The 72089-nt window shown below is 30.0% G+C and overlaps 6 protein-coding genes across 6 annotated transcripts; 5 read left to right on the top strand and 1 right to left on the bottom strand.

The window, feature by feature from the left end:
• The first annotated feature begins 877 nt into the window (after positions 1 to 877).
• Positions 878 to 5852, top strand: LOC114763310 (patatin-1-Kuras 2-like). The gene is made up of 7 exons (XM_028952934.1): positions 878 to 1055; positions 1377 to 1567; positions 2933 to 3092; positions 3194 to 3340; positions 4155 to 4400; positions 5264 to 5433; positions 5605 to 5852. The coding sequence occupies exons 1-7, from the start codon at positions 891 to 893 to the stop codon at positions 5702 to 5704; spliced, it is 1179 nt and encodes a 392-aa protein (XP_028808767.1). The 5' UTR covers positions 878 to 890; the 3' UTR covers positions 5705 to 5852.
• A 15133-nt stretch (positions 5853 to 20985) lies between these two features.
• Positions 20986 to 21732, top strand: LOC114763318 (patatin-like protein 2). Its single transcript, XM_028952942.1, has 2 exons — positions 20986 to 21207; positions 21532 to 21732. The coding sequence occupies exons 1-2, from the start codon at positions 21043 to 21045 to the stop codon at positions 21730 to 21732; spliced, it is 366 nt and encodes a 121-aa protein (XP_028808775.1). The 5' UTR covers positions 20986 to 21042.
• Positions 21733 to 23189: 1457 nt separating this feature from the next.
• LOC114763301 (patatin-like protein 1) lies at positions 23190 to 25565 on the top strand. Its single transcript, XM_028952925.1, has 5 exons — positions 23190 to 23328; positions 23456 to 23602; positions 24038 to 24283; positions 25128 to 25297; positions 25466 to 25565. Exons 1-5 carry the CDS (start codon positions 23230 to 23232, stop codon positions 25563 to 25565), a joined length of 762 nt encoding a protein of 253 aa, XP_028808758.1. The 5' UTR covers positions 23190 to 23229.
• Positions 25566 to 28864: 3299 nt separating this feature from the next.
• LOC114763300 (patatin group A-2-like) lies at positions 28865 to 31830 on the top strand. Its single transcript, XM_028952924.1, has 5 exons — positions 28865 to 28978; positions 29085 to 29269; positions 30519 to 30679; positions 30767 to 30912; positions 31738 to 31830. Exons 1-5 carry the CDS (start codon positions 28865 to 28867, stop codon positions 31828 to 31830), a joined length of 699 nt encoding a protein of 232 aa, XP_028808757.1.
• A 9064-nt stretch (positions 31831 to 40894) lies between these two features.
• On the top strand, positions 40895 to 42989 carry LOC114763306 (flavanone 3-dioxygenase 3-like). The gene is made up of 3 exons (XM_028952929.1): positions 40895 to 41160; positions 41505 to 41752; positions 42419 to 42989. Exons 1-3 carry the CDS (start codon positions 40909 to 40911, stop codon positions 42987 to 42989), a joined length of 1071 nt encoding a protein of 356 aa, XP_028808762.1. The 5' UTR covers positions 40895 to 40908.
• Positions 42990 to 53682: 10693 nt separating this feature from the next.
• Positions 53683 to 57439, bottom strand: LOC114763299 (patatin-like protein 2). The gene is made up of 7 exons (XM_028952923.1): positions 57257 to 57439; positions 56257 to 56441; positions 56004 to 56172; positions 55739 to 55870; positions 54942 to 55226; positions 54517 to 54689; positions 53683 to 53764 (listed from the first exon to the last, which is right to left on the bottom strand). Exons 1-7 carry the CDS (start codon positions 57437 to 57439, stop codon positions 53683 to 53685), a joined length of 1209 nt encoding a protein of 402 aa, XP_028808756.1.
• Between the last annotated feature and the right edge of the window lie 14650 nt (positions 57440 to 72089).

Raw genomic sequence — 72089 nt, 5'->3', positions numbered from 1 at the left:
ATATTTCTTTTTTTCCTTCCAATTTTATTATTTGGATTACATATTGGTGGCAAGTTTATTGCGTCGCACATGCATCAATCCGCAATTTAGCATGAATCCCTGAATTGTATGGGTGAAATGAAAGTACTTCAAACTTTTTTCAACTTTATATTTATCCGCAATTACAGTAAAAGGACAGATGCTTTAATTTCTAATTACACGTAAATTATAAGATTCAATTACATCCATAAAAAAAAATGTTCATTATAATTTTTAAACTGCAAAAGATATGTAAAATTGCTGATCAGAAGAATGGTGAAATAGGGAAAATAAACATTAAGTTTTGTACAAACATATTATGCACTCATGGGCCACTAAAATGGACCATTACTAATTGATACGTTTGTATTTGTTCTTTAACCCAATCACATGTAGCGTGTGTTCAATTTTCGTTTGGCCTATGCGTTGTTAATATTTTCTAAATTATATAAATCTTTCTGAACTTTTAAATTTAGGCAAATAATCCCAAGCTATCTATTTTATACCCCTTAAACATTATTTTTGTACCTATAACCGCCTCAAACTGAGTTTTATACCATTTAAATTTCAAGGCATTTACAGATCATAAATAATGAATATAACTAATAACATGAAAGCTTTGTGCATAAATGTAAATGTTCAGGGAGGTATGTTATATAATTTTAAAGGTTGGGGAGGTTAATTACACATGACATAAAAATTAGGGCTTTTTTTCAAAAATGTTTTAGCCTTAATATTTTGTCTCGTCGTGACCAAATTTCTATATAAACCCTAGCTCATTAACGAAGACCGCTCAAGTTACGAACTCATCTCTTACCTCTTACGATATCAGAAGTCTCTTCTGAGCTGTTTGTTTCTCTCAAACCCTAAAAATGTCAAAAATAGTTGTGTTCCTTTTTTTACTTGTTGCATTCTCCAATCAACTCATGGCTGTGGAAGAGAATGCAGCAAAAGTCAGAGTCCTTGCCATTGATGGAGGAGGCATTAAAGGGATTCTCCCTGGGGTTATCCTTGAACAACTTGAAGCTGACCTCCAGGTATTTATTATGTCTGGGTATATATTTGAAATTATAGAGAATATATATGTCCGGGAAATTTCAACAAAAGTCAGAAGCATTAATTATTTCATATTTACTCAAGGAGAGATCCTTATATATGTCGGAAAAAAAAGGGGAAATTTGCAAGATTTCAACAATATTCAGGAGAAATTTATTTATCTTTGATTATGGGGGCAAACAAAGAAGTGCTTATTTGCATAAACAATAAGTTTTTTTAATTGTATATATGGTTCTCTGTATATTTAACATACTAAAAAATGAACAACAGTAACAACATCTATGTTTGAGTGAGAAATTCAGAAAAGGGACCCAAATGCAAGAATAGGAGAGTATTTTGATGTGGTTGCTGGGACAAGCACTGGAGGGCTTATAACTGCACTTCTCACTGCCCCTGACCCTCAAAACAAGGACCGCCCTATCTATGCTGCTGATGAAATTGTCAAGTTTTACAAAGAGCATGGTCCTTCCATCTTCACTCCAAACATCTATTGGTATGTGTACGTAGGCTTATCTTTTAGTTAGAGACCATCAAAACAGATTATAATAGTAATTGGTCATAATTCAAATAGTTAGATAGTAGAAATCGTGATGGTAATGAATTTATATATTTTTGCAAACAAAAATGGGTTCCAGACATGCTTAATTGTTCTAAAAAGTAATTTTTTTGTACCACTATTTGAAATCTAATATTAGTACGTTAGACTTGATTATTGTTGGTTTTAACTGGAAGTGGCTCCTCTCAGATTATCTTTGTTTGGGTAAAGTAGCATCCAGTACTAAGATATTACTCCTCCGGTCCTTAATATAAGACCCATTTAACTAATTTGATTAAATTAAGGAAGTTAGGTAAGTTAGTTAATTATAAGAAAAGTGACACATTTTTCCTAAAATACCATAATCATCTTTTTTAATACCCTCTCTCCCTCTTCTATTTGATTATGGTTGAGGGAGTATCTATAGGGGTAATTTAGAGAAAATTGATAAATATGAGAAATAAGTCTTATATTTAGGACCAAAACCAACTCAAGAATTGGGTTCTATATTAAGGATCCGAGGAGTATTATTTTTTAGTTGAATCTGGCACCCTAATCTTTGTTATGGTGCATCCAGCATCTTGATGTTATTTTTGTAGTGCTTCCGGCACCCTAATTTTATTTATTTATAGTGCATCCAACACATTAAACAATAAATAAGATTACATTGTTGGATATAACTGAAAATAACATCACGGGATTTGGAAGCACCAAAAAAATAATATAGGGTGTTGATGTACCATAAATAAGATTAGGGTGTTGGATACTGATAGGTAATAACATTAAAGTGTTGTAATAACATCAAGGCGTTGAAAGCTATTCACCTTTTTTTTTTTTTTAAAGATTTTCTGATAATTGGTCAAACTTGTTGATTATACCACATTCGGTCTTTAATATAAGGCTAGTTTGACTTTCAATTTGGTTCTAAATATAAGATCTCAATCTATTTTGTCTCTCATATTTATTTATTTATTTTGAAGTAATCCTTATAATAGTTGCACACATTAAAGGTTTTATCACATGGTAGCTCTACCTAAAACACATGATCAGCAAGGATATTTTAGGGAAGACAACATCTATTGTTACAAATAATTAATTTAACTAATTTTCTTAATCTACTTAAATCAGTCGACTAACTCATATATTAAAGACGAATGTAATATATTAATAGGTTGCACATAAAGATTCGAATCTTTAGGGGAATCAAGCCTCTTCCATCTGCCTTAAACACATGTATTATTGAAAGTAATTTATATGTAATATGTTTAGTTGAAAGCATCAGTTTTAAAATGATATAACTATATATTTGTTTCTTGACAACAGCTACTGTACTGGGTTATGTCCAGTGTTTGACGGGAAGTATTTACGACAAGTAGCGGCCGAGATGTTGGGTGAAACACTGATAAACCAGACAGCCACAAATGTTGTCATTTCCGCCTTCGACATCAAGCTTCTTCAGCCAACTATATTCTCAAGCTTCAAGGTTTTGAGATATATATTTATATATATTTCTATTCCTATTGAATGAATTAATCCTATTGAGACTGGCCATTAAATTAACTCTATATATATATAATGATGCAGATAAAGGATGTTCCTCACTTAAACGTCAAACTGTCCGACGCATGTATTGGAACCTCTGCAGCACCGCGATCGTTTCCGCCCTATTATTTCAAGTACCAAAATACTGAATTTAATCTCGTTGATGGCCTTTTCATTGCACCTATGCCGGTAATTTAAGCTCTCTCTCTCTCTCTCTCTCTCTCTCTCTCTCTCTCTCTCTCTCTCTCTCTCTCTCTCTCTCTGTGTGTGCGCGTGTGTGCACACCATATATATAATTACGGGGTTAAGGTTAATCCAATACCTTGGAGTAAACGTATCTAACACTCTAAAATATTTTGAAATTCATCCGGTACTCTAAATTACCCAGGCAAAATTACACCACAAAATACTTTAGGATGCTAAATATACCTAAAAGAATACTTCAAGTTACTAGATGAACCACTGAATATTTTAGAGTTGGATGCAAATTAACCTTATATATATAGATATACACACATACATATTAAATACATACATCATACATGTATGCAAATCACTATTAAAAGATTAATAATCAATATCCGATATATTCACATATACAATAAAATATTAATATTTGATTGAGCCGATCTATAAATAGAATAAGAAAAGTTCAGTGATTTCCTATTGAGATTTTTTCATTACCTATTGATATCAGAATTTTATGTGTGTATCAAATAAAATGACACATATTTATATATGGAATATAGTAGTAAATATCAAAGTTTAATTTCAACAGGACATATTTCCCATTAATCTAATATTGTTTGAATATGGTGACTTGAACTACTTACGACTTCCAGCTTAGAGAGTGAGCTTCACTACTTATGACTTCTGGCTATTACTCATTATATATGTTGATTTTGAATTATACATTTTTAGAGTGTGACGTTTCTTTTTAGAAACCAAAAAATTAGATTATGTCCATAATTAATTAAGTATTGTTTTAACTATAATATTTCAGGCAAATCTTGCGATCAATGAGGTGTTACGACAAGAAGAATACAAGAATAGAGAAATCATTTTGCTATCCATTGGAACTGGAAATACAAACACTACTTCCCCGGGCTTTGATGCTAATCGTACTTGGACTGTTACCGATTGGGAGAAGAGCAATTTAACTATGATTGAAGCTGCATCTTCAACCATGAATGAATATCGCATTAACTCAACCTTCAAACTTCAACCACAGAACTACCTTCGAATTCAGGTATTTTTAACTATAAATTTTTTAGTATAAATAGGTCATGATAAGATAGTATTTCCTTTCGTTCTTAATATACGAGCTACTTACCTAATCTAAATATGTTGAAAAGTTTTAGATAAATTAGTTAATTGTAATAAATTTGACCTGATCTCCCTAAAATACCCCTGAATAATGTAAGATTATATATCAATTTATAAGATAAGTAAATGAATTTTAAAAAAATGATAAATATGGAAAATAAAGTGGACCAAATCTAATCGTAATTAACTCACTCCTAAGTTAGGGACCGGGGTTCATTGCAGCCTCTGATCGTTTTTTTAATTACAAGACCTTGATAATTGAGAAAATTAGTTCACTTTAGTTAAGTGTCAAAGATTTTTTACAACTTTCCAAAGTTGTTCCTAATCAATCGAAGCCATTATTTAAGCCAAGAGTGAAAGAAACAAAGAACCTTGTATTAAAAACCGCGATGGGTAAGGTCTCAAATTAAATAAGACGAGAGGAAGTAGTTATAGGTCATGTTTGGTACGTGGGTCTCAATTTTGATGGAGCCGGAATGGAAATAGGATTGGGTGTGAAGGTGGGATTAGGAGTGGGAATGGAGGTAATGGACACTTTGATATGAAAATCTTAATCCTAGGATTAAACCACCTTCCCATGCCAATCCCCACCTATATAGGTTTGCCCAATCCTAAATAACAAGCAATTTCTCGTATCAAATACTCTTTTAGTTGAACATTTTCAATTTCATTTCCAATATCAATCTCTACATCTCAATGTTTCATACCAAACGGGACCATAGTAGTTAATCATCTACAAATTGCTATATCATACATACGTATGTATAACATTAATATTTGGTGCAGGAATACAATTTAGATCCAAGTATTGGTTCGGCTGATGCTTCAAAGGAAAACATGGATAAACTTGTACAGGCAGGACAGGATTTGCTGAATGAACCAGTTAAAAGGATGAATGTGGATACTTTTGTTCCTGAGGAAACTGGTGAAGGTACCAATGCTGAAGCTCTGGACAGGTATGTATCACACGTCAAAAAACTTTTGTTTTGATTCCTTTTTTTTTTTAATGGCAGACTAGTTTTAATTTATTGACAAATATTGCTACATCCAGGTGGATAAAAAATTAGAGTTTTGAGTATGGAAATTGAACTTCTGATAATAACGATTTTATGTGTTTTTCTTTGTAGGCTGGCTCAAATTCTTTATGAAGAGAAAGTTCGTCGTCTTGGAAAGAGAGCATCGAAATTGAAGAGAGGATTCTTCGGTGCTCTTTCGGCCATTTATTGAATCTGATGCAGAAATGCTATTCTGATAGCATTTTAAATAGTTATGGGGTTTTATGTTGCCATTATTGGCACTTTAATAAATAAATAAATAACGTACTAAATAAATAAAAATAAATGGATATGTATTATAATATCCCCTGCTTTGATGTCCTTGACATTGTATTGTACTGTATCATATGCTGGCTATGCATAAAGCACCAGCAAATAAAGCCTGAGGCATTGTGTTAGTGTTTTTAATTTCTCGTTTCAACTGTTTAAAGCCTACAGTTACTTTAGCTGAATGGGTTTAGGAATATTTTCCCCTTATACACCTTTCGAAAGTTCGAATGACAATTGAGAGATTGATATTAGGAATATATTTCAACCATTTATAATATATAAATTTAATGAAAATATGTTGGATTTTTTGATTTAATACTATTTAAACGAACGCACGCACGCACACGAATATGTGGATGCCGGGCCGGAACCTGAGGCCTCATTCAAGCTTCACACGCACGTACATTACATAAACACATTTAATGAAAATATGTCGGATTGTTTTATTTAATATAATTTTCTGGTCCTTTTCAAATACACCCTTCATTAAATGTAATATTTACTTTCTAACTTTCTTAACGGAGAAGGAACCAAATTAATTAATGGAGGTGAAGTGAATTTTGTTACTCATCCAGTCTTATTTATAACTTACTTTCAACAAGTTTTACACAAACTAAAAAATAAAAAAATCTTAAATTTCAATAACTCTAATTTAAAATTCAATAACTTTTCAATTTTATCCTTATTAATATACATTATACATCTTGTAAACAAACCAACATAAAAATAAATAAAGGGAAAGTCATACATTCATACAAAAAAATTATTTTAATGCTCTATAAATAAGATCAAAACATGTTTTTCTCTCTGTCTTATAAATAAGACCAGAGTATAAATTACTTGTAGAAGACAAGTTTAAATCTAGATATAAGTCACTTGTAGGGTAATTAATAATATTTTTCAATTTTATCCCTATTGGGTAAGATGAAGAAAGTAGATCAGGGAAAATGTATAGCATATTTTTCTTCAATACCACTCCTTTTTGCCAACTTTTCAATACCACTCTGTTCCTATATATATATATATATATATATATTTATATATAAAAGAAATTTTCTAGCATTTAAATCAAATTTTCAAAGAAAATTTGTAACATTTAAAGGGTTAATATAATTTTCAATCCTTCAAATATAGATTCATTTTGATATTGGTTCATGAAATTTTAAATTTGTGATTTTGATCCTTAGAATTTAGTCTGTTAAGTTTTGCTGAGATGCACAAATGGTGTTTGTTTAGATGAGGTGGGTTTTGATTTAGCAACATAATCTCATTACGTGGCATGATGAGCTGACTGGACATATAGTTAAAGGGGAAAAAAAAGAAGAAAAAAAAAAGAAAAATCCTTTTTCACAAAGCACGCACATGACAGGTTTGAAAGAGAGACGACAAAAACGACGCTGAAGAAAGACAAGAGGAGAGGGGCTAGTTTGGAGGAAGAGGACCGGCATCACTGGAAAGATTGATGTGGCCGTCGCTAGAGCAATGGGCTTGCCAGGGGGCCATGGAGTGAAGAACTCGTACCCAGAAATTTATACAAGTCATTAGTATTTACAGAGAATAGGTTAGATGGAAAGAATGCGTTCCCTACTTATGAAAGAATACGCAAGACAACATAATAGAGCATGCAAGATCACATTCAAAAACAAGAGGAAACATATTGAGTGTTAAGGGATATTAACTTTAACTAATGTCCGAGAACAAGAATACTCTGTTTACCTCTGTTCTTTTAACAAAAAACAGAGGTAAACACTGTGCGTTTACTGAGGAAACTAGAAAGAAATATATAGGTTGAGAATCTAATACCAAGCTTTATGACTTCTCCACCATGTGCATAGGTTAAATATGTTAACTGCAAATTATATGGAATGATTTTTCTAAAATTAACTTCCTTTTAATAATCTCACAACTGTATTAACTCAATTCTTTTTGTCCATGAATTCCAGCGACCACCGATGACAAGTTTGTCCTGATATGACTATCAGTGAATAGCTTTGATGTCTGTATTTTGTTGTCACTGCAAAAAAAAAAAAAAAAATCTTCAACTTCAATAACAACTTGACCCATAAAATTTGCGGACTCAAATCAAAAAGTCACTTTGTTGTCAGAGAAAATCTCATCTCTTCAATAAACTAGATAATTCCACTTGATGCAAATCTGAAAAATACACTAGTGTATTTCTTTTAACTCAACCTTTCTTGCTCGGCTTGGATTTCAATGTCCAAAGCTCTGGCCATATCTACAACTGCTTGCTTTGCGTTTCTCTCCATGTGAGCAGTTTAACGACCTGTCTTCAGCATCTTCATCATTCACAGATAGAATACCAGCACAGTAGGGATGGCTCCATCCATGAGAACTACCCATTCGTTAAGAAGCCCATACCGGCGATCACGATGGCCATAACGTGAAGAAGCTCCCCCTTTTTTTTTTTTTTTGTTCGTTTAACTATATGTCCAGGTCAGCTCACCATGCCCCATAATTAGGTCATGTTAACAAGTCACAAGCCATGTCATTCAAGCTAACACGGTCTGTGCCATGTCAGCAAAACTTAACAGCCTTTTTTTAATCAGGGATAACGTTTGTTGACGAATTAAATTCTAAAAACCAAAACCACAAGTCTGAAATTTCAGAAACCAATATCAAAATGGGTCAAAATTCAAAGGATAAAAAATTATATTAACCCACCTTTAAATCAAATTTTAGTCAAGCAAATAACTCTAGGGATGCGGTACACATACTGATAGTTAACCATGGAAAGGACTGCCGTAATTTTGCCATAAAATTAATTTTTTTAATCAGAGAAGCATGGTCTTGGTTTAATTTTGATAAATACTATGAGTTGGCTTTATTTACAAATGCTGGAAATCAAACACCCATTATTTGATCAAGTGGTGTATAAAATAGAACTTATATAAGGCTTTTTATGATGTAAGATGTCAATCTATGAGTATGATTTTACACATTAAAATGATCGAGTTGAGTTAAAATAATATTAGTAACAATGTATACGCCAAATAAAATTAGACTTATGATATGTGGGTGTTAATCATTAGAATTTCATGTTATTTTAGCACTTTTTCCTTTAATTTTATGCACTCTTAGATGTATTTGTTCATCTTTTGGCTTTTATCCTTGTTATTTTTGAGTTTATAAAGTTTGTCACTTTTACAAGGCATATTTTGACATTAAGAGTAATTATGTCAAGCCACTTGGGAAGCTTTTGGAAGTATTTGAGGATTAAAGTTGCTTTAGAGTCACACCACACTGATCAAGGAAGAACAAATAGACTCCAAATTATGGGTAAGACTCCTCATTCAAGCTAGAAAAACAAAATTTTTTAAAGGCAAAATGAGTTGCAGCACATTCTGTTTTGGCTGCGGCCCAACTCAATCAGAGACAAACTTGGTTGCAGCACAAATTTTTTGGGCAACAGTGCAGTTACTGACAACAAAATGTACAACAATACTAAGTTAGAAAATTCTAGGTTTTAAAGCTCCAAACTCAACCTCGGCTGCCATTCCCCAATTCTGGGTGGTTCTTGGAAGTATTGTGTTGTGCTAAGGCTTGCTTCCTGGAGGAGATTTAGCTAGGAGTTGGAGCTTTGAAGAGATTTGGGCTTCTTTCCTTGGTTTTTCCTCTCTATCTTGCTTTTTCTATTCTTATTCCATTTTATGCTGATGTATATATATTCTTATGAATTTTTTTGAGTATGTGTGGTTAAATATTTTAATTTTAGGATTATTTTGAACTTTTGTATGGATTAAGTACTCATTTCCTCTTTATATTTGTGATTGATGATATGATTGTGTTGATTTTACTCTATGCTTAATGCTTCTTGTTGATTGGCCACCAATGAGATTGTTGTGTTCATTTGATTGATACTTGAAAGAGCTAAATTGAGTGTAGAACTTAGATAAAATTATGTGAGAACTTGAAGCTTACGAGTTGGATGGATGGTTTTGTTAATGAGATAGAGATATACTCATTAACCTCACATAGTCATGTTAGGTTTGCAATAAAAATTTGGGGCTTAATTAATTAATTAAGAGATTAAAAAACTAATTGAGCTAAACATCTATTTGGAGACTTGAGAGAGTACTTATAGGTAATTTAATATCATTGGCTAGCGCGCGCGCACACACACACATATATATATATTAAGAAGCAAATATAATGGGGATTTAATTGAATACTTTTGAAATATAAAGGGAAAAATAATCCTAGGTCCATTTGAATTTTTGGAATTGAAGAATCACTTTTTCTTTTTATTAATTTGTAATTTTATAAATATTTGCTTTTACTTTTGATATTTGTATTACTCAAATTAAATGAAAGTATGATAATGAATACTTGACCGGATTTTGAAACCAAATCCTTGTAGAAATGATACTTTACTCATCACTTGATTACTTGTCAGGACCTGTGCACTTGTCATGAAAATAGTGCTGACAAACTCAATTATTTTTATATATTTTGATATCTTTTATATGGGTTTTGTCAACTTAATTAGTCTTTTTGGTCTTAGTTGATTGTTAATTGATTTAATGTTTTATTTTGAATTATTATTTTATAGGAGCAAAACTATCATATTTTGGTTTAATTGTGACTAATTGATTTTTGAGGACAATTAATGCGATCCTATCCTTAAATTTTGTTTGTAGGTTTTTAGAAGATTTAAAAATAAAAATAAAAATAAAAAAAGAGAAAAAAATAAATTTAAAAAAAATATATAATAATAATATACCAATATTCTTCATCATCTCCAGGGGAGTGGCGGGCACGAACTGGACGGCGCTGAAAGAAAAAAAGAGAGAGACGCGAAGGCGAGAGGAGCACAAGAGGCCGACGGCGCCGGGGGGAGAATCAAACCTCCATAGTCTCGACTTCGCCTCTCCTCTCTGTCTCTCATCAACCGAAACCCATCCTTCAGCATTCATCCACCTTTCGCTGCGTTTTTTTGCTATGGCTGTGATTATTAAAGCATACGGTGGAGCTTTACTGATATAGGAGCTGGGCTAAATCCTTCAATTCTCTAGCACAGTGTCTATGACTTGAACTTGGAACTTTTAAAGGGGAGTTTCAACTCTTTCAATTTTTATTTCTTTCATTGTAATTGTGATTTCTAGGTTAGAATGAATTTTATAATGTCAGAATATGCTATGATGATTTATATTTATATTGAGATTTGTTGGAATTATTGGAATCTTTAATTAGCATTTGACATTATGCTGATTAGCTTTAATTTCTTTACATTATACTGGATTAGACTATATTTTTAAATTATTGTGAATATTTAGTGATAATTCAAGGTGGCTTGGTTATCGGACAAAAAAATGTTAATTGTTTTTCCTTGATTCTCTTTAGCTAATTGTGCTGAAACAGTTTACTTGTGAGTAATTAATATGCAATGTGGCTTGGTCTAAGAGGTGGCCCTTGGAGTTTTTTTTTTTTTCAATTTAGCTAACTCCCAAATTAACTGAAATAATGATAGCCTAAATCGTTGTGTTAGAGGATTGCTTTTCCATTTGTTGTTACTTGTTAATTCTCTTTGCTTATTTCATTCATATCCATTTTATAAACTAAAAATTCAAAAATTATTTACTCATTTTGCATCTTTTTAAATTTTGCCAATTAGTTAGTTAAAAAGAAAATTAATCCCTTTCCAAGTCAATTCTTTATTTCTGATATTTAGTTTGCTTAGGATTTCAAATAAAGGCTCTTTGAAATGAAACGACATAAGTTTTGCACTATATTGCATTACTTGGATTTATTTTTGATCAGGAACTCCAAGACGAATGACAAAGGCTCTCATCAAGTGCGTGTGATGATCCAGTTAAAGAACACATATAGGAATATAGAATTTTGGTTTAAAGGTCCATTACGTAATGACGGTGCCGAATTTATTGAATATGAAATTAGATATTCACACACATATATAAAAAAAAAAAAATTAGCCCACAAGTAAATATTTTACATGGATACACCGGCCATCAAAAATATATTGTATGCATACAACATGAGTTTCACGCTTTTTTTTCAACTTAATTTTTACCAAAGTTTTATTCTTATAAAGTACTTGTGGACCACTACTAATTTAAATGTTAGGTTTGTATGTGTTATTTATCTAAATGATGCATGGCATTAAATTAAATTAATTTCATTTGGCGTATGCGTAACTAATATTTTGTCTCATTTTGATCAATGTTATAGGTAAACTACACTCAGCATCAGTGATAGGGTTCATTTCCAGCATTTATAAATGGAGCAAGCTCTTATTTATATCTAATTAAATAATAATAATTTTCTTGCAAATAAGGCGGACGTCCTTTCTTTATTTAATTATTAGTATATGTTCTCACGCCATCTCCCTAGTTCTAATTAACTAACTCCTAAATTAGCGACCGGAGTTCATCACATCTTCTGATCCTTTTTTTAATTACAAGACCTTGATGATTGAGAAAATTAGTTCACTTTAGTTAAGTGTCAAAGATTTTTTACAACTTTCCAAAGTTGTTCCTAATCAATCGAAGCCATTATTTAAGCCAAGAGTGAAAGAAACAAAGAACCTTGTATTAAAAACCGCGATGGGTAAGGTCTCAAATTAAATAAGACGAGAGGAAGTAGTTATAGGTCATGTTTGGTACGTGGTCTCAATTTTGATGGAGCCGGAATGGAATTAGGATTGGGTGTGAAGGTGGGATTAGGAGTGGGAATGGAGGTAATGGACACTTTGATATGAAAATCTTAATCCTAGGATTAAAGTTCCAAAACCATCTTCCCATGTCAATCCCCACCTATATAGGTTTGTCCAATCCTAAATAATAAGCAATCTCTCATATCAAATACTCTTTTAGTTAAACTTTTTCAATTTCATTTCTAATATCAATTTTTACCTCTCAGTGTTTCTTACCAAATGGGACCATAGTAGTTAATCATCTACAAATTGCTATATCACACATATGTATGTGTAACATTAATATTTGGTGCAGGAATACAATTTAGATCCAAGTATTGGTTCGGCTAATGCTTCAGAAGAAAACATGGATAAACTTGTACAGGCAGGACAGGATTTGCTGAATGAACCAGTTAAAAGGATGAATGTAGATACTTTTGTTCCAGAGTAAACTGGTGAAGGTACCAATGCTGAAGCTCTGGACAAGTACGTATCACACGTAAAAAAACTTGTGTTTTGATTCTTTTTTTTTTTTTAATGGCAAACTTGTTTTAATTTATTGACAAATATTGGTACATCCACATGGATAAAAATTAGAGTTTTGCGCAAGGAAATTGAGCTTCTGATAATTACGATTTTATGTGTTTTTCTTTGTGGGCTGGCTCAAATTCTTCATGAAGAGAAAGTTCGTCGTCTTGGAAAGAGAGCATCGAAATTGAAGAGAGGATTCTTCGGTGCTCTTTCGGCCACTTATTGAATCTGATGCAGAAATGCTATTCTGATAGCATTTTAAATAGTTATGGGGTTTTACGTTGCCATTATTAGCACTTTAATGAATAAATAAATAATGTACTAAATAAAATAAATGGACATGTTCCGTAATATCCTCTGCTTTGATGTCCTTGACGTTGTATTGTACTGCATCACATGCTGGCTGTGCATAAAGCACCAGCAAATAAATAAAGCTTGAGGCATTGTGTTAGTGCTTCTAGTTTCTCGTTTCAACTGTTTAAAGCTTTTAGTTACTATAGCTGAATGGGTTTAGGATATGTTCCCCTTATTCAGCCTTCGAAAGTTCGAATAACAATTGAGTGGTTGATCATTTTTTTTATTATTTCCCAAGCAGTCTTAATTCTAAATAGGCGCAATTTCAACATTTCACCACTAATAATTCAATAGGATTATTTAATATTAAGTTGGAAAACATTAAATATTGATGCGGCCGTCATTGAGAAACAGGTGCTTGTTTTAATTTTATTTTATGGTAAGGAAGAAGATAAGTAAAAAAGGTGAGCATGAATGAAGGACCTGTAGAGAAAAATATTTAGTAAGAAGGACCATAAAAATTAAAATTATTTGAAAGGACCAAGTGTTCAAGTATAGATTTTAAGGTACCATATTACCTTTACCACTTTATTCGTTGTCTTTGTGATTTTTCTAATTTTGTTTAAATTCAGGGATTAAAAAAAAGAGCAAAACACATCAATATTCTTTCTAATTAAATTACGGCCGGAGATCTCCTTTTATTTTGAAAATGTATATAAATATCCTTAAAATCAAAATATACATTGCACACGTTTTTTTTTTCTAGTTCTGAAATTTAACTTTTATCTATAACTATGAAATCATAGTGTTAACTTATTATTTGGACCAAAATAGCCTTCCTTAACACAAATACTATTTGATAATTATCATTTAATCACATATAACATATCTTTATTCAAAATTAAAAATACATATTCTAATATTTTTGTTATGCAATTAAATCAATTAACATATTATAAGTTTAATTAATTTTATAAAAATAAAATTTTATTTTGTAATAATTTAAATGTTTAATTTCATTTATTTATTAAAACTTGTTTGTAAAAATATTTTAAATATATGTGTTGGCTGAAAATATTTTGCAATTGTGTATATATATATATATGTGTGTGTATTTTTAATTAAATTATAAAGCTATATATATATTTTTAAGACTAAAGTATACATTTAGTTCTTTAACTTTACGTAAGGTTTTAGTTTGGTCCCTTAATTTTAAAAAATATACTTTTAGTCCTTTAATTCTAAAATTTTTATTCTTAAATAATGATTTGTGATAAAATCATGGTTGTTTTGAATATTAAATTTAATATGTTAGCATCTAGTAATGTTTTATCAATATTCAAAAGCTTAATATTATTATTTTTTTGTTAACAGTTTTAGGGTTAAATGACTAAAAGTTTACTTTTTAAAGTTAAAAAATCAAAATGAAACCTTGTATAAAGTTAAAAAACTAAAAATATATTTTAACCTATTTTTAATTACATTAAATCAACTGCTAATAGCAAATGGAGAAACTCACTAACAGTCAATTTTTGAAATATCTTATGAGAGAATATAAGAGGATTAATTGTGGGTAATTTTGTCTTTCTAAAATTATATTTTAATATATGGTCTTTTAAAATAATTCTAATTTTTATGATTCTTTACACTAAATTTTTCTCTCTGCAAGTTCTTTGTTCTAATTTTCTCTTAAAAGTAACTAGCAGGGGATTGGACCGCCAAAAGGGAGGTTAAGTGAGAAAGTAGGACAGGTAAGCGCGGAGGGAGCCGGGTGGACCCCACCACGCGATGCATGCCCTTTGTGGCGGCAGCAAGCATGAATGAACTATATTAATATTTTAACAGTTAGATAAATATTTTTAATATTTCAGATTTAAATTTTTTAAAACTATTATTAAAACATTAAATTATAAAAATAAATAAATAATAAATCAAAAAATATTAAAATTTAATTCAAAATTCAGAAGTGCATTAAATGTTTTTAAAATTTTTTTATAAATATTTTTAAAAAAATTAAAATCTAAACTGTTAAAATATGTTAATATTACAGTTAAAAAAAGAGAGGAAGTAACAGGATGGGAACAAAAGAAAAGAGGTTCCAACCGGAATCTAGCCTCACCAAGACACGCAAGAAGGTACCCCATCACGTGGTACGTCCCCTTTGTCTCATTTCGATCAATTTTATATGTAAATGTTAATCACTAGAATTCTATGCTATTTTAGCACTTTTTTTTTTTTTAGTTTTATGTATTTTTAAATGTATTTATTCATCTTTTGACTTTTATTCTTATTATTTTTGAGCTAATAAAATTTGTCATTTTTACAAAATATATTTTGGCATTAAGAGTAATTATGTCAAGCCACTTGAGAAACTTTTAGAAGTATTTGAAGATCAAGTTGGCTTTAGAATCACGCTATGGTGATAAAGAAAAACAAATAGATTTCAAATTAGGAGTAAGACTCCTCACTTGAATTAGAAGAGCAATATTTTTCAGAGACAAAATGAGTTATGACGCACCCGGTTATGGCTGCGGCCCAACTCAAACGAAGGCAAACTTGGCCACGACACGCAAGAATGTACCCCACCACGCGGTACATCCCCCTTGTCTCATTTCGACCAATTTTATATGTAAACTACACTCATAATCAATGATACGGTCCATTTCCAGCATTTATAAACGTGGTCGGTGCAACTAGTCATTGACAAGATGCGGAATTTGATACGCATGATCTTTTATTAAGTCAAATTACTTTAACCGATATTAAAGTAATTACTTTATTAATTTAATATCACTCTAATTCTTAATACTCCCTCCGTTCGTTATTATAAGAGACATTTGATGCTTATAGCATGTTCCTATATATAAGAGACACTTACAAGTTGTCTCTCCTTTTTTGTATTGATTTACTATTTTACCCATATTTATTATTTTCAACTCACACTCTTTCTCCCTCTCACTTCTCTTTCTTTTAATAATTTAATTATTCTCTCTCATGCTCTCTCTCTCCTTATTAATGAGGGCATTTTTGAAAAAAAATTATACTTTTTACACATTAATTGTTCTTAACTAATTTTAACTGTTTTTTTTATCAACGTACTTCGGTTATTTGTCTCTTATAATAAGGAACGGAGGGAGTATATAAGTTACTTGGAAACATTTTCGTACCCCAAGAAATGTATTAAATTGATAAAATTTTCTAATTTTATCCTTATTAAAGTTACCTCTCTCTCTCTACATTTATAAATCATTCTTATATCTCCATTCTTTAATTATTTTCTCTCTCTTTTTAATAAATATTAAATAAGAATAAAATTAAAAAATAAACATTAAATATACTATAAGTGACTACTATTATGACCAAAACTTTTTCCCTACAAGTGACGTTACATTGGCCAACAACTTCTTTAAATATTTTGGACATCAAGAATGGATCCAAAATCCATGGGACCAAGCTCTTATTTATAGCACTCAGTGTTTATATATAAATTAATTGTAGAAGAAAAATTTGTTTCTAAATATAAGTGACTTGCAAGATAATTAATAAAGTTTTTTTCAATTTTACACCCATTGAGTAGAATAAAGAAAGTAGATGAGAGACATTTTTTTTTCAATACCACTCTTTTTTTTCTCCAATTTTGAATACCACTTTGTTCCCATATATATCAAAGAAATTTTATAACATTTGAATCAACTTTTCAAAGAAATTTTATAATATTTAAATCAAATTTAGTTAAGCAAATAACTCTAGGGGATACGGTAAACATATACTAGTAGTTAAATCTAGAAAGGACTACCGTAATTTTGCCATAAAATTAATTTTTTTAATTAGAGAAATATGGCCTTGGTTTCATTTTGATAAATGTGAGTTTGCTTTCTTTACAAATGCTGGAAATGAAATACCCATTTTTTGATCAATTGGCGTATAAAATAGAAGTTACATAAGGCTTTTAATGATGTAAGATGCCGATCTAGGGGTATGATTTTACATATGAAGATGATCGAGTTGAGATAAAATAATATTAGTAAAGTATAAGCCAAATAAAATTAGACTTATGATATTTTCACCCAAAAAAAAAAAATAGACTTATGATATGTTCGTATGATCGAGTTAAAGAGCACATATATAGGAATATAGAATTTTGGTTTAATCGTCCATTACGTAATGACGGTGCCAAATTTATTGCATATGAAATTAGATATTCACACACACATATTTAAAGAATATTAGCCCACAAGTAAATATATTGCATGGATACACCGGCCCAAAAAAAAAAATATTGTAAGGATACATGAGTTTCTCGCTTCTTTTTCAACTTAATTTTTTTACCAAAGTCTTATTCTTACAAAGTATTCCTTTGGTCCTATTTATAGGGTAGAGATGGAAGATATTTTTTGGTCCCCTTTAGAGGGCACTAAGAAATTTTTTGTATGAATGTATAATTTTACCCTTTATTTGTTATTATTTTAACTTTATTTATATGAGGTATAATATGAATTAAATAGGAATAAAATTAGAAAGCTGTTGAATTTTAAATGAAGGTTAATAAAGTTTAAGGTTTTCTTGGTCTGTGTAAAGCATGTTATAAATAGGACTAGAGGAGTACTTCGCGACCACTCAAATGGACTATTAATTTAAATGTTAAGTTTGTATGTGTTATTTATCTAAATCACGCATAGCATTAAGTTCATTTTTTTCCATTTGGCGCATGCATAACCAAAGTTTTGTCTTATGTTGATCAATTTTACGTGTAAACTATACTCGTCATCAATGATAGGGTCCATTTCCAGCATTTATAAATGGAGCAAGCTCTTATTTATGTCTAGTTAAAAAAATAATCTTCTTGCAAATAAGGTGGATGTCCTTACTTTATTTAATTATTAGTGTATAATGTTCTCACACCATCTCCCTAGTTTTTTTTTCCGCTTGATTAAAATGTGAATTCAATGTCATAAAATTGTTTATATGTATATCGAAGTAATTGGTTAAACGTTTATTTATTTTTCAAATTTATTTTAATTAAAAAATTCCACTTGCCCTATGCTTAAGTAATAGCTGGTCTCATCTTGATCAACTTTTGTTCTATATAGAAAAGTGGATGCCCTTACTTTTTCTTTTTCTTTTCTTTTTTCCCTTCTAACTCCATGTGTTTTTTGTGAGTTAGTCTATGTTTTCATCGGACACAATGTCCCAAGAGTTATTTGCGTGATTGACATTTGAATTAAATGTTTTAAAATCACTTATAATAGTGAAGTATTGATTATTAGCAGTTTATATTATTAACTTTAAAATTTTAAATCAAATTTAAATATAATTTGAAATATGAATTTCATTAATAGTTTATTAATATTATTAACTAATTTGTCTCATTTGTAAATTAATATATAATCTAATAATACACAGAAATATTTTACAGAGATCATATAATGTATGCTATAATTTAATTTAATAACTTCTAGTCTCTCCAAATTAGTCAATGAGCTAGGTCTTATATTAAGGATCAAAGATATATAGTATCTCTTTTCATACTCCTCTATATTGTAATCGACATTTATATGTTGAAATAATGAGCCTAATGTATCTATTTCCGTGTAAGAGAATTAGTATTACCAAATGTAATTCTCTTTATATTACAAAGTTCAACGACCATCGGAATCAAACATGTCATTAAATATAATTCAAAGCTAGCACTGTAATCATAACCGGAAAAAATTGATTAAATTAAAACTAATGATATAGTTTCTTAGTGATCAGCTTCAAACTTTTTTTTTTCAACTCTATATTTATACTTAATTATAGTAATATATATTGTGCACTGCACAGGTACTTTTCTAATTACAAAATTTCAAATAAGCAATATTGCTGACAAAAAGAATGATTAAATGGGAAAAATAAATCTTGAGTTTTGTACAAACATATTATAAACTCACGGACCATTAGATTAAATGGTATGTTTGTATCACTACAAAAAAAATTGACTTTCAACAGCAACAAAAAGTTGTAGCTGAAAAGTCGTTGCTATAGCGACCGAGGTTGAAAACTTTTAGCGGCCACAACAAAAGTTGCCACTGAAAGACACTTTCGTCTTTCAATGGCCACTTTTAGAAGTTTTAGCGGTGACATTAATCGCCACTGAAAGCTAATTTAGGCGGCCTGAAAGAACTTTTATTGCCGATAAAAGTGACTTTCAGCGGCGATTTTTTTGTCCTTGCTGAAAATGATGCTTAAAAAAATTGGCTTTAATGATGCCATGTCATCACTGTCGACATCACGTCATCACTAGCCACACTAGAACCATGTCATCGTCAACCACCTCCACGTCGTTGCCACATCACCACTCTCATGCCACATCACCCCCTTGTCACGTCACTGTCCAAATATTTTCACCTTAAATGTGTCTTTTTCAAGGCTCGAACTCATAACCACCTCCTTCCATGTCCAATCTTCTTGTTGTTGAATTGGGTTGAATTTGTTTATTATCATTGTAAGATAAAATATATATTATTAGATTATACTTTCAATGGCGACATTAGAAAGTCGCCGTTGAAAGTCGGACCTTCAGCGGCGACACTAATAGTCGTTGCTGAAAGTATACCTTTCAGTGATGACTCTTGGACTTTCGTCATCATGAAAGTCTTACTTTTGGTGGCGACCTTTTAGTGTCGCCGCTGAAAGACTTTCAGCAGCGACTTTTTATTGTCGCCACTGAAAGTTGTCGCCAAAAGTCTTTTTTTTTTTTTGCAGTGATATATGCGTTCTTAAACTCAATCACGTGTATGATATGTTCTATTTCCAATTGGCTGATGTGTAACTAATATTTTGTCTAATCTTCATCAAATTTCTATATATTACTTAATTGTAGGGGTTCTTAAACTCAATCACGTGTATCATATGAGTTTTATTGCGTCACACACGCATCAATCCGCAATTAAGTATGAATCCCTGATTTGTATGGGTGAAATGAAAGAACTTCGAACTTTTTTTCAACTTTATATTTATCCATAATTACGGTAAATGCACGGATGCTTTAATTTCTTGTTACACGTAAATTATAAGATTCAATTCATCCATATAAAAAAGGTTCGTTATAATTTTTAAACTGCAAAAGATATGTAAAATTGCTGATCAGAAGAATGATGAAATAGGGAAAATAAATATTGAGTTTTGTACAAACATATTATGCACTCATGGAGCACTAAAATGGACCATTAAAGGACCATTACTAAATGATACGTTTGTATTTGATCTTTAACCCAATCACACGTAGCATGTGTTCAATTTTCGTCTGGCCTCTGCGTTATTAATATTTTCTAAATTATATAAATCTTTCTGAACTTTTAAATTTATGCAAATAATCCCAAGCTATCTATTTTATACCCCTTAAACATTATTTTTGTACCTATAACCGCCTCAAACTGAGTTTTATTTAGATAAACCATTTAAATTTTAAGTCATTTACAGATAAATAATGAATAAAACTAATAACATGAAGACTTTGTGCATAAATGTAAAAGTTCAGGGAGGTGTGTTATATAATTTTAAAGGTTGGAGAGGTTAATTACATATGATATAAAATTTAGGGTTTTTTAAAAATATTTTAGCCTTAATATTTTGTCTCGTCTTGATCAAATTTCTATATAAACCCTAGCTCATTAACGAAGACCGCTCAAGTTACGAACTCATCTCTTATCTCTTACGATATTAGAAGCCTCTTCTAAGCTGTTTGTTTCTCTCAAACCCTAAACATGTCAAAAATAGTTGTGTTCCTTCTGTTACTTGTTGCATTCTTCAATCAACTCATGGCTGTGGAAGATAATGCAGCAAAAGTCAGAGTCCTTGCCATTGATGGAGGAGGTATTAAAGGGATTCTCCCAGGGGTTATCCTTCAACAACTTGAAGCTGACCTCCAGGTATTTATTATGTCCGGGTATATATTTCAAATTATAGAGAATATATATGTCCAAGAAATTTCAACAAAAGTCAGAAGCATTAATCATTTCACATCTACTCAAGGAGAGATCCATGTATATGTCGAAAATAAAGGGAAATTTGCAAGATTTCAACAATATTCAAGAGAAGTTTATTTATTTTTGATTATGGGGGGAAACAAAGAAGTGCATATTTGCATAAACAATAAGTTTTTTTTAAAATGTATATATGATTCTCTATATATTTAACATACTAAAAAATGAAGAACAATAGTAACAACATCTATGTTTGAGTGAGAAATTCAGAAAAGGGACCCAAATGCAAGAATAGGAGAGTATTTTGATGTGGTTGCTGGGACCAGCACTGGAGGGCTTATAACTGCACTTCTCACTGCCCCTGACCCTCAAAACAAGGACCGCCCTCTCTATGCTGCTGATGAAATTGTCAAGTTTTACAAAGAGCATGGTCCTTCCATCTTCACTCTAAACTTCTCTTGGTATGTGTAGGCTTATCTTTTAGTTAGAGACCATCAAAACAGATTATAAGAGTAATTGGTCCTTATTCAAATAATTTGATTGTAGAAACTGTGATGGTTTCCAGACATGCTTAATTGTTCTTAAAAAGTAATTTTTTATACCACTATTTGAAATCCATTATTATTAGGTTAGATGTGAGTATTGTTAGTTTAATTTTAATTGGAAGTGGCTCCTCTCAGATTATTTTTGTTTAGGTAAAGTATCATCTAATACTCTGATATTTTTTTTAAATTGAATCTAGTACCCTAATATTTGTTATGGTACATCCAGCATCCAGATTTTATTTTTCTAGTGCTTCCAGCATCCTAATTTTATTCTTTATAGCGCATCCAATACATTAAACAACAAATAAGATTATAAATAAGGTTAGGGTGTTAGATGTAACTAAAATAACATCACCGGATTTTGATGCACCAAAAAAATGATATAGGGTGGTGGAGGTACCATAAATAAGGTGAGGGTGGTGGATACTAACAGGTAATAACAACAAGAGAAAATTGGGGATAAATCCCTCATTGAAAAATTAATTAACAAATAGAACCTAGAAACTTTGTGTAACTTCACTTTTATTGTATGCAACTAACCTTTTTTTGTATGCAATTTATCTTCCTTTATATGCAATAATATTCTTTTGTACGATATGTAACTCAATTTTTTTGTACAAATAAAATTATCTTATATACAAGTCGTCTTCCCTATGTGCAAACTCCCTTATATCCAAATAATGTTTTGTGCAAACCATCTTCTCCTTGTGTAACTTACCTTCCTTTATGTGTAACTAAACTTTTCAGGTGAAATCAATCATCCTAGGGACCATTTGTCCATTAAATTTGTAATGAGGGATTTATGTCAATTTTCCTCAACGTTAAAGTGTTGTAATAACATCAAGGTGTTGAAAGCTATTTACCTTTTTTTTTTTTTTAAGGTTTTCAGATAATTAGTCAAACATGTTGATTATATTACATCTAATCCTTAATATAAGAGCTAGTTTTATTTTTAATTTGGTCTTAAATATGAGATCTCAATCCATTTTGTTTCTCATATTTATTTATTTATTTCAAAATAGTCTTTATAATAGTTGCAGATGTTAAAGGTTTCATCCCATGATAGTTCTAGCTAATATACATAATTAGCAAAGGTATTTTAGAAAAGATAACATCTATTTATTCCAAATAACTAACTTAACTAATTTTTTTAATCTACACAAATTAGTCGACTAACTCATATATTAAGAACTAAAGGTAGTATATTAATAGGTTGCATATAAAGATTCGAATCTTTAGGGGAATCAAGCCTCTTCCATCTGCCTTAAACACGTGCTATTGAAAGTAATTTATATGTAATATGTTTAGTTGAAAGCATCAGTATTAAAATGATATAACTATATATTTGTTTCTTGACGACAGCGTCCTTAATGGGTCGTGTCCAGTGTTTGACGGGAAGTATTTACGACAAATAGCAGCCGAGATGTTGGGTGAAACACTGATAAACCAGACAGCCACAAATGTTGTCATTTCTGCCTTCGACATCAAGCTTCTTCAGCCAACTATATTCTCAAGCTTCAAGGTTGAGAGAGAGAGATATATATACACACACACATTTTTCTGTTCCTATTGAATGAATTAATCCTATTGAGACTGGCCATTAAATTAACTCTATATATATATATATATATATATATATAATGATGCAGATAAAGGATGTTCCTCACTTAAACGTCAAACTGTCCGACGCATGTATTGGAACCTCAGCGGCACCGCGACTGTTTCCGCCCTATTATTTCAAGTACCAAAATACTGAATTTAATCTCGTTGATGGCGTTTTCATCGCACCTATGCCGGTAATTTAAGCTCTCTCTCTCCCCCTCCCTCTCTGTCTGTACACCATATATAAAATTACAGGGTTAAGGTTAATCCAGCACCTTGAAGTAAACGTGTCTAACACCCTAAAACATTTTGAAATTCATCCAGTGCTCTAAATTACCCAGGCAAAATTGCACCACAAAATACTTTAAGGTGCTAGATGTACCTAAAAGAATACTTCAAGTTAGTAGATGAACCATAAGATATTTTAGAATTGGATGCATATTAACCCTATATATATGTATGCATACACACGTGTATCAAATACATACATCATACATGTATGTAAATCACTATTAAAAGATTAATAATCAATATCCGATATATGTGTATACAATAAAAGATTAATATTTGATAGAGCCGATCTATAAATAGGTTATGAAAAGTTCAGTTATTTAACTATAATATTGCAGGCAAATCTTGCTATCAATGAGGTGTTACGACAAGAAGAATACAAGAATAGAGAAATCATTTTGCTATCCGTTGGAACTGGAAATACAAACACTACTTCCCCGGGTTTTGATGCTAATCGCACTTGGACTGCTGCCGATTGGGAGAAGAGCAATTTAACTATGATTGAAGCTGCATCTTCAACCATGAATGAATATCGCATTAACTCAACCTTCAAACTTCAACCACAGAACTACCTTCGAATCCAGGTATTTTTAACTATAAATTGTTTGGTATAAATAGGTCCTAATAAGACAGTGTTTCTTTTGGTTCTTAATATAAGATATATTGAAAAGTTTTAGATAAATTAGTTAATTATAATAAATTTGACCTGATCTCCCTAAAATACCCCTGAATAATGTTAGATTTTATATCAATTTATAAGATAAGTAAATTAGTTTTAAAAAAATGATAAAAGTGGGAAATAAAGTGGACCAAATCTAATCCTAATTAACTAACTCCTATGTTAGGGACCGGAGTTCATTACATCCTCTGATCCTTTCTTTTAATTACAAGATCTTGACAATCAAGAAAATTAGTTCAATTTAGTTAAGTGTCAAAGATTTTTACAACTTTCCAAAGTTGTTCTTAGTCAATCGAAGCCATTATATAAGCCAAGAGTGAAAGAAATAAGGAACCTGGTGTCAAAAAACGTGATGTGTAAGGTCTCATATATTAAATAATACCAGAGGAAGTAAATATAGGTCATGTTTGGTACGTGGGTCTCAATTTTATGGATCTGGAATGGAAATAGGATTAGGTGTGAACGTGGGATTAGGAGTGGGAATGGACATTTTGATATGAAAATCTTAATCCTAGGATTAAAGTTCCAACACCACCTTCCCGTGTCAATCCCCACCTATATAGGTTTGACCAATCCTAAGAAACAAGCAACCCCTCATATCAAATAGTCTTTTAGTTGAACTTTTTCAATTCATTTCTAATATCAATTTTTACCTCTTAATGTTTCGAACCAAACGGAACCATAGTACTTAATCATCTACAAATTGCTATGTCATACATATGTATGTGTAACATTAATATTTGGTGCAGGAATACAATTTAGATCCAAGTATTTGTTCGGCTGATGCTTCAGAAGAAAACATGGATAAACTTGTACAGGCAGGACAGGATTTGCTGAATGAACCAGTTAAAAGGATGAATGTGGACACTTTTGTTCCTGAGGAAACTGGTGAAGGCACCAATGCTGAAGCTCTGGACAAGTACGTATCACACGTCAAAAAACTTGTGTTTTCATTCTTTTTTTTTTAATGGTAAACTAGTTTTAATTTATTGACAAATATAGGTACATCCACATGGATAAAAATTAGAGTTTTGCGCATGGAAATTGAACTTCTGATAATAACGATTTTATGTGTTTTTCTTTGTAGGCTGGCTCAAATTCTTTATGAAGAGAAAGTTCGTCGTCTTGGAAAGAGAGCATCGAAATTCACGAGAGGATTCTTCGGTGCTTTTTCAGCCACTTATTGAATCTGATGCAGAAATGCTATTCCGATAGCATTTTAGTTATGGGCTTTTGTGTTGCCATTATTGGCACTTTAATAAATAAATAATGTACTAAATAAATAAAAATAAATGGATATGTACCATAATATCCTCTGCTTTGATGTCCTTGACATTGTATTGTACTGCATCACATGCTGGCTATGCATAAAGCACCAGCAAATAAATAAAGCTTGAGGCATTGTGTTAGTGCTTTTAATTTCTCGTTTCAACTGTTTAAGGCTTACAGTTACTATAGCTGAATGGGTTTAGGAATATTTTCCCCTTATTCACCCTTCGAAAGTTCGAATAACAATTGAGTGGCTGATCATTTTTCTTTTTTATTACTACCTCTGGCTTTTAATATAAAACCTTGTTTGACTTCTATTTTGGTCCTAAATATAAGACCCCAATCCACTTTATCTCTCATATTTATACATTTTTTTCCAAAGTAGTCCTTCTAATAATGGTAGTTTTGGCCAATACACTTGATTAATAAGGATATTTTAGGAAAGACAATACATATTTATGACAAACAATTAAGTTAATTTATTTTCTTAATCTCATCAATTAGTCAACTAGCTCTTATAATTAGGACCGGAGGTAGTATTTCCTAAGCAGTCTTAATTCTAAATAGGCGCAATTTCAACATTTCATCACCAATAGTTCAATAGGATTATTTAATATTAAGTTGGAAAACATTAAATATTGATGCGGCCGTCATTGAGTGTTTTAATTTTATTTTATGATAAGGAAGGAGATGAGGAAAAAAAGTGAGCATGGATGAAAAGGTTAATTAAAAGTAGTTAGCAAGTTAAGTGAGAAAGTAGGAGAGGGAAGCGTGGAGGTAGCTATTATCAAAAAAAAAAAAAAAGAAGCGTGGAGGTAGCAAGCATGAATGAAACTAGCCTCGTCGCGACACGCAAGAATGGACCCCACCACGCGGTACATCCCCTTTGTCTCATTTCGATCAATTCTATATGTAAACTATACTGACAATCAATGATACGGTCCATTTCCAGCATTTATAAATGGAGCAAGCTCTTATTTATCTCTAATTAAAAAATAATAATTTTCTTGCAGATGAGGTGGATGTTTTTACTTTATTTAATTATTAGCGTACGTTCTCACACCCTCTCCCCAGTTGTTTTTGCTTGATTAAAATGTGAATTCAGTGTTATAAAATTATTTATATGTATATCGAAGTAATTGGTTAAACGTTTATTTATTTTTCAAATTGATTTTAATAAAAATATTCCACTTGGCCTATGCTTAACTAATATTTGTTCTCATCCTGATCAAATGTTGTTCTATATAAACAAGTGAATGCCCTTACTTTTTCTTTTTACTTTTTTGATCCCTTTTAACTCCATGTGGTGTTTTGGTCGGTTAGTCTATGTTTTCATTGGACACAATGTCCCAAGAGTTATTTGCTTGATTAACATCTGAATTAAATGTTTTAAAATTCTTTATAACAGTGAAGTATTGATTATTAACAGTTTATATTATTAACTTTAAAATTTTAAATTAAATTTAAATATAATTTGATATAAGAATTTCATTAGTAGTTCATTAATATTATTAACTAATTTGCCTCACTTATAAATTGATATATCATCTAATAATACACAGAAGTATTTTAAAGAGATCATTTAACGTATGTTATAATTAAGTAATTTAATAACTTTTTTAATTTTTTTCAAATTAGTTAACTAGCTAGGTTTTATATTAAGAACCAGTAGTATCTTTTTTAATACTCTTTATATTGTAATCCACATTTATACGTCCAAATAGTGTAGCCTAATACATCCATTTCTGTGTAAGAGAATTAGCATTACCAAGTGTAATTCTCTATATTACATAAGTCCAACCACCATGTAAATAAACTCTTTTCATTTTGATTATACGTAATCCTCTTTCATGTAATCCGACCAAACATGCCATTAAATATAATGCAAAGCCAATACTGTAATCATAACCAGAAAAAAATTGATTAAATTAAAACTAACGATATATGGTCTGTTTAGATCAGTGATTGGAAAAGTAACTTATGGAGAAGTGAAGTTGGGTAAAAGCTAAATTGGATAAACTGAATTATGTTTGGATTGGAGTTCAGAAAAGCTAGTTTGCAAAAGTGAGATTAGTAAAAGATTGTTTGGATTATGGTTGAGTAAAAGTAAGTTTGGTTGTAAAATGACCAAAATGGGTATGAGTTTTAATAAATAATGAAATATGATTAAAAAATAATTTCACATAATACAATGAAATTAAAATAATTTAATATGAAGAAGTTAAATTTAATGAGTGAATTAAATTTTAAAAATTTAGAGAAATTATATAAAATATTCCTCTGGTCCTAAATATAAAACTTTTTTATAGTGTAATTACACTACAAAAAAGGTCTTATATTTAGGATAAGATTTACACTATAAAAAAAGTCTTATATTTAGGATCAGAGGAGTAATCTAAATATAAAGTGAAACATTAAAAAAATATAAAAGTGAAAAAAAAATGACGGAGGATGTGGGAGAGGTGTGAGAGTCAGATGTGAAAAAAAAAACTCAGGAAATGTGTTAATATAGCTGAAGTCAGGGGGGGAAAAAAAAGCTCTGACACGTGCAACAGTGAAAAAGCATAATAAGCTCCAAAATAAGCTACAAAATGCAGCTTCTCCCCCAACGCTGGCTTAACAGCTTAAAACATATAAGCTCCTTTTGAAGTTAAACCCAACCAAACGGGTGACTACCTTGCAATCGGGCTTGCAGCAAAAATAAGCTACTTTTCACTCCAAATAAGCCCAACCAAACAGGCTCATAGTTTCTTAAGTGATCAGCTTCAAAAAAAATTTTCCAACTCTATATTTGTCCGTAATTATAGTAACATATCTTGTGCACTGCACAGATACTTTTCTAATTACAAATTTTGAAATATTTAAATTGCTGACAAAAAGAACGATTAAATGGGAAAAATAAATAGAGTTTTTTACTAACATATATGATGAATTCACAGGCCATTAGATTAAATTGTATATTTGTATGTATTTTTAACTCAGTCACGTGTAGCATATGTTCAATTTCCATTTGTCCTATGCGTAACTAATATTTTGTCTCATCTTCATCAAATTTCTATATAAACCCTAAGTCATTAACGAAGGCCACTCAACTTACAAACTGATCTGTTACCTCTTACCATATCCAAAGTCTCATTTACGTTGTGTTTATCAATTCCTAAAAATGTCAAAAATAGTTGTGTTCCTTTTGTTACTCGTTTCATTCTCCAATCAACCAATGGCCGTGGAAGATGATGAACAAGCAAAAATCAGAGTCCTTGCCATAGATGGAGGAAGTATGAAAGGGGTTCTCCCTGGAGTTATCCTTCAGCGGCTTGCAGCTTCCCTCCAGGTATTTATTTGTGTATCTTTGTATAATTTATTCAGATTTTACAAAGAAAGAAGTGTTCATTTCCATAAACAACAGTAAAACATCTATGTTTGAGTAACAAATTCAGAAAAGGAACCCAAATGCAAAAATAGGAGAGTATTTTGATGTGGCTGCTGGGACAAGCACTGGAGGGATTATAACTGCAATTCTTACTGGCCCTGATCCTCAGAACAAGCATCGTCCTCCCTATTCTGCTGATGAAATTGTCAAGTTTTACAGAGACCATGGTCCTTCCGTCTTCAATGAAGTATGGTACGTATAGGCTTATCTTTTAGTTAAAGAATATCAAAACAGATTATGTATAATTCAAATAATTTGATGATGTTACCGATCATCCGTCGAAGTTAACTGTGTGATGAGAACTAGTTTCACATTCAATTTGGTCCCAAATAGAAGACTCTAATTTACTTTGTCTATCATGTTTATCCATTTTTCCTAAGGTAGTCTTTGTAATAGTTGCACATGTTAAAAGTTTTGTCAAATTGTAGTTCTAGATAATATATATGATTAGCAAAAGTATTTTAAGAGAGACAATATCTATCTATTTCAAATAACTAACTTAACTAATTTTCTTAATTTTCTCTAATACAACTAACTCTTGTATTAAATATTGGAGGTAGTAATATGTTTTCGCCAACAAAGATTATTGGTTTAAAACATGCTTATAGTAGTTGTTCGAGAAAAGTAATTCTTTTCTACCGCTATTTGAAATCCAATATTGGCCAGTTAGATTTGAGTATTATATTATTGTTGGTCTTACTTGGGAGTCGCTGGATTGGTTTTGCAACTTGTTGATCATATTAGTAGTTATAAATTAAAAAAGGATTCGAATCTTCAGGGGAATCAAGCCCCTTCCATCTGCCTTAACCACCGTGTATTATTGAAAGTCCTACACCTGGGTGTTAATATAAAAGCTACATAACTAATTTGTAAATATGGAAAAAAAATTAATGAAATTAGTTATTTGTAATAAATTGATATTGTCTTTCTTAAAATACCCCTATCAATCATTTGCGTTGAAACTACCACTAACTGAAGACTCCTTATAACATGTGCAATTACCATAGAAATTATTACTTAGAGAAAAATCGATAAATATTGAAGACAAAGTGGATTGATGTCTTATATTTAGGACCAAATTGAATTTTCAATTAGTTATTATATTAAGGACCCAAGGTAGTAATTTATATGTAATATGTACTACCTCCGGTCCTTAATATAAGATCTGGTTGATTAATTTGAAAAAATTGTGAAAACTAAACAATTACTTAATTATAGTATATATTACATGATCTCTCTAAAATATGTATATGTTTCAATGGACTATATATCAGTTTATAAGACGGGCAAATTAATTTTAAAAAAATGATAAATATAATCTTCAAAGTAGTTTATTTAATTTTCTTAATCTTCTCAAGTTACTCAACCCAAACTTATGTTGTGGACCGAAGGTAGTATAACTGAGTGTTGAAATGATGTATCTTTGTTTTCTTGACAACAGCTATAAGGGGATCTTCTGTCCGAAGTTTAGCAGGACGTATTTACGGCAAATAGCGGCCGAGATGTTGGGTGAAACACTCATAAACCAGACAACCACATGTCTTCCTTCGACATCAAGCTTCTTCAACCAACTATATTCTCAAGCTTCAAGGTTGTTGAGATGTGTGTGTGTGTCATTCTATTGCTATTGAACGAGCTAATCCTATTGAGACTGGCCATTAAATTAACTCTATACATATAATGATGCAGATAAAGGATGTTCCTCGGTTAAACGTCAAACTGTTCAACGCATGTATTGGAACATCAGCAGCACCGTGCGGGTTTCCGCCCTATATTTCGAGTACCAAAATACTGAATTTAATCTTGTTGATGGTCCTTTCATCGCATCTATGCCGGTAATTTAATTTAGAGCTCTATCACCATTTAATGTTACTGATAAATACATCCTTAATATAAAAGCTAATTGACTAATTCGAGTAAATCAAGTAAGTTTGTCAAGTTCATTATTTGTAATAAATAAGTATTATCTTTCTTAAAATACCCTTGCTGATAATTTATATTAGCTAGAACTAGTATTTGAGAGGGACTTTTAACATGTGTAATTACTGCAAAGACTACTTTAAAAAAATAGACAAATATGAAAGACAAAGTGGATTGAGGTCTTATATTTAGAATCAAAGTTAAAACTCACATAAGAATGATCCAAAATTCTTTTGAAAGGTCTAGAATTCCTTTGACATGAGAAAAATAACGAGCTTCACTATTTATTACTTCTGGCTAGTGCTTAAAATAATGAGCTTCACTATTTATTACTCCTGGCTAGTGCTTATTATGTTAATATTGACTTATATTTAGGGGATGTTTGGGAGGCCCAATAAGCACTTCTCAAAAATACTTTTCTGCAAATCGAGGCAAACTTCTCCACATATTTACTTCGTACACTGTAAAAGTATTTCTGAAACTATGGTTTTGATCTTACCCAAAACACTCTCTTAGTTTGTGACTCTTTTTTTACATGTACCAAAAGATTATATGCCAACTAAGATGCCCTGTCTATAATTTATGGGAAGTGTGGCATCTTCCTGTAAGTTCTGCTATAGGTATCTTGTCCTATTAGAGAAAAACAATATAAACTGCAGAAACAGGAGGAATCATGTAAACAATCCATTAATTATTTTGTCCATAATTAATTAAGTATTGTTTTGACTATAATATTTCAGGCAAGGCTTGCGGTCAGTGAGGTGTTCCGACAAGAAGAATACAAGAATAGAGAAATCATTTTGCTACCCTTAGGAACTGGAAATTATACTTGAAGAACAAACAGTTAGTCGCTTTAGGTCCACTTCAAAAATTAATTGAATTAATACAATATAATACGCGATCCAGGTCGTATACTCTTTAGAGAGCCTTTAAAAAGAAATCCTAAATAATTAAGTATGCAAAAGAGAGAAAATTGACTTGGAAAGGGATTGATTTTTTTTTTAACTAACTAAATGGTAAAATTTGAAAGGATGCAAGATGAGTAAGTAATTTTTAGATTTTTAGTTTATAAAATGGATATGAATGAAATAAACAAAAAGAATTAATAAGTGATGACAAATGGAAAAGCAATCATCTAGCATAATGATTTAGGCTATCATTACTTCAATTAATTTGGAAGTTAGCTAAATTTAAAAGACTCTAAGGGCCACCATCTAGACTCGGTTTAATTAGAATAATCAATACCAAGCCACTTTGCATATTAATTATTCACAATTAAACTGTTTCAACACAATTAGCCAAAAAAAATCAAAGAAAAGTAATTAACATTTTTAGTTTAATAGCCAAACCACCTTGAATTACCATTGAATATTCACAACAATTTCAAAATATAGTCTAACCAAGTACAATGTAAAGAAATTAAAGTTAATCATAGCATAATGTCAAATACTAATCAAAGATTCCGACAAACTACAACCAATCTCAATACAAATATAAATTATCATAGCACATTGAAACATTGTAAAATTCATTCTAAGACCTAGAAATCACAATTACAATGAAAGAAGTAAAGATTGGAAGAGCTGAAACTCCCCTTTGAAGCTTCAAGTTCAAGTCATAAACACTGTGCTAGAGAATTGAAGGATTTAGCTAAGCCTCTGCATCACCGAAGCTCCACCGTAAGCTTCAATAATCACAGCCATAGCAGAAGGCACAAAGGAAGATAAAAGAGAGGATGACGATGATGAATGGGCTTCGGTTGATGGGAGATAAGGAAGTTGCGATGAAGACAGTGGATTGAGAATGAAGGTATGCAGTTTCCGGCGAGTCCGTCTAATCCTTCGTTGCGTCGCTGCTCTGTCTCTGGTCTGCCTCTGTTCGCTCTCTCCGTTCTGCCTTCTCTGTTCTGCCTCTGCTGATTCCAGACGGAGGACAAGAAGAAGATGAAGACGATATTGATGATGGAAGATTCTGCCACGCCGTCGCAATCCTCTGGTCCTTCTTCGCCTCCGTTGACGCAATCCCCTGGTCCTCTCTCGCTCGTGTCTGCTCTCCCGTCACGCCTCCTCTCATGACCGAATGAAGATGATGATGAATCTGAAAGTTTTGGGGTAGGAGCAAGACGTTGCCTTTTATATTATTATTTTTTTATTATATTTTTTCTCTTTTTTTATTTTCATTTTCATTTTTAAATCTCCCAAACACCTGCAACCAAAATTCAAGAATAAGGTAGTATTAATTGTCTTTAAAGATCAATCAATCACAATTATGACAAATTTACCCCTATTATGCACTAATTCAAGTTAAAGCACTTTAATATGAATTATACTCAAATAATGTAATTAAGGACCAATAATAATGACAAAAACCCACTAAAAATTTATGAAAATGCATGTAACACATAGGTTTGTCAATACTCCCACTGGTTTTGATGCTAACCACACTTGGACTGCTTGGGATTGGCAGAAAAGCACTTTAACTATGATGATAGCTGCATCTTCAACCATGAATGAATATTACATTAACTCAGCTTTCAAATTCCAACCACAGAACTACCTTCGAATTCAGGTACTTTAACTATATATATATGTTGTTTCTTATAAATAGTTGCTAAAGTAGTAATTAAGCTATTAATTAACTAAACACAGTTCATTACTTCCTCTAATTCTAGTTATGAGACTCTCACTGCAAAACAAAATTCACTTTCAACGGTGCAGTTGTCACTGCTGAAAGTACAAAAGTTGCCATTATCTAAGCTAAGAATGAAAGAAATAAGGGGTCTTGTACCAAGAACCAATGGGTAAGGTCTCATAAACATGACCAGACGAAGTAATTGGTGGCTAATCATCTACAAATTGCCATATCATGTATGTATATAATGTATGACACTTATATATGGGGGCAGGAATACAATTTAGATCCAAGCATTGGTTTGGATGATGCTTCAGAAGAAAACATAGATAAACTTTTAAAGGCAGGAGGCAGGACAGAATTTGCTTAAGGAACGAGTTAAAAGGATGAATGTGGATACTTTTGTTCCTGAGGAAACTGGTGAAGGTAGCAATGCTGAAGCACTGGACAAGTACGAATAAAAAAAAAAAACTTGTGTTTTGATTTTTCTTTTAATGGCAAACTAGTTTTAATTTATTGACAAATATTGGCACATCCACAGGGTTGTGTGTATGGAAATTGAACTTCTGATGGTAATAACGATTTTACGCGTTTATCTTTGTAGGGTGGCTCAAATTCTTTATGACGAGAAAGTTCGTCGTCTTGAAAAGAGAGCATCGAAATTAAAGAGAGGATTCTTCGGTGCTCTTTCAGCCACTTATTGAATCTGATGCAGAAATGCTATTCTGATAGCATTTTAAGAGCATGTTTGGATTACAGTTACAAACACCAAAAGCTCATTGGAAATGGTGAAACTAAGGTTACAAACTGAGTTGGACAAAAACTGTTGTTTGGCTAGGTTAACTTTTTTAACTAACTTCTGGCCTTCAACCTCAATTGGACTCAACGGGAAAAAATCTGACTTTTCAAACTACAGTTTCAAACGGTAATTATTAAAAATGAACATCCCAGATTTACCCTCATATTTTTCCCTCTGCCTCATCTCTTTCGTTAGCATAATAAGCTTTTATTCAGACCAAATGAATTTTAATTTATGTTCATGTTTGTCCATTATGTATATTTAATTAATTATCTACAATTTGTTTTCAAAAATTTTTTCGTAACAAATATTTTTATTTTATAATTTCACAAATAAACTATTTATATTTTATCATAATAATTTTACATATTTTTTAAACTATTATCACATTAAAAACAAAAAAATTTCAAACACTACTATTCAATAAAGTTCATGCCATTTTCAGTCATTTTACAACTAAATGAACTTTTTTATTAATCATCCAAACAATTTGTAACTTTTTCAACTGAATTTTTAAAAACACCTATCCAAACATACCCTAAATAGTTATGGGGTTTTACGTTGCCATTATTGGCACTTTAATAAATAAATAAATAATAAATGATGTGCTAAATAAATAAAATAAATGGATATGTACTATAATATCCTTTGCTTTGATCTGCTTGAGGTTATATTGTACTTTATCATACTACTTCTGATTCTAATTATAAGAGCTAGTCAACTAATTTGAAGAGATTAAAAAAATAAATTAAGTTAGTTATTTGTAATAAATAAATATTATTTTTCCTAAAATATCCTTACTAATCAAGTTTATTGGTTAGAACTACCATTATTAGAGGGACTACCTTGGGAAAAAATGCACAAATATGAAAGACAAAATGGATTGGGATCTTATAATTAGGATCAAAATAAAACTCAAATGAGGTCTTATATTAAAGATCGGAGGTAGTATGATTTTTTTTAATTTCTTGTTTCAATTTTTTAAAAGATAAAAATGGGAGAGATAGTGAGAGAGAGATTCACCAACAGCGACTAAATAGTCAAATGCTAACTAGATAATCGACCTAGCTGGTAAAAAAAAAAAAAACAGTAGATAATGGACCTATGGTGATCTACGTTTTTTTTTTTTGGCGGCCAAAATGGTGATCTAAGTTTAGTGCTTAAGTTTATGAGTAATAGTTTATTTAATTTGTATACAATATTTTAACGGATTGAGGAAAAAATACCTATTAATTGTAAATCTGTTGTGCTTGAACAGTTGAACCAATGAATTAACGTGTTCAAAGACCAGTCTGGTTATTACAAAAAAATTGTTGCATATCCAAATTCTCGGCATTTTATTACTGCCTTTTATTTTGTCTGTATGTTGGTTTATTATTAAAAGGACAGATGAAATATTTTTCCTTTTATATTTGTTCGTTAAATTACAAGTTAATTGGTGCCAAATTTATTGTATGAGAAATTTGATTTTTACATATTTGAATAAACAGCAACCTGCAAGTAAGGATGAATCCGTGCATTCTATGGGTACAGGAGTTTCACAATTTTTTTAACTTAATATTTACCTCATTTTTTTATGTTTAAAAAAAAAAAGCTGTTATCTAATACTTCTATATATATATATATATATATATATCAAAGAAACTTTACAACATTTAAATCAAACTTTAGTCAATTTTTTAATTAGAGAAATATGTTCATGGTTAAATTTTGATAAAGTATATATGAGTTTGCTCTATTTACAAATGCTGGAAATTAAACACCCATCATTTGATCAAGTGGCATATAAAATAGAACTTATATAAGGCTTTTGATGATGTAAGATGTCAATTTATGAGTATGATTTACACATAAAAAGGATCGAGAATTGAGATAAAATGGTAGTTAGCCATACGCCAACTAAAATTAGATATTCACACACATATATAAAGAATATTAACCCACAAGTAAATATATATTGTATGGATGCGTCGGCCATAAAAAAAAAAAAATACTGTATGGCTACAACATGAGTTTCACACTTTTTTAAACTTAATATTTACCAGAGTTTTATATTTATATAAAGTACTTGTGGACCACTCGAATGAACTATTAATTTAAATTTTAAGATTCTATGTGTTATTTTAACTGAATCATGCATGGCATAAGTTTCAATCTTTTTCCATTTGGCATATGCGCAACTAATATTTTGTCTCATTTTCATCAATTTTACGGCTTTACCTTATCATCAATGATAGGGCTATGCATGTAAATCTAAATAAAATCAAAACAATCCATATTAATATATTGTATATAAATGAAAGAAGACGATTATAAGTATAATAATTTTTCATTACACAGATAATAAATAAATTTTATTTCATCATTTTATTTTAAAAATATTTTTTTATTTTGCATTTTGTGACAACCTATATATGCTTAGTCATTATTCACATTATTATGAATATAGGAACTAATATTTGTAATTATGAAAAATTAATATAAGGATTAGCAAATAAATTTTTTAATAACAATAAAATCAATATAGGAACTAATATTTTATAATTTTTCAGGCAGTGGGTGCTCTGAGTGAGGTTTTACAACTTAACAAGAAAAATATAATAACAGGACAATCTTTTACAAAATATGCTTCTATGGCCATGTTATTATTAAGGGTTCATTTGGATTAGCAGTAAAAAAAAAAAAAACTTACTTTCAATCTAACTTTTTAAAAAGTGAGAATAGATAAAAGTTAGATTGGGTGATGTAATTTATATTTAGATTGAATTTTATAAAAGATAGTTTGTAAAGTGAAAAAGTTATTCGGATTATAATTGAATAAGTAAGTCTAGTTTATAGAATGACCAAGATGGGAATGACTTTTATTAAATAATAAAAAATAATTAAAAATATAAATTTACAAAATATAATAATTTTAAATTACTATAATAGGAAGAAGTTATATTTAATGAATAAAATATATTTAAATTAGAAATCATAGTAATGTGAAAACTTGTGAATCAAATAATATTACATAATTAATTGAATAACATATTCTGCATAATCTTTGTAGATATAAAATGAAAAATAATATTAAAAATTAAAAATATTATAAAAACTTTAAAAAATTATTTTTACTTAAGATAATATTAAAAATAAATAACTAAAACTGATTAGGAAGCACAAGGAATATATAGAGAGAAGCATAAGAACAACATAAGTATAAGGGCAAAAATGTTTTTTAATTTCAAAAGTCTACTTTTATATAAGTCATAAGTAAAGTTTAGTTGCTTTGCAATCGTACTTAAAAAAGCAGCTTTTGAACCATAAATCAGATTATCCAAAAATTGTAACAAATAGCCTCTAAATTTACAATCTGACTTATCACACTTATAAGTTACTTTTTAGCAAACAGGCACTAAGTTGCCTCAATTACCAAAGCCCGTCAAGCTTATGAGAAAAAATACCTTCGAATTCAGGTGTGTGTGTCTCTCTCTCTCTCTCTATATATATATATAGACACATAATATCATTGTTTGGCCTTATAGTTTGATCAAATTTTGGTTTTAATTTTTATAGTTTCAAATCATTGGTTTTGATTCTTATAGTTTCATATACATTTAATCTAAGTTTAAATATAGGATCAAAATAAGAACTCGTTAAAAGTATAAAATTATGAAGACCATTCTTTGAACTTACACACACACACACACAAAAATTATGAAAGTATAAGGACCAAAACCAAAATTTGATCAAACTAACTGGTGAAGATACCAATGAGCAAGCTGTGGACAGGTTCGTATTAACTAAGCTTGACAATAATGTTATCGAAATGGAACTTAATTAGTTTCTCTGTTTAGGACAACTATATTTTACATTTGTGCCTACGGAGGCTGGCTGAAATTCTTTAAGACGAAATTAAAGAGTTCAACGTAAGTGAATGATAGAGATAGAGCCACTTTCACGAATCTGTTGCAAAGTTAAGATGCTATTCTGATACCAATTTAAGATAAGAAATTCAATATTGGCATGTTTGTTGGGACTTTGGCTATAAATAAAATAAGGGTCAATGTTCAATTTTATCACAAAAGTTTTCACATGGGAGCTGTGGATATTAATCTAACAAAAACGTTTGGATATCTATAGCTTCTGTGGATAAATTTCTATGGCAAAATGGGATTTTGTATTCTGGCTATAAATAAATAAGTTATTGGGACATTTTCTACTTATTCTTTCGTTTATCCGTTCTTTTTTCTTATCTAATTTCATAATGGACAACCCATGGAAATTAAAATTCCACAGATCTAGAACAATATCGAAAGGCTTACAAATGTATCTCCCTATGCTGGTAAATCTGAAGAAGTAATCTTCAAAATATCTCGAGCTAATTAAAAAACTGAAAGAAACATAGAGAAATACTCAGAAAAATAGTTAAATGAAGAGAGATTGAAGATTCTTCTGACTAGCATGAGGCATAGTGATATCTATACAAAGTGATTGTGAATTCTGCCATCAAGGGAACTTTAAAAATCGAAAAAAGGGTAAAAGCACTTTTATACCGCCACGCTTAGCCAATCTGCTTAATTGCCTCCATTTAACAACCTAACGATCATAGGTTATTAAATTAATTAATTAAATATGACTAAGTTAACTCTAAACCTAACAAACTCAATCAACTGATGATTAGCAGGCCGTATTTAAGATCTTTTCATAATTTAAATTATTATTATAACCCAATATTAGAACACCTAATATAACAATTCAAACATTCCAAATATTATTAACAAAATATCTAACGTTCTATGTTATACTTCAAATTATATGTTTAAGGACTTACCTTGTGCAGCCCACAGGGTTAGGAGGCCAGGCTCATATTTAATTTTCTCACTGAGATTGAGAGAGAAGAAATCTAATTGAAAGAGAGGAAGTTTTCATTCTCATATTTTTCTTCTCTCTTACCTTCTCATTCAAGACGCCAGGGAACAAGTTTATGTGAAGCTATTTCTCATAGCCAAGAAATGAAATTAAGAGTGTAGAGTTATATAAATATATATATATATATATATATATGAAAAGGAGGCAGTGAGTCGGTACGGTGCATGTGAGATGAAATCGCCACATAATCTCTCTAACTTGCCAATTTAGGACATGTGGCACCAACATCAAATTGGGATTTTTTTTTTTAAGGCGGCAAATGAAATAAAAATAATATAGAAATTACAGCAAAATTGCTAGAAATGAGTTCTAATGGTACAGCTTAAGAGCATTGAGGTCAATTCCAAGTTAGAAATGAGAGTAATTTCAACTGAAAAAAGAAAAACATAAATAAAATCAGCGTGTTTTGTCCTCATGTAAATCAAAATAGTTTAAAGACAAAACTTGGGTTAAATTACTTATATATATTAAATTAAGTTCATAGGTAAATTTATAATTGCACATGCACATCACCTTATAGCAACTAACAATAACAAAACAACGAGTGATCTTTATAAGTGAATTTACAAGCACATATCAACAATTAACAATAACAAAATAACAAGCATGATTATAAAGAAATTCACCAAGGAAACTTGTCCTAAATTTTGTCTATAATTTAATTCTTTTTCTCCATGTTGTGTAATATAATACATACGAAAATGAACTTTTTTGCGATCACCCCCTTGAAAAAGGAAACTTTGTTGCCCCCAAATTCATGAAACGGTGCATGAACGTACACCACGTAATCCGTCTGTGCCACGTGTCACAAAGTGCAGCGTCGATGGCTGCACTGAGTTGAGTCCGTCAAGCGCCGAACGAAGAGAATCCGTTCCAGTTTCGGCCCACAGAAACAAGAAACAAGAATTCAAAAATACGTCATATCAAACTCTCGAGAATAAAAAATTTTATTCATATATGTTATAGGGAAAATTAAATAAACCCCTCTTTAATGACAATAAACGACAAACTATACCTTTTCAAAGGATCATGTCGGCTTTCAGTTTCGGTGGACTTAAGAAAACATGTCGTGTTAACTCGGTAGAGGAAGAAGGAAACAGGAATCATCTTATCCAACCCACTTGAATTTCTTTTATTCGTTTTTTTCTTTGCTTTTCTTTTATGAAACGCCTACAATCTGATGAGTTTCCCACTTGCTGTCAAATGTATATACACGCGATTAACGCAGGAATATGTACCACAACTATATAACTTCGTACAAATTCATCCTCTAATATTATATTCAAAAAATATGTTCTGGTTTCATTTATTCAACTTCCTTCCATCACTGCGTGACTTTCTTTGCATTTATTCTCTTCCCTTATATTCTCCAACTGTATTGTCTCTATCCCTTCTGGCGCCCCTCTTTCATATTTATTCAACATACAATGTAATTGTACCAGTAAAGGAATCCATGACTTGACCAGATATATATATGAAGGTGATACACACCCCCACTACAGGAGCTTATAAATAGGCTCTGGTGTGTGCTTGACCAGATCATCACTCACAATATTTAGAAAGCGATATGGAGAATACTCAGAGAGTAAATCATACTTCTTCTTCGTCTTCTTTTACTTGTGTTATGTCTCTTGATCAGCAAGGAGTATCTTCCATACCTGAGCGTTACGTTTTTCCAGCTTCACAGAGACCAAACCCTAATGTTCAGATCTCCACCACCATTCCCATTATAGACTTGTCTTCTTTACATGATCCTTCTCTTAGGTCTCAAACCATCCGCAAGATAGCTTCCTGCAGCAAAGAACTTGGTGTCTTTCTGGTACAGTTTAGTTTATACTCCAACTCAAAAACAGTATGTGTGTGTGTATACGCACTTCTCTATTTGTGTGGTTATACTATGATCCTTAGAGTTTTAATTCTCGTACATATTTACATTCAACGGCATGGGGCCCAGATTTACATCTGTACAAGTTTGAACCAGACACAATACACCACGTGCAGAGACGAGGAAAATTTTCATCCGTAAATGGGTCAGGCATACCCCACACATATCCACATGGAAGCTACAATATTTAAATCTAGGTCTCTGTCTGCATGCATGCATATCGTTAATACAGCACACCTAAATACGATGAGGCTAACGTGGATTTGTTGTGTTTTAAGGTTATTAATCATGGGATTGATCAATATGTAATGGACGATGCAAAGGAAACTGCGAGACAGTTCTTCAACTTGCCGAGTGAAGAAAAGATGAAGTTATATTCTGATGATGTGAACAAACCTGTGAGGTATGATACAAGCTTTAACCATGTTAAGGATGAAGTTTACTGCTGGAGAGACTTCATCAAACACTATTCACATCCTCTCTCTGATTGGATCCATTTGTGGCCTTCTAATCCACCAACTTACAGGTAAGTAATAATTATTAATCAAACAATTACTAATATTATTCTCAACAACAAACCAAGTTTTACAGGAATGCTTCTAATTATCATACATATATGTGTGTGTGCATCCTCTAAAATGGTCAACATGGATTGATTAAAAATGTTAACACTATCAGGTTTTTTTTTTTTTAAAAATCAGCTTTGAATATTAGAAATTTGAGTAGTCGAATAGAATTTAAGTAGTACTGATGATGTTCTAATATGATAGTGTATTAACATTCTTGTGTGCTCCTAAATTGTCAGTTTCCCTAGATAAATAGAGGGGATTCCATTTTAGTGTGTGAACCAGAATTGTCACAAGTGGGGGGCTATTATTTTCTCTCAATTAATGCTAAAAGGGCCAAATGCATAACTCCCATCCATCCATCACCTTTTAATACCCCGTCATCATTAATGTCTTTTATAGGTTTGACTTTTTGTGATATAAATGTGCCGTCTTATGCATTTTTGCATATTTCTTTAGCTATACTCACAGCAAAGTCTCTAGGAAAAAGATTGTTTAACGTTTTCAAGGATAAATGACGAATTTGAAACAATAAAATATACCCCCCACACACACATATTAATTTGTTAGCCTATATATAAAATTAATGCTAATTAATTATCTCTAACGTCTCTATGTGGGCACAGGGAAAAAATGGGAAACTATGCACAGGAAACGCAAGTTCTACAAAAACAATTAGCTGAATTAATTTTTGAAAGCCTAGGGCTAAACCCTAATTACTTAGAAGAAGAAATCAAAGAAGGCTCCCAAGTCCTAGCAGTAAACTGCTACCCAGCTTGCCCAGAACCCGGACTCACTTTAGGGATCCTGCCTCATTCGGATTTTGGGCTGATCACGATCTTGCTCCAAACCCGACCCGGGCTTGAAATCAAGGACAAGGACAACAATTGGGCTAGGGTTCCATATGTTGAAGGGTCTTTAGTGGTGCAACTGGGAGATCAAATGGAAATACTAAGCAATGGACTTTGCAAAAGTGTGATTCACAGAGCAACAGTGAATTGTGAAGCGAAGAGATTGTCCATAGCAAGTCTTCACAGCTTGGGAATAGACACAAAGGTGGGTCCAGCCCCAAAACTTGTGGATGATCAACGAACAAAATCCTACAAAGACTTCAGCTTCAGGGAATATCTCAACTTTCTATCCTCTAATGACATTTCAAAGGGAAGGTTCATAGACACTCTCAAAGTGAAGCCTTAGAAGACACAAAAAAAAAAAAAAAGAACACAATCTGAGGTACAGGTTAGTTCATCGAAGCAATGGATCAATGAGTTTCACTATCCACCTTAATGCACTCTTCAACGGATCAATGTGTTATTGACAATCTACGATGTTATATGGGTCTAGTTTTTATAAGCTTGTGTAGGTTAAATAAATGTCTAAGCTGTTAGTATTAAATATTGTCTGGGTCGGTATGTCTAAAAGATGAGCGTTCCTTCGTCCGAGTCAAAATCAAAAAGCAAAAAAAGAAAAAGAAAAAAGTGTACGTCTGAGAGTGGTCTTGTGTTGAAGGCAAGCTCTTGTGGCTTTAGAGCTCAGTACCGAACTACTTCAGATATATGTAATTTGGAATTAACTAAGCAAAAAAATCTTCTGTTTACTTATTGTTTTTTCTCCAAGCTTTGTCTATATAACTTTTACTCATTCCAGTCCTAAATGTATCAATAGAGGGTATGTTTTAATTCTAAGGTTATTTTGATGGAGGGAAAAAGGAGGAAAATAGGAAGGAAAACTTTCAAAAATAATTTAAAAAATTACTATTTTAGGGAATTCTTCCTCTTAGTATTCTTTCATCCTAATTCTTTTTGGGTAAATGTAATATCTTAGTCTGCTTTATCTTCCAATTAAATTTGTAATCTTTTTGCTAAACTCTCCTTGTTGATTGTCCAAAATTAAGGTAGTAGTTTCCATTTCCAACATAAATGATTAAATTAATACTTTAGAGAAATCAACACATTTTTTTAAACAACTAATTTAAATAATTTTCTTAATCTCTGCAAGGTAGTCATCTGTCTCTTATGTGTTTAAAACTGAAGGAAGTTTTTTTTCCCCCTCAACTTGAACTTTACATGTTCATATTCTTACAACAAAATTTTTTTGTCTGAAGATCTTGCAACATGTATCTCGAATGTATCAAACAAAAATAGCGTTTTGTAAATCATATACATAGATTAACTCTATTTCATTCCTCTCTTAAACAAATGTTTCTTTGCTTATAAATCATTTGCAACTACAACAATTCAAATATCTAAAAAACTTTTAACGCTCCCTCCCTACTTACTACAATCACTTTCAAAATGTTTTATAATACTACCTCCACTCTTTAATATAAGAACTGATTGACTAATTTAAGTAGATTAAGAAAATTAATTTAATTAGTTATTTGTAATAAATAGATATTATTTTTTTCAAAATACCCTTATTAATCAAATGTATTAGGTAGAACTACCATTACTAAAAAGACTACCATAGAAAAATGGATAAATATTAAAAACAAAATGAATTGAAGTCTTATATTTATTATCAAAATAAAAGTCAAACTAGCTCTTACATTTAGTACCGGAGTTAGTATAATATGTTGTGTCTTACTTTCTGAAAAAATAAAAAAAAATTTCACCTAACAAACTTTCTAATTAATTTATCAAACTCCTCTAGCTAGTGACTTTTATTAAAGGTAATTCAGACCAGAAATAACTAAGTTTAATTCACCTCCTAATTTCATGGATCTGCGGCTTAAGTATTTACTCAAATTTTTCAGATCCAATTATCTCCAACTTGAGAAAACCTTTTTCTTTTCGGCAAATTAAAACCCCAATTGAACTAATTAATTTGTTCTAGCTCAAACTCTAAAAATTTGGTTGCTTTGTTTTGATACATATGACATAATCTTTTGCTTTCTGGTTAAACTGACCAGATCTTTTGCTATATATTTCTTCTTCTTCGTTTTCGATCAGCTAAAATATCTTAACGACATCAATCAAATTAGACCATCATAATTCGAAACTAATAACCATGGATCTGAGCGAATTCGAAACCAAATTTCCATTTAACATCTTCAATTTCAACTTATTACAAAGAGATCTTCAGAGAAAAATTAATTGGTAAACAGCCCCAGAAAGAAAAAGGAGGAGAAAATTGAGAATTGAGAATGATCAGATACTTACAGATCGGATAACATATAAGAAGATCATGAAATGATTCTAAAGTAATTAGCCCAATATTCTCGAACGTGTGTCCCACGCGCCATGCGTTTCGATTCAATCGCGAGTTCTTCCAAACCCAAGCCCGATCCAGTTAGAATTGCGGTAAGTCCTTTATGAGCGGAGAGAATTTTTATCCCATGTTTCGCGGCGCACGCAGCATCCGTGAGCCATACTGTGTTAACCGTCTACACATACATTTATACTCATGTTTTTTCTGCACCGTTCATTATAGGTATTAAACTTAATCATTAGGAGGATCGACTCATATATATTCCATTAATCACATAAACATTTCCTAAAAATACCACGTGTCGTGAGATTTTAAAAAATTGAAAGAAAAGGTTGAAAGTTTTGATCTTAATGAGAAGTAATAAATGAGAAAACAGTAGAAAATCGTGTAAGAAAAGAAATTATATAATGAATCAGAAATTAAATTTCAATATAAAAGATAGTTTACAATAATCATCTCAACACTCTGAAGAAGAAAAACTTGATGTACATGAAGCTTCTTAAAAAGTTAAAAATTATTAACGCAGCAAATAACTATATGATCTCTTGAATTCTCAATCATAGACAGAAAAGATTTTATGCGAAGGTAATAAATAAAAGTAATCACAATAGGCTATGGGAATTTGAGGCACAATAATCTTCGTTTTTATAACCGAAATTCAATAATAATACTCACCATCATCTCAGCTACGGATGGCAACTAAACTCTGAAAACGCTGCGTTGGGAAGATGTATATTTGCAAGATTCTCCAATGTGTGAACTTTCTTCATCACAATGTCAATGTCTAGTCATTATCACAAAAGACATTGTAATTCCTCAAGCAATGCCAAGTTCAATATAAAGACCTTGCGACTTAATAACCTCCTTTAGGCTCTCACTTGCTTTGCTTATTATTTAAAACTCAACTCACGCAATATTCAAATTGTTGAATTGATCCTGATTCGACAGAAACTTGTGTGTGAAGGCAATAAAAGTCAAGATTAAGCTCGTACAAATGCATCTTTAATTTGTTCATATATCTCCATCTAAAGTTGCATAAGGGCAGGTTAGGTCAGGATTTACCTCAACTGATATGCAATTCAGGTTAGCCTAACACCCAAAACTCATTAAAATTATAAAGATAATAAGATGAGTTTTAGTTTTGATTCATGTGCTTTTAAGTTTTGGTTTTAATTTATATACTTAACTATATTAGTTTAGATCAAGTTCTCATAAAATTATACGAACCAAAAATCACAATTTGAAATTATAAGAACCAAAACCAAAATTCCATCAAGATAAAATATAATGCCAAGCCCACGAACATATTCCCCCTTGTTACTCATAGCCTTAGACTATCCTCTTTTAGAACTGCCTAGTTGAATGGAATATATTACATAAATCAAACAATATTATTATACTTCATCAAAAATTAACCATTTCATCCACCATGAGATCCTAGGTTGAGGAGTACAATATTATTTATAAAGACTAAAGAGCATGCATTTATTTATTTATTTTTTTTGTGTGTGCTCAATTAAAACATCCAAAACCAAATTAAAAAAAAAACATGATTATATTTATATGTATCGAACTGTTTAAAATATCGTGAGTTTCCGCAAAATTTTTGTTGAGCGAGATTGATCCAATAAAATAACGGCACGTAACTGCCACAAGATTGTGGTACAGAATAAGAACGAAGCAGGGGATTTGCACTTACAAAACGATACTTGTGACTACGTGGCGAGAGATCTTTGCAGAACGAATGCCACGTGGCATCACGAGAAGGCCCTTAAATACGTGGCAGCTCTAAAGTAGGAAATGTGGCATGATCCCTTGTCCAAAAACAAATTTGCGGCCGCTATTGAACCAAACTATCTGCTCAAGAATTTTCTGTAACATTTTCCCACCGCTTTAAAATAAAATATAAAATTACCCTATATTAAAATAATAATTGTTGCTTATAAAAAATTCTTATTGTTTAATGCGACGTATAAAAATTAAATAATGAAATAAATTATAAAAAAGTTAACTACAATTATCTAAAATATCTGATTATATTAATTATCTGCCCTACATATTTTTACTAGTCAAATTAGAAGTTAACAAATAATAAAACTTATGAACAGGATGATTAATATTTTCTTTAACATCTTAAAGTGACAATTATTTAAGATAAAATAAAAAGGGTTAAAATGCATCTAACATTCGAGATATTTTTCAAATGCATTCAATAACCTAAAGTATTTTTTTAGGTATGTCTCGCACATAAAATTTTGTTTTTTTGCGCATCCAGCTGTAAGGCGAAAAAAGTATTTCAAGGTGCTAGACACACTTGAAAAATACTTTAGGGTGCTGGATGAACCTTAACCCAAATAAAAATTTTGAAGGTAACAATTTTTATAAAAGAAAATAAATACTGATTAGTTTAATATAATATAATTATTAAAAGTATATAGAACCATTTTGATTATCTAGCTAGGACGCTTTTATGGATTAATATAACTTATTTTTTCCGGTTTCTTTGTGATTAATATAACTGATAAGTATCTACCTCAACCAAATGCTTCATTCTTTCTTGTTGATTGAAACCACCCATTAAAATGATTTGATCTTTTATTTGAACTCAAAATTTGGATGGTGTAATTAGAAATTGAGTTGAACGGTAACTACACAACACATACATACTTATCAGTTATTTTTGGCATGAATAGTTTTTAACCTTCAAATGTGCAGGCTTCATTTAAACTCTCAGTTTACACTTGATTAAAAACTGAGAAACATAAGGGATAATTTATTTGACAATTTAACAATAAAAAGTCAAATAATAAGTACATTTAGTTGACAATTTTTAATATAATCGTCAAGTAATTGCTTAATATTTATTACTTTTTTCATATAATTATAAAGTACATTTATGCAAATTTTTAAAAATAGAGCATCCTTACATTGAAACAATATAAAACAACCAGAAACATTCAAAAACAGCAAAGCAAAAAAATTAATATTAAAATATCTAAAATCCGCAAACATTCAACCAAACTCCAATGTTCCATAATATACACGCATACATTCAATCTATTATCCAAAATTAAGAATATATATATATATATATATAATTGTAATACGTGATTAGGAGGATACCCTGGCTTTCTAAGACAATCGAAGCCATTGTACGGAAAAGGAACGGTTAACAAACAAGATATTCCTAACCTTTAGATAAGTGAGGTTTAGAAAAGAAATGAGATTGATTCAGATAGTATTTATAAACTAACCACCAATGAAATTCTAATATTGATAGAAGAATTTGAACTTGTGTCTTTGTGGGTAGTCTGTGTTATTACTCTCCCGTGCAGAAATGTGAGTAATATGAAGAAAGAAAGGATATATGGGGAATAAGAGAGATATAATTTTCAGCTACCTACAACTCATGTTCTTCTAGAAGTATTGAATCTTTAAACTCAATATTTCCACTTCTTCTTAAACTTAATTTAAAGCCTCAAATAGATAGCAACTTATTTTGTAAAAAAAAAGAAAAAAAATCTAAACTATTCAAATGTTGATCATATGGCCAGGAAAGAAAGAGGAGGGAAGAGGACGTGAAGGAAAGAGGAGAGAATCTTTTCGTATATATCCTTAGCCAAATGTGGCCATTAAAAGACATGATCCCGGAACCAAAAACAGTAGGGAAAACCAAGAAAACTCAAACTATTGAATATATATGGTCTTTGATAAATCTTGCCAACAAGTTAAAAAATAGCCCAACGAATGTATCAAGATTTGATATCTCTCCCTCTGTGTGTGTGTGTGTACACAAACATTAAAGTGACTGGTTTCAATGAGCCAATTGATCTGCTTGGGATTACAAAACCAAATAAATACACCTGATCAATCTAGTGCTTGCACCTAATCATCAACTAATTGTATCTGAACTCATTTTTACTTGCTTTTTGTATTAATCTTGTTAGGCTTAATAATTCATCTTGAATTATTCTAACAAAGAAATTCTACGTACCTGGAGTTATAGCAACTGAGATGAGATGAAACCTTACCATCAGGCACTCACAATCAATAGCCAATATGCTTTTATCTCATGCCTTTCTTAAAACATGCATGAAGCTAAAAGAATAACCATTTTCATCGTCATTTAGAGCTGATTCGACTTCGTATGATTTCCATAGCTAACGCACTTTACTGTAATACAAGCCAGTGATGAAGGAGCCCGATGAAGAACGTACAGGCAATCACTACGTGGCTTGGGGTTTATATATATAGGAGCATGATAAGAATTTTTTATTTTATATTTAGGATATTTTATTTTCCCCTTCCATGAAGCAACGGGCATTAATTTTCTGATGAGTGCCGAAAAGGAATTTTAAAAATAAAATTAATACACCACCTTACAACTAGCCTTACAACTAGCAGCACAAGAAGATACAGAACAACTTTTTGAGGAATACGTCATATACCTAAGCCAAAACAAGAACATTGTTTTGAAGTTTTCTTTTAAGGTTTTGTTGCCGGAGAATTAGTTCAATCATATGACATCAAGTCTCAACAAGTATGGGTGTAATAAACTATTCAATAACTTGTGTGTGATTGGTTTGACTTGATGTTTTGAATGAAGGTGGCTTTCGCAAGCAAATTAAAGGATAAGAGATAACATTAAATAACTGAAGCAAATTGTTTAGAAATATATATATATATATATATATATATCAACTTGTGTTTGGCAAATGGAATTGTCAATTTGAAAATTTAATTTGAGTGCTTTGAATGGAGCTAGTGGTCTGCAGGGTTCAGATGCATTTGGAAGAAGGAAACGAAAAATGACTGCAGTCATGTGCAACAAGTGGATATTGAATGATAAGCTACTGATATTTATGGTTCTTGAGCAAATCTAGGTTGATGATGATTTCATCAAATATTAAAATCCAACACATAATGGTAATTTGTTTATAAAATACTACCTCCGCTCCAAACTAATATAGCTGACTTATAAACTAATATATAATTTAATAATATATTAAGTACTTCATAGAAATCATATAATAGATACTATAATTAAGTAATTTATTGATACTCCTTAATATTTTTAAATTAATTAACTAAGTCTTACATTAAGATCAAGAAATAATATTAAACAAAAGATTTTCTAAAAATTGGAGACCATGACATCAGATAATATTAATCTAGTCATCTGATCTGTTCCCCGGTTTCTTGACATCGAAGAAAGAAATTCTTTGGTTTTATGGCAAAATATATATTGTTAGTCTTTAATTTTAGGAAAATCACTTTATAAGTATCTATAATTTTTCTTAATTTTTAATTAACTTAGTACCTACATTTTTTTCTTTTTATTAAATTACTTAATTGTGCTACTGTTAGCTCTACAACCTTCCTTATTAACACTGTTCGCTCTTGTATAGGTATCAGAAAGCACATAAAATCTGGGAAAAAAAAATGCTAAACGAGCCTGAATTTCTAGATTTTCACAAATATCAAGATGGGAGTGAGAGATTTTAAGGAATGAGCAATTTTTTTAAGAACACGGAGTATGCTTCGAATAGGAAAAACTAGTATCTATTATGCTGTATCTTTTTTATTTAAGTTAGGTATTGTCTTTTATTTAAAAAATAATATAAACATACATAACATATGTTCTGTAGATATAGAAGCCTAAGAATGAATAATCCAATGTCACATTATTTGGCTTGTGCAGAATATCATCACCGCCGTTGACTTTCTGCGCACGGCGTTATTAATATAATTACAAACTGAAGATATTTTCCTGGCCACTTGTTGGCGAAATTTAATGATATAATTTTATCTCATATCATCATCACAAGACACAAATTGAGGATTTGTTTTTCTTTTGGCTACCACTTGTTCGAGAAATTTAATGTTCTGATGCTTAACTGTATCTTTGTGTGCAGTTAGTTAAGAACGTAAGGCCATCAGCCACCATATATAACTTTGCGGTCGCCCACTGGTTTCTCTCGCCTGCGGATTTGCACTATTCCCTATCTCTTCTTCATCTTCTGCATGTGTGAGGTTGTGCTTCTAATGCCAAGCATCATTTTTTTTCCCTCAGAATGATTTGAAGTAATTCCTTCTTTTAGTAGATCATTTATTTCTTCTTCTTCTTTTTTTTTCAACTTCTAATTTTTCAGGACTTTATAATCCAACTGACACTAAGCACTTATCTTATAGATATCGATCTATGACTGCTGCCACCGTTGTCACTAAACCATTGCCGCATTTTTTATGTTCTGCTCATTCATTTTCTTATGATAAAATTTAGGTAAGTTGAATTTTGTGAACTTATTATGATCAACGCCAAAACAGGGATCATGATTTGAAGCATACTTGCAGATTGCCTGCCGACAAAATTATGAGAGCAGTGGGATTCATAGCCAATTTTTTCATAACTGAAATAATTATTGCTCGTTAAAAAGAATGTTATTTTTGCAGTGAAAGTGGTTTGATCTGTCCATTATTTGGTTTAATTTGGGCGTAGCCAGAGTTTTTGTTTGAAAAATTGATCAGACCACAGAAGATTGTGGGATCTATACATTACGCAGAGTGAGAATGTTTAGTCCAAAACGCAAATATAAAGAATACTAACCTGTGCGTAATTATTATGATGGTTAGCATCATACAATTTGAACTCAATCCAAATTAGCCAATGAACCGGTTTGATCCTAAGTTGACACTACTAAATATAGGTATTTCTCTTAATAGTGATTTAAATTTTGATTTGATATTGTAATGGATTAGTACATTCCACTAGATTGAACTTCTGTTGGTTCTTTTATAGGTTATTTCTCTTCTTTTTTCTTTTTTTTTGGTTACTTACACTTGCATAGGCTATTTCTTTTTCTTTCAATATTTTTTGGGGGTAAACCTTTCATAGGCTATTTCATTTGAACATATATGTAACTAACGGAAGTTCTCCATTAAGATTTTAGGGCCCATTTATAGCCCAAATAATGCGTAGGCAGGTCTTGTTTGCTTCTTAGAATTTGGGCCTTACAAAAGGAGAAGGAATTGAAATTGAATGATGGGAAAGGTGTCATGGATGACGTGGATACTTCTGAAAGATTTACTAATCTTGTGAGTGTGGATAATCTGGACAATGGAAAATGTACAAAATTACCCAATAGGCCCATTTTACTGTGCTTGTAAGGATACTTTCTTTTCTTTTTAATATTATTTGATCCTTTTTCCAAAAGAGAAACTTAAAAAAATTTTACTGGTTATAAAATATATATATATATATAGATAAAAAGATTTTCGTCTTCCTTTTCTCGTGGAGTTTACAGACACGGGCTCATTAAGAAGTTGCTAAAATCTTCAAACTCAAAACTGTGTTGTTTGAATTGTGAGTAAAAATTATATTCCTCCAATTATTAATATACGATGGACAAGATATCACAGGATGACTTGTAAATGAGATCTATTGGTATTTAATTTTCGTACCTAAAATGTTTATGTGAATCACATAATTAAAAGCTTTCAAAGTAAATTTTTTCTTTTTTTGTTAAAAAAAAAACAGAGAGAAGTGATATAAACAAGCTTTCTTTCAACCCGTACAACATTTGATGCTAATACAACTTTTTATATCATTGTAATATATCCGTTTTTAATATAAAATCTAGTTAAAAATTATATTTAGTTCTAAATATAAGACATTAATCTATTTTCTTTCAAATTTATAATTCATTATATAAAGTATCTCTACTGATTACATATATTAAGGGAGTTTTCATCTAAATGTAGTCACAATTAAAAGGATACTTTAGGAAATTTAACTTATACTTACTACAAATAATTGACTTAACAAATTTTCTTAATTTATATCTTATATTAAGAACTCAAGGTAGTTATTATTTACTTAGTCTATTAGAAATATCTGTGAAGGAATATCATTACAGAAACATATCATGGAACATTTCATCAACATGCTCACCAAGTCGAACCTAAAGAAAGAAGTGACTAACGACATTTTAAAAGGTAAAGGATTAAAAAGTTACATTATTTGAACTTGGTTTCATCTTGAGGATAATCCTATTGTTTGATTAATACTTACATATACGACTTAAAGTATGTATTGGCTCTGATCTAAACGTATGAACTGATAGACTTATTTTAAGGCCCTGTTTCTTACCCAACATTAAATTTGAAAGGATTGGGAATGGGAACAAGTTTGAAAATCATGTTTATGTCATGAAAGATCATTTAAGCCAATACTGACAAGATAATTTCTATCGAGAAATCAAAATACTCATATCAAACCCAAAAAAACAGGTAAAATTATTTTTGATATGTCATGGAATATCCTTATTATTAATTGTATACATTAAAGAGATGTAATAATTAAAAAGGGCGGGGTATTTTAAGAGAAGTAATATATATTATTACAAATAACTAATTTTTTAAATATACATAAATTAATTATCTATCTCTATTTGGGAGTGAGGGAGTATTGCCTATGTTGTCCATATATATATATATATATATATATATATTAAGTGCACATTATTTATTTTCGACATTATATTCCTTCCACCGTGCAACAAAGGAAAGCCTTTCTCAAAGGCATTTTTACACATCTAGCTAGCTTAACTGATTAAAATGGGGCGAGGTACAAATGCTACTTGAGTTCAACTCTTATTGAAAATGAAAAAATTAATAAATTTTAGAAAGCGAACCTCTCTATCATTTTCTGTGATTTCTTTGCCAAACGATGCTTCCTTTCTTCATCTAGAATTTCAGCCAACCTACACAAAACAAAGAGCCCTCAAACATTTTGCACAATTAACTAATTATTCTCAAGATTAAAATATATATTGACCTTGGCTTTGATTCATTCATTAAATCTAGCTATATGTATATAATATAAAATTTATATGAACTTATACAATTCATAAACCAGGGGTTCATGTCAAACTTCGTACAATTAAGGAGGTATTTAGGATCGAAGTTTTGGGATTGAAATTTCCTTCCTGAATAATAAGAAGAATGACCAATAGGTCCCTTGTAAAGAAGAATAGCTGGGCCTATCAACTTTGCAAAAAGACATGCAAGTGCCAAAGTCCTTAATTGTTAAAAAAAAAAAAAGGATAAATATTAAAAGATGAAGTGTAAATATTAAACAATTAAATTGTAGATCTTTAAAGATGAGTTTTTAATTATACCAAAACCCATTTTTCAGATATTATGTCAAATCAATTTATAGCTAATAATTTACAACTCATTAGCTAAAATTTATTATATAAATGTTGAATATTTGCCTTCCATCTTCCGATCCAATGTTGCCTAGGGTATTTTTGCCCTTGAATTTTTAATTATTTTGAAAATTAAGGACCTCAGGACTTGTTTAACAGTTGCAAATTCAGAGGCATTCCTCTTCTCTCTCACATGGAATATAATATGTGACAAATAGAAACATATAATATTTTTCATTTATCTAAAAAAGAATTGTTAAAATGGGATTTGTGTTAGATTAATAGAAGATTTGATATATACGCACCTTTGTAGGGCTTCCACATTGGTAGCTTGACCTGTTTTCTCAAGCTCAAACGTTTCCTCATTCACTCTTAAAACTGGCTTTTCCAACAGCTTCTTCCCAACTCTTTCAAGATTATCCAAGTTCTCTCTTGTGCAATTGTCTACTGAACTCATCCCCTCATCTAATTCATATTCCTGAGCCCAAAAAAAATGTATATTAATTTCCTTAAAATGCCCTTTCAATCATTTGACTACATTGATGGGGAAACCCTCCTTTAGTATATGCAATCAACATGAATAATTTTGGAAAAAAATTTAAATTAGGTGACAATGTTGATTAAGATCTTTTATTTAAGATAGTTTTTATATTTAGGACAACAGAGCGTATTGACTATTTAAGTTCAATATAATCTTCTCCAGAAAAACCAACAGTAGAGAGATTTACACCTGAATTCGAAGATACTTCTCCTGGTCTATAACGGTTTGTAAAGTACTGGCAAGATAGTAATCAGTCATGTAGGTAGGAGAATCGAAAATAGATATTTGCAATACAGGTCGTAACCCTTCATAACCAGTCCAGTTTTCTGTAGTTTCTGCATCATATTTATTGGAAGATTCTGATTTCCCAGTTCCTAAAGATAGCACCAAGAATTTTCTATCACTTTTCTTCGCCCCAAACAACTCTGCCTTCTTCTCCTGTGCATGTTTCACTTCACTAATTGCAATCAGCGCCTGAAAATTAATCATTTCATTAAAAATTTAAAAAGTTTCTTCATAATATTACTTTCTCTATTTGGTATAGAGGTCAGTATCGACACTTTCACTTCATATAATTTCCCTAACTATGTTTTGCTGCAAAGTTTAGAAAGCTATGAGGAAAGTTGACTCAAAGGAAGTGAAAGAAAATCGAAAAGAACACTTAATAAAATTTTTCGTTAATAATTTATCTAAAGATTTAGTTGTTATAAGAATAACAATATCACCATGTGATTCATTTATAGTACTTAACCCTATGTCTAGCAGAATAAGGCTTATTGTTATTACCTTCTTGTTGTGGTTGGTTGTTACAATAAAATTTTTAGAAATCTCCTTCATATGTAATGCTCTTTCTTATTGATAAAAGTACATAGTGTTTCATCTTTTTTAGTGGCATGTTTAAGGTTAGGTTCACACTCTCAGAATACATATTGTTTTATATATGTGTGTGTGTGTGTGTGTGTGTGTGTGTGTGAAAATCATTTTACCGGGTGATTGGCCATGAAAATGCCATCGATCAAATTGAACTCACGACCATTGTTCTTAAAATGATGTGCTGGAAAATATGTGGGTGTAGCTGAGGTCCCTATGCATATATCTGAGAGCAACACATCCGAATACTTTTCCTGCATTCTCAACGTTACATGACTAGTTCTGTTTTAATTAGTGATACATAATATCCTGACCATTTGGGGTAAAAATCCCAAACTATATAGATAGAGAGAGAGAGAGAATTAATTAGGAGATTGAAACCTGGAAGCTTGAAAATATTGTGGGATGTGAGAGCTTGAGATCATAGGTTGGAATTACAACGTTTGTCAATGTCTGGTTAAGTCGTGTTTGGTTAAGTTTTGATCTGATTAAGTGACGTAACCCCTTTCCATCATACTTGGGACCGTGCGTGAAATACATATTCCATGGCCTGCATGTGATTCAGTGATAATAAATTCATAAGAAGAAGTATATTTGAATGTGGGATATTAGGTCGTTGATCCACAAGTGCTACCTGGTTTGATTGAAAATAAGAGGGGCAAATTGTTTGTAGAAGTGAAGGATTTGAGGAGCAGTGAAGAGAGGGCGATTTTTGTGAAAAGGATGAGGGGCTGTCAGCATTGAAGCTATAAGTCCACCTGTACTGCTCCCAGCTATCACGTCAAAATAATCTGAGATCCTTCCATTCCCATCTCTTTTCTGTCAATTCCCATCATCAAAGTAATTATTACTACTGATGAGTTTAAACTTCGAGCTCATTCATCTGTGTTGGTTCTGACGTTTCAATGCAATTAATTAATAGAAAAAATGAGGTTATCCGCATAAACATTATGATGCGTTTGGTAATTAAATTAAACGTTGAGTTATTCCTCAAACACGTATCACTCCGATCCTATTATAAGTCACTTGCAAGAAATAATTACCATGAATATTGAATAGTGTGGCTCACCTAAGATGCTAAATGAACCAAAATATACTTTTTTTTCTTATATTATCATTCTGTATCCAATGCTTTTTTAAGATTCTATTATCAGGTATCTGAGCAATTGACTAATCCAATTCAGAGTTCATGACATTTCCTTCTTACAAAGGTGTCTACTCTGGGACTCAAACTCGAGATCCAAAAAGTTCTAGCAGGATTTTACACCATTAGACCAACTCTTTGTTGATATGAACCACAATACACTTTAAAGTGTTGAATATAATATACCTGGAATAATACTTTAGGGAGTTGAATAAACTATAAGATACTTTACAGTAACAAGTTAAAACTTCTTACTTTAAAGACCAAAAGATTAATTTTCTAAAGACCAAAAGATTAATTTTTCCTTCAACTAATTAGCAAAATGAATTGTCGTATGAAGCCAAGTGTTAAAGAGGAATCAAATTGATGATAATTATGGAATACAGTCATCAAGCTTTACATCTTCAACTCAAAGGAATCATATATATAATGAACTTGCTCTCTATATATCTAAATCTATATATATATATATATGAAAAGTTGGAAGTACCTGAAGTTCAGCCTCAAGATATTGAAGAATAACTGAAGGGACAATCCCTCTAATGCCACCTCCATCAATGCTCAGAATAGTGATAAGATTCCCACATTCTGTTGCTGTTAGGTCTGTGTTTAATCCTCCCATTGCTTCATTCACCATTATAAACAACACCAAAAGGATCTTATAATCAGTCATTTCGTACTGAACTGACAGGTGAGAGCTATAGGAGAGAGAACAGATTTGGATGTGATCCCTTCATATCTGTATATGGTTTATATCTATAGAATAATATAATCCTATTCAAATTTATTGTCCTTTATTATGATAACTTTTTATATGTTAATTTATTATTATGATTGTTAACTTGAGATAAAATTTATTTATTTACAGCCACTAATTCATTCCTGAGTAGAATTAGATGATTTAGAAATGGACAGAGTTATTTATTTATTAAAATGTTTTTGTTCTTGTCTCTTTTAATTTCCATCTCTTTATATAACTATACCTGAAGTTTAACAAAAATAAAACATTTTTAAAATTATACTAGAATGATCATTAAAGATCAAAGATTATAAACAATAGACTATTAAATTTGTGTGTGTGGGTTTTAGACATCAATGCAGGAAAAGAAACTTATAATTGAGTAAAAAAAGATTGAGAAGAAAAGAAGGCAATGGAATATTCTTGGGATTATAATTGAAACTCTGCATGCATTATTCTCGTGGGACGTTTTTTATATTAATATATTACTGTTTGTGGTTTGAAATTCATTCCCAAAAAGAAGTTTCCACAGCCTCTTTCCATATGTGCGAGGATCACACGGCCCCTTTTTATTGTTTAATAAATAACTCACTCCAGTATACTACATCTGGATCACTCCTGATTAGTTAGTTGAAAATTAAATTTGATATAAATATAAAATCATAACTTATTTTGTTTCTCATATTTATTTATTGCTTTTCAGAATAGTTTTCAAGGTGAATGCTCATATTAAATGATTTTCATTTCAATATACATGATTAATAAGAATATTTTAGAAAAGACGATATTTATTTATTACAAATAACTAATTTAATTAATTTTTTTAATAATCATAAATTTGTTATATAGTTTTTATATTAAAAACAAAAAGGCAGTGCGTGTATACACACACACTTCAAATTAAATAGTTTGACACTTGTAATCAAGTATTGCCTTTTTTCCCCTTTTTTTGGGTGATAATCAATTATTGTTTTTTTTTCTTAACCCGTTCTGGTCCAATTAAGGCGGCAGAGGGAGAGAGTTTCTTTTTTTTTTTTTTTAACTTAATGTAAGTTATTTTATTAAATTTATTATATGAAGGGTTAATGCTTTTCCAGTATTTGAAATATTTTTTCAGTGCATCTTAAATATTTTATGGTATAATTTTATTCTTAAGATACTGAGGTGCTGAGTACATTAAAAAAAAATATTTCAAGATATTGAATGAATCATAAAATATCTTGAAGTCTTGAAGTGTTGGATGAACCATAAAATCCATTATTATTATTATTATTATTATTATTATTATTATTATTTTGGAGTCTTGGTAATGTTGTTTTCTTATAATATTAAAGTGCAAATTTATCCTGAAAATTTAAAATTATAATAATATTAGCCCCTAATATTAAAAATATTAACAGTTAATATTGCTATTTTAACCGTTAGTTTTTTTAACAGTAAAAGGCAATATTGCTATAATTTTAAATTTTTTAAATAAATTTGTACATTAAAAAAACTTCTGGGATATCTAGTGCCCTTGAGCGAAAATTTTTGAGAACAAATTTGTACCTTAATTTGTTTTGATACAAGGTCATGTTAAAAGTTATTTCGCAACATAATCATAGAATATTTAATACAATCCATAGGCCACTAATAAGGATTAGGTCTAGCAAAAAGGTTAGTTCCTCTTAACCTAACAAATAAAAGTTTAAATCTCTACTAAAAAAATATTTATATTTAGTATTTGATAATGTTTTGAACAAGATTTCTTTCATAGGAGAATATTTGTACCTAGAAGGGGAAGGGAAGGAAAAAGAATCCATCAGACCAATAAATTGCAGTGTCCACAGAAAAAATATGAATACTATGGGCCTGGAGGATCAACTTTAAAGAACGTAATACTAGGCCGACATTACGTTTTGGGCTTTGGACTATGCAAACATAAGAATTGAGCAAGACCCAATTTTTTTCACGAAAAAGGAAAATTACTCTCAATCTTAGGCATGAAAATTAAATACAGATAACCCTGAAAACTTTGTGCATGTAAAAAAAAAAACTCTGAAAATTTTGTATTTGCGAGCCAAACTTTAAAAAATGTTACGCACAAAATGCAAATTGGATGGTTTAAATGGAGAAGGCTATAAAAATCATCTGTAATTGGAAAGTACTGTATAATAAGTTTAAAGAAAAGTTTTATTAAATTACTATAAAACTAATAATACTTTGTGGCAGTGAAATAATCTATTAAAATAATTTTAGTATTTTTATTTTAGATTTTGTATTCATTAAAATAATTCTTTTAAAATAATAAATTTAAAAAATAAATTTCAATCGAACTATTCACATTAGATTTAGACGGTATGTAGTAGCGATGAATTCTTAATACTCGTTCCCCATATAGCGTAAGGCTGTTCTTAATTAAAAAAACTCAAATACATTATAAAAATGTTTAAATTTTGAATTATTAATATGAAGATACAAGACATTGCAAAATTATATATATTAAATGGATTTAAGATATAATAAATAAAAATGGGAAAATTAATAATGAATCTTGAATATTTTCTTTAAGGCTAAAGTATACATATAATTCTTTAACTTTATATAAAATTTCAATTTGATCCCTTAACTTAAACAAGTAAATTTTTAATCCTTTAATGCTAAAATTATTAGTCTTAAATGATTATTTTTTTGACAATCATGGTTGTTTTGAAAATTAAACTTAATATATTAATATTCTCTCTCAATATCATCATTTTTTCTTAATAGTTTTAAAGTTCAAAGACTAAAAATATATTTTTCAAAGTTAAGAGACTAAATTAAAATTTTGTATAAAGTTGAGGACTAAAAATATACCTTAGCATTTCTTTAATAATATATTACTTCCCCTTTTTTAATGCAATTTGAGATTATTGAGACAAATTCAAGTACTACCAATTTATAATCTTTTTTTCATTTGGCAAGATTTCAACTCTATACATTAACCAGGCCCCAAAAAAAAAACTCTATACATTAACCTTATTAATGTTAGAATTGAGTTTCCCTTGGACCCCACCCTACTATTGATTGATATTTTCTCTTTTGAACGTGCCTAACATAACAGCAGGAAATTACCAGCCAAAAACAACAGCAATCAACAAAACAGCAAAAAAGTAATAAACCAAAAGTGAAGAAGAAGAAGAAGCAGAGATGAGAACTCTGCCACTCTCTCCAAACAATGAATTAATGATTCCTTTGGGAAAGCAACTTTTCTCTCTTCCCTTTACTTCGCTTTCAAGCACTGACTAATTAGGACCCATCGATCCCCAACATGCCCCTCTCTTCATCAATTCAGGTGACACCCCCCATCTTTAACAACATTAATTTCAAATTCCATTCATAATTAAACCTCTAATTTTAAATGTAAGATCTAATGTATAATACTCCTCTTGTCCTTAATATAGAGTATAATTGTTGAATTAATTTTGGCTCTAAATATAAGACATATTTCTTATATTTATCAATTTTTTCTAAATCACTCATATGGATCTCCCTCAACTATAATTACGTAGAGGAGGAAAAGAGGATATTAAAAAAGATGATTATAGTGTTTTAGAAAAAACATGTCATATTTTTTATAATTAATTAACTTACTTAACTTTTTTAATCTAATCAAATTAGTTAAATTGATTTTATATTAAGAACCAAAAGAGTATAAAGTTCACCTCAAATCTTAAACATAAGATCTTGTTTGTAATACAAACAAGATCTTATGTTTAGGACCATAAGTAACATACACACACTCATCTAATTGTATTTATAAGTCACTCCTAACTCATTTCATCGGAGTTTTAAAAAAAAACTAAATCTCATTAATTTTGTCATAAAACTTAATAATTTTTTTTAACTTTAATCATATTTAATATATACTCTACCTCAATAATACAATATCTATATAATATTAAATGAAGAGCAAAATTATGCATATATTTTTTTTTAAAAAAAGCTAATAATGTGAGTTATAAATACCACTAAAAAGATATTATCTCTGGGAGAGTATGAATGCGTACATTTATATATAATTTGTGTGTATATGTAAGTTTCTTTCTAAGTAGCTACGGATTATTGTCGAATTAAACCATGTCATTTTCAGTGGAACATTTTCTTTTTGCCTGATCATCTTCTTTTTTCTGACCCTTTTTCAACCAAAAAAAAATTGCCAAAAAGCTTGGATAAGGATTTTTAAAAAAAAAATTGATGATTCTATTCTTCCCCCACGATATGCACGTAGTGCTTTGAGAACAAACACTTGATCAACTTTTTGACTCGTGCAACCGAATTTTTTCAAAAGTAAAGAAAGAAATAATCAAAGTAAATTATTCTCGTGCAACCGAATTTTTTCAAAAGAACAAACACTTGAGCACAAACATTTGGTCCTTATGTTTTACATAAATTCTTAAAGAGGTACCTATACTTTAAAATCTGTTTAAACTTTTCCCTATGAATTATGTGTTTTTTTTTTATAGAGTTAATCCTTATAATTTAAATTTGTTAGCAATCTAGTCCCTGATTGATTCAGGGATTAGATTGCTAAAACAACCAATTTTGTTACCACCTCATGGTAGAAGGATGAGTTTAAAAATCTTTTTGAAGCACTAGAAATAAAGGCCTCTTTAAATATTAATCTCAAATATAACAAAGTGATAGATTAAGAATGCAAGATATATAAATTACTGATTATAACAAATGTGAATTTATTTCCTCAAAATGCATGCGTCACGCTATAATATTATATATAATTTATAAGTTAAGTAAATTAGCTTAAAAAAATAATAAATATGAAAAATAAAGTAAATTGATGTACATCTTATACTTATAACAAAATCAACTCCCAACTAATTTTGATATTAGTGATCGGAGGGTGCTTAAATTTCCTCTAATAGTTAAAAAGCCATAATCTTTAAATATCTTATTCAAATTCAATCGTTTGAAAAAAAAATAATTTATCAAGCTACTTAATTATGAATGACAATGTATATGTAAAGACTAAAAATCAAAAGCTTTGTTTCTTTATGTGGAAAGACCATTTGGTATTCATTATTTATGAACTAGTTAAAATTCAAGCTACGTCAGAATGTAGTTTTCTCATTGAAAACAAGCTCCAAGTTAAAACTTCGTTTAAATAACTGATGAATATTTTATCATTTAATCCCACCACTTTTAACTCCCACACACATTTAAGAAGTTTGATTTGATGTAAAATACAAGCTAAGTGGCTGTATCAATAATTATTAGAGAAAATTGTGTGCTTCAATGAATCATTTTCATAAAAGCAATTATTTAAATGTCCATGGCCACAAAAAGCTAATGGTCATTAGTGCTTGTGACATCAAGTGATTGTTCTTTTCCATGACATGAAAAGATGTTTCATAACCAATCCAATAAGATGATCAAACCATTTTATTAAATTAGTATTAGAGAAAAAATATTTTAAAAAAAATTATAATTCATGCAATATATTTGGTGGTGGTACAGATAGCCATCTATTTCTCAATTTATTTCCATATATCCATATGTTATTATTGTTTTCGAATCTCCTTATTAATAATATTGCAACAACTTGAAAATCAGAACAACGATAACAAATAAAGTTATCCATCACAATATATAATAATATATGTATTTAGCTAGGACAATTTTTTAAGGCAATTTTTCTTCTCAAAATATCACACAGACAATGTATATGTTACTCCCTCCAAGAGGGCTCCCAGTAAATATATCTCACTTATTATTTCTCTATAATAAATTTTTACACATCATCTCTTATGTACTCTTTTTACAAAAAAGGATATAATTAAAAAAAATGCATATATCTTATACATTTGTTACTTTAAACTAAATTTAACTAAAATTTTGAACTGCATTATTTTAGTAATTTTTTCTTATAACAAATAATGAACCAATAGGGGTTGGGTCTAGTTCAAAGGGCTGGTTTCTCACAATATGGTGAATCAAGTTTTAACTTCTCGCTAAAAGAGATGTCCACATTTAATATCCAACAATATTTTGAACATGATTACTTATAATAGGAGAATACATATGCCTAAAAAAAATGAAGGGAGACAGGGAGTAGTATCTAATCTTCTAACTTTATACTAAGTTTTAGTTTTGCCTATTAATTTTAAAAGGTATCTTTCCAATCCTCCTGCCGCTAGTTTTAAATTTAACTAAAATTTTGAACTGCGTTAGTTTAGTAATTGTTTCTTATAACAAAGGATGAACCAATATGGATTGGGTTTAGCAAAAAGGACTAGTGTATTACAACGTGGTGAACTAATCTATTGCAACGTAGTGAACTAAGTTTCAACTCCTTGCTAAAAGAGATACCCACATTTAATATCCGACAGTATCTCAAACATGATTACTTATAATGAGGATACCTATGCCTAAAAAAATGAAGGGAGACAGGAAGTAGTATCTAATCTTCTAACTTTGTACTAAGTTTTAGTTCTGCCTATTAATTTTAAAAGGTATCTTTCCAATCCTCCTGCCGTTAGTTTCAAATCACGAACTTTTTAACAATTATTGTTATTTTAAAAATTAAATCTAATATGTTATATTTGATAGTGTTTTATTAATATTTAAAATTTCAATATCAACATTTATTGTTAATGGGGTTAGGATTAATTTAAAAAACTGAAAAAAAATATCATATAAAATTAAGAGATCAAAATAAAATTTTGTGTAAAATTAAAAGACTAAATTTGCATTTTTATTTTGTAATAATAGTTAATAATAAGAAGAAGAAGAAAAAGGGCAGACAAGAAAATGAGGAGCGCATGCATAGATACCCGACAAGGGTGTTGATATATATAATAGACCGTCGCCGGAAGGGAAGAAGAAGATGATGATGAGGAATGAATTATGGTAAGTGCATATCACGAGAAATCCTCGTGCATTCTTTCAATATTTTGTTGGATATTGATATTGTTGTAAAATACAATAAACTAAATAATAACACTTCTTGGGAACATAATATTTATTTTCATATGTTTTCCCAATTCCCAGAACTAAGCTAATGGAGATTTTCGTACTCTTTTGGGGATTTGATTAAATAAATATATAGAAGAGACCCGGTGCCATTGGTTTATTTATTTATTTGTCTTTTGCCAACTCCATGGGTTTAAATTAAAGCATATCTTTCTGTGAAACTGTAACTTATTTTCTTGGTGACATTTTCTTAAGGTTCTATGTTTCAATTTATGAAGCATTTCAATTATTGATTTGTTTATTATGAAAACGCCCACAACAATAACAAATACTCCTTTGGTTCTATTTATAAAGTAGAGGGAAAAGACATTTTTTGGTTAAGACAATAAGAGAAATTTTTTATATAGATATATAATTTTATCTGTTATTTGTTATTGTGTTGATTTTATTTTTATTTACATGAGATATAATATATACTAAATAGGAATAAAATTAGAAGATTATTGTTACATGAAAGTTAATGAAATTTAATCAGATGAGTAACAAAATTCACTTCACCTCCATTAATTAATATGGTTCGTTCTCCATTAAGAAAGTTACAAAGTAAATATTACATTTAATGAAGGGTGTATTTGAAAAGGAAGAATGTTTTAGGGATGTTAACCAATTGCATTGATCCATGTAGAATGAAAATTAGTTAAAAATAGTTCACAAAAAGGAGAATTAGTTAAAAATAACTTATAATGATAAACACAAGGAATGGCATGGAAATTGCTAAAAGAACAAAAGAAATACTTCGTCTAGTCCCTAATATATACAGAAGCTGGTTAGGTGACTAATTAATAAATATTGAAAACTTAAGTTTATTTATTTATTTATTAAAATATGATGAATTTTACTAGATTAAATTTTGTCCATAGAATAATGAACAAGAAGAAAATTTGTATTTAAGATAGGACATTTATTCTTATATTTGTTATTGGATATATGGCAACTTGTCTATAAAAAAAAAAATTTTTTTTGGTAGTACTTGTCTATAAAATTTATTACAATCATTCACATATCATAGATAACAGCTTCTAGAATCTCCCACAATTTGACCATTTTAGCAGAAAATATAAGAAGAAATTGATACATTATTGATTGCTTTTAATTTGTTTCTATTTTTTCAATTTATTATTTACATAATAATCTATATTAATTAATACAATAGAGTTGGAAAAAACAAAAAAGAAAAGAGAACTTTTTTGAGAACTTTAAATCAAGCCATATATTTTGCAAGATAAGACATGTCGGATTTAGTTCATGGTCCTTGAATAGTACCTCCGAGCCTATTAATAAAAAATAGGGAGACCCATTTCAAAAATGTATTTGACATTCACTGATTAGAATTTAATGCACAGAGATTAAAAAAAAGTCATAAAAAAATAAAAGTATTATAGATAAGAAATACAACCTCCGGTTCTTAATATAAGACCCCATTTGACTTTTATTTTGATTCTAAATATAAGACCCCAATCCACTTTGTCTCTCATATTTATGTATTTTTTTCAAGATAGTCCTTCTAATAATTGTAGTTCTAGACTTCTAGCCAATATAGTTGATTAATAAGGATATTTTAGGAAAGATAACATCTATTTATTACAAATAACTAACTTAACTTCTTTCCTTAATCTCTTCAAATTAGTCAATTGGGTCTTATAATTAGGATCGGAGGTAGTAATTAATATAAGATTCAAAAGAAAGGTGGATATTGTATTTGCAACCAACCAAAACTCTTAAAACGAAGTTATATATTTAGCATTGGAGGGAGTATGTGATATTAAATTTTAACCATTATATTATATTTCTCATAAAATCAACCAGAAATAATATGTTACATAACTAAGGATCCGTTTGGTAAGAAGAATTGACTGTGATTAAAAAGAATGAAATGAAAAAATTCCGACCATTGATATGTTTGATACCATTGGGGGTGTAAAGTGATTTGATTAAAAAAATTTATGTTTGGTAAAATGAAAATGATGATGAAATGGAAAAAAGTGATGATTAAATGACTCTAATGCCATTAATTTAAAATAATAAATTATTTAAAATTATCAATAAAAATGTTAAAATAATTATGTATGAATATAATTATTAAATAAATATATCAAAATAAGTATTAAGTATAATTTTATTTATTATTTTAATATAATTGATTTTTTGTTATTATTGATAAAAAGTTTAAGACCAAAATAATTATTTGAATATCCCTCCTCATCTAATATGCTCCGACTTTGCCTTTGAAAAAATGAACTCAAGTGGGAATAATTTGGTTTTTTTTTTTTTTCAGGCAGGAAAATATCTTCCTACCAGCATGCGATGAAAGCCACCTTCCCCAAATAAGAAAAATATTTTCCCATAAGAAAATTAAAATGTTCTTTTTCCTGTTACCAAACGTGCCAACTGCCAACAGATGGAAATTTTGCATTTTGGATCAATTTTGCGTGTACCAAACCGGCTGTAAGTGATTTATAAAAAAAAAAAATACTTACATTAAGTTTATTATATTTATTATATTGAGTTTTTTAATAATACATGATTAAGTTTTTCAATAACACATGATCATGTGTCTTATTTTTTGAAATACTAATATTTAATAATATTTAATTAAAATTTATATGAAACAAAAAAGGACAAATAACCATATATTATTAGAGAATTTGATACAATGAATATAAAGTATTTTTTGAGAGTGAAAGACCTTAAAAGACACTTAGGGTATGTTTGGGTGACACCCCAAACCATGGTTTGGGGACCCAAACCATGGTTTGGGGTGTCAATCACCCAAACACCCCCTCTAAAAACCAAAACCATGGTTTTGACTCCAAAACTATGGTTTTGGAAAAAGCAAAAAAATTTTACTTTTGGAGAAAAAAGGGAGAGTGTGAGAGGCTATATGATATGTATCTTGTTATTTTTTTTATAAACATATTTTTTGATAAACATATTTAATCTTATATTTTATAAATATATATACACATTAATTATTTATTAATTATATTATCTTATGTATTATTAATTATGTTGGTAAAAAATATATTATTAACAATTTTATTCCTTCAAATTAAAATATATCATAAAATCTATTTTTTCTGTAATTATCATATTAACTTATGTCTTTTTTTAAGTAATTTGTATATATAAAAAGTGCTTCTGATAACAACTATCCAAACACTCTCACTTCTCAGAATCACTTTTTTACAAAATCTATTTTTCACAGAATCTATTCTCCAGAATCACTTTTCCAAACCACGGTTTGGTTTCATCCAAACACACCCTTAAAGGAAGATCCGTAAATTTTAGATAGGTACCTAGCCTTGGCAAGCTTTAAATGTAAATTGTCAAAGATGTAAATGAGGGAAAAGTAATAATTCACTAATAAAATGACGAAAAATGATACCTTATAAAAAATATAGATAATAATTCTAAATTTGCAAAACAGATTATGAGTTCCAATGATCTTAAAAATTGCCCAAATTAAAAGAAAAAACCCAAATGGACGAGAATTTCCTTGATCAGTCAAAAACATACATAGCACAATGAATTGTCAATACCAAATAATATATTAAAATTTAGAATAATGCCACTAAATCTTATAATAATAAATCGCAAGTCTAATCAATTATTAAAAAAAAAAAAGGAAAAAGGAGAAGAAGATCGAGGCCACTTTGCTTGCTGGCTAGTCATCAAAAAGCGAGGCAACCCATATAAAGTAAAAAGTACTTTGCATGCCTAATTTCCACGTAAAGTGCCAAACACTCTACTCCATTCATCCAAGTGCATGCGTGTGGACCAATATTATGTCTCCATCCCTTTTAATATACTATTTCCATTCTATTTATAAATCATTTTTAACCTGTTTTATTAGAATGAAAAAATTTAAAGAAAAAATCACAAAAAAGCCACCAAAATAGAAAAATTACAAACAAAAACTCATGATAATATTAGTATAAATTTTGACAACAATAGTATGGGTTTTGACAAGTGAACGAATCCCTGCATGCAATTTTTCTATTTCAGAGGTCTTTTTTTGCGATTTTTTCAAATTTAAATCTTATTAATTTTATTTTAAAATTTAATAACCTTTTAATTTTATTAATATTTGATATGATGAATGAGTGAGAACCGAAATGTTTCCAAAATAATAAATTAAAGGATAAAAGTGCAACCATCACCCTAGTCTTTTGAATAGTGTAATTTTACTCATGATTTATTAAATTTGATGTAATCTTGCTCATTTTTTTAGTACTCAGGTGTGATTGTAATTTGGTTACTTGGTATGAAAATTGTTAATAATTTGATAAAAGAAATCAAGATTGTTAATTTTAACTGCTAAGATAAATGAAAAGAAAATGGTGATTTTAGATAAAGAAAGAGTGAGATTGCACCAACCACCAAATTTAAAAGATCACATGTAAAATGGCATTTAAAAAATTAGGGGGTTGAGTGCATATGAAAAATAAAATCGGGATGCTAGATGCAATCCTAAATTAAAAGTAAAACTGTATATTTGTATAATAAATTTAATGAAGTGACTTATATTAAGAATAAAAAATATGCTCTCAAAGATTGTGTGTATTGGATTTATACTCGCTTCGATCCTATTTATAAGTTTCAATTTTGACGATGAGTGTGGCCCATTTTATAAGTTTTAATTTAAATTTATTTGAACATTTAATGTAATTTTTTCAATTCAGTCCTTAATTATTTATTCTCTTTTTTTTGCTATACTCTTTTTTTATCATATTTTCTCACATATTCTCTTTCGTTATTTTTTTATTCACTATAAGGGCATATATAAAAATAAAAGTATGTTGTTAACTTATTTATTACTTTTAACTAATTTTTTGTTATCCGTGAATTAATTATTTAAAGTTTATAATAAGCAATGGAGGGAGTACTCCTCTAGTTCTATTTATTAATCACCTCTAACATGTTTTACACAGACAAAAAAAAACCTTAAACTCTATTAATTTTCATCTAAAATTCAATAACTTCTTAACTTTATTTCTATTTAATATACATTATATCTCATATAAACAAAATCGACACAATAATAAATGAGGGGTAATATTATACATCTATATAAAAAAAAATTTTAGTGCTCTGTAGGACCAAAAAACTATTTTTTTTTCTCTTTGTTTTATGAGTAGTAGTAGAGGAGCGGTCGATAGTAAAATTCTGGAGACATTGAATGGATCTAAATGACAAGTGAAGAGTCCCAATAGAAAATGATAACGTTAACGCAGCTAAGTGAGTAATAAGGTACGATGCCCCTTGAAAGTGTAGACTCCAGTGAGTGCCACGTGTCCGGCATCAGTCAAGGGGGGGCCATGTTTGGCAAACATGCCACGTGAAGGTATGATCCCTGTTTCTCTCATCACTATATTTAAGAGTGCATTATTAAATATGATGGACTCTATTTGAATTTTCACATGATGTTGTCCCTTTTCCCCCACCCCCAAGTTCTTTGCACTTTATAAAAGAACTCATTCTCTCTCTCTCTACATATATATAGGTCATCGGATTTTCTTTTGACTTTTAGTCAACAAGTGTGATAGATTGAGTTGGAAATCTTGGGGATTAATATAAGAATTAGGAACAGTTTGGATTGCTTTTTAAGTTCTATGAAATAAATACATTAAAAAAGTGGTCTTATAAAATATAAACAAATATATGTCTTTTCAGGTTTCCAAACAAGTCCGCAAGTTTCATACTGACAACTATATTTCCAAAAACATATATATTACGAGGTAATACCTCTGATCTTAATTATAAGATTTTATTTATAGACTGTGGATCAAGTCAAGGCTTATTCCATGTAAATAAGGTATTCAGGTAAAGTGACCTTATAGGACGTGGCTACACTTCAACACAAATTGACTATAAAAGATGTCTTATAATTAAGAATAGAGGTAATATGAATTTGTATCTTGACTAAATGGAATAATTTTCTTATGAGAATTTCTTTTTAATATATAATAACTATATGGTACTATCTCCGGTCCTAATTATAAAATCTAATTGACTAATTTGAGGAGATTAAAGAAAGAAGTTAAGTTAGTTATTTGTAATAAATATGTGTTGTCTTTTCTAAAATATCCTTGCTAATTAAGTATATTGGTTATAACTACCATTGTTAGGAGGACTATTTTGGAAAAAATACATAAATATGAAAGACAAAGTAGATTGAGGTTTTATATTTAGAACCAAAATAAAAATCAAATAAGATTTTATATTAATTACCGAAGGTAGTATATGTAATATTATTGAGGGTTAACATTTGAGCATTATCAATTCCAATTAAAATGTAATTATTTCAATATAATTTATTGCATTCATAATGTTTAAACCCTATGATTTTTTTTTTTAAAGAGTTATACTGTTTCCTCTTTTGATCCCACAACCACAGGGAGGTTGTGAGAACTTTGATTATACATAATTTTTGTAAGGTTGGTACATGGTGGGATGATGGGTTATTATTACTCTTCCGCAAATTTGAGAAGTTTTAATTTCACTATTTTAATAATTTTTATGCAAAATCGAATTCAATTATTTTATAAATTGACATTAATTTTTTTGAGTGAGGGTATTTAGTCCCTTTCATTTTATTTTTATTTAATTAAATATAAAAATAAATTTCATTTCAACATTACTGATATAATACCCAACACATTCATGGTGATAATGATTCCATCGTCTCATCCCATCCTGGCCATTCAATTATTCCTAGCGGCTAATAATAGATCATTAATCCTATAAACATTACCTCTACCAGTGACTAATAATTAATATAGCAGTGTTTTCAATCATATATTTTTCAAATTGATTCCCTTCATTAAGATAATCATTAATATCAATATAAAATATTAAAAAATTATAGAAGGGGTCATTATTTGAGTAATAAAGTATTCAAATATTATTGATTCAAATAGATATGGCTTTCTTAGAATTCAAATCTGCTATCATACGAGTCTTTATATATATATATATATATGTATATATATATATATATGGAGGTACGATCATACGAGTCTTTCTACTTAATCCATAATCTCCGGTAGGAGAGCTTGCATTATATTATCAGTATCATCTCTTGGATTTTCTATAGCCTTTTCTCTTCCTTCCATTAATCTTCACACATTTTGATCTTTAAGAAATGTTCAGTTTTGTATTACTCTTTCGGTCCTTAATATAAAACTCATTTAACTAATTTGATTAGATTAAGAAAGTTAGGTAAGTTAGTTAATTATAAAAAATATGACATGTTTTTCCTAAAACACTATAATCATCTTTCTTAATATTTTCTCTCCCTCTTCTACTTAATTATGTTTGAGGGAATATCCATAGAGGTAATTTAGGAAAAATTGATAAATATGAGAAATAAGTCTTATATTTAAGACTAAAACTAACATAATAATTAGTTCTTATGTTAAGGATCGGATGAGTATATTTATTACATTATTTCCTTTAAGTTATTACTTTGAGAATTTTCTCCTCATTGAAGTAAATGGACTTTTCACTCTTTATCAGGAACTTCTAACCCAACAACACTATAAATTTTCTTTGAGCTTTTGTTTAAGCGTGAGAT

This window comes from Neltuma alba, unplaced genomic scaffold, assembly GCF_004799145.2.
Source record: "Neltuma alba isolate B1F8T4 unplaced genomic scaffold, ASM479914v2 tig00011274_pilon, whole genome shotgun sequence".
NCBI classification, from domain to species: Eukaryota; Viridiplantae; Streptophyta; class Magnoliopsida; order Fabales; family Fabaceae; genus Neltuma; species Neltuma alba.
The sequence above is the reverse complement of the archived record's forward strand: the minus strand, read 5'-3'. Positions and strand labels throughout refer to the sequence as shown.

What these genes read in the sequence shown, in the direction of transcription:
- LOC114763301 (XM_028952925.1), top strand. Translation starts at nt 23,230, where the DNA reads ATGTTGGGTGAAACACTGATAAACCAGACAGCCACAAATGTTGTCATT. An exon ending in CTATATTCTCAAGCTTCAAG is followed by an intron (nt 23,329 to 23,455) that starts GTTGAGAGAGAG and finishes ATAATGATGCAG; the next exon opens with ATAAAGGATGTTCCTCACTT. An exon ending in AATGCTGAAGCTCTGGACAA is followed by an intron (nt 25,298 to 25,465) that starts GTACGTATCACA and finishes TTTTCTTTGTAG; the next exon opens with GCTGGCTCAAATTCTTTATG.
- LOC114763300 (XM_028952924.1), top strand. Translation starts at nt 28,865, where the DNA reads ATGGCCGTGGAAGATGATGAACAAGCAAAAATCAGAGTCCTTGCCATA. An exon ending in GGCTTGCAGCTTCCCTCCAG is followed by an intron (nt 28,979 to 29,084) that starts GTATTTATTTGT and finishes TAACAAATTCAG; the next exon opens with AAAAGGAACCCAAATGCAAA. An exon ending in TCCGTCTTCAATGAAGTATG is followed by an intron (nt 29,270 to 30,518) that starts GTACGTATAGGC and finishes TCTTGACAACAG; the next exon opens with CTATAAGGGGATCTTCTGTC.
- LOC114763299 (XM_028952923.1), bottom strand. Translation starts at nt 57,439, where the DNA reads ATGACTGATTATAAGATCCTTTTGGTGTTGTTTATAATGGTGAATGAA. An exon ending in CTTATTTTCAATCAAACCAG is followed by an intron (nt 56,173 to 56,256) that starts GTAGCACTTGTG and finishes AATCACATGCAG; the next exon opens with GCCATGGAATATGTATTTCA. An exon ending in TTTTCATGGCCAATCACCCG is followed by an intron (nt 55,227 to 55,738) that starts GTAAAATGATTT and finishes ATTAATTTTCAG; the next exon opens with GCGCTGATTGCAATTAGTGA.
- LOC114763306 (XM_028952929.1), top strand. Translation starts at nt 40,909, where the DNA reads ATGGAGAATACTCAGAGAGTAAATCATACTTCTTCTTCGTCTTCTTTT. An exon ending in AAGAACTTGGTGTCTTTCTG is followed by an intron (nt 41,161 to 41,504) that starts GTACAGTTTAGT and finishes TTGTGTTTTAAG; the next exon opens with GTTATTAATCATGGGATTGA. An exon ending in TCTAATCCACCAACTTACAG is followed by an intron (nt 41,753 to 42,418) that starts GTAAGTAATAAT and finishes ATGTGGGCACAG; the next exon opens with GGAAAAAATGGGAAACTATG.
- LOC114763318 (XM_028952942.1), top strand. Translation starts at nt 21,043, where the DNA reads ATGTCAAAAATAGTTGTGTTCCTTCTGTTACTTGTTGCATTCTTCAAT. An exon ending in AACTTGAAGCTGACCTCCAG is followed by an intron (nt 21,208 to 21,531) that starts GTATTTATTATG and finishes TGAGAAATTCAG; the next exon opens with AAAAGGGACCCAAATGCAAG.
- LOC114763310 (XM_028952934.1), top strand. Translation starts at nt 891, where the DNA reads ATGTCAAAAATAGTTGTGTTCCTTTTTTTACTTGTTGCATTCTCCAAT. An exon ending in TTCACTCCAAACATCTATTG is followed by an intron (nt 1,568 to 2,932) that starts GTATGTGTACGT and finishes TCTTGACAACAG; the next exon opens with CTACTGTACTGGGTTATGTC. An exon ending in AATGCTGAAGCTCTGGACAG is followed by an intron (nt 5,434 to 5,604) that starts GTATGTATCACA and finishes TTTTCTTTGTAG; the next exon opens with GCTGGCTCAAATTCTTTATG.